The 72089-nt window shown below is 35.0% G+C and overlaps 2 pseudogenes; both read right to left on the bottom strand.

Annotated features, from left to right (window-relative positions):
* Positions 1-12277: 12277 nt before the first annotated feature.
* Positions 12278-13974, bottom strand: LOC139854029 (protein INVOLVED IN DE NOVO 2-like; annotated as a pseudogene).
* A 150-nt stretch (positions 13975-14124) lies between these two features.
* On the bottom strand, positions 14125-66199 carry LOC139854028 (protein INVOLVED IN DE NOVO 2-like; annotated as a pseudogene).
* Positions 66200-72089: the final 5890 nt, after the last annotated feature.

Below are 72089 nucleotides of genomic sequence, written 5' to 3'. Positions count from 1 at the left end.
AGCCCGGAATGAGTACGAGCATTCTAGGCAACAACAGCATGATAGATGGGACTATCATCAGCGTCAGATCATGTGCCGGCTATCACCTCAGGATCACTACATGCCGACCCGACCCGCTTACTATCCTCCACACCAGCCCGAGATGAGACCACCATATACTCTCTACGACCCTAACTAGGCCTACCAGTACACCTATCACCAACCATGGAACCCGACCGACGACATGAACTAGAACCCCTATCCAGATTGATATAGTTCCCGTTGGTGATTTCTATGATTTTTATTTTTTATTATTTTTATTTATTTATGTTTAAACATACAAATATTGATACTTTTATGTAATGTTTAATATTTTTATTATGTTGTACTAATATTTCATATTTGATTTGAAAGTGGGATTTTAAGTCCCATTTCAAATTACCATGCATATTTATATTTGTATGTATGTATATTGTCAATTGTACACAACAGGGTAAAACAGCGCATTTTCAAAAACTGGCATTAAGTTCAGCAAAAGCTACTAATTTTGACGACAAAACGAAAAACAAATGTGATGTAACAACAAGACGGAATGAACAAATGATGTGCAATATTTATCATTCAACAAACAAACGTCAATATATTTGGAAACTTTGGTAAAATTTAATCTTTTTTCTACGCTAATCACCCTCAATAATTTAAATTGTTACTGATTTCTTGCAAATGAGGGCATTGCAAGATCTTAAGTGTGGGAAGGGGTTAAATTCTTTCGGATTTTTAAAAAAGGTTTGACTTATACACTTGGTTACCATTAAAATACTAGTAACGCAGTAGTTGTATTAGAATCTAGTGCTCTCTGATAATAAAGAACAGCCCTAGTCTTATATACTAACTACCCAATTCTAGTAAAATTTTTCAAAATTTTCAATTAAATGAACTTAAAATCATGTTTAAACATATTTATGAACGATAAAACTAGGTGTTAACACCAAAATTATTGTTACCTCGGAAAGGACATAAATTGAGAAACAACCCAAAATGTTAGAATTCATTTAAAATGGAATAGAGCACAATAAAAAGGCAACGAAAGGAAAATAAAAGCCAAGTGTGGGAAAAATTTACCAAGTTATTTAAAACATATATCACATATTTTTGTACAAATAACTGAAGATACTTTTGTTTTGGATAATTTTATCAGTTTTACCCAATTTCTTATAATATATTTGATAGAAAAGATGGATCTACATGATGAATCAATTCCATCATTAAAAGAAAGTAAAGTCTTCCAAAAAAGAAACGCGCTTCTTGATTTAGGTCAGGAAGTTGTCGTCCAGGCCAGTTGTAGAGTCTACGAAAAACCTTGAAAAGTTTTCTCGAAAATCAGCTGGAAATCTACGGACCTCAGCATTAAACAGGGTTGCCAAGTGGTCAGACTTATCCTAACCATGAGAGGATCTGTCTCGTAAAATGGGGAGGGCGCCGTGCAAATTAGCTTGATAAGACTAATGAATCAGACCCCCAGAAAAGGATAATCTTCTTAAAAGATTAAAAATCAGCTTTTAAGCCTGATATTACTCAATCCTAGAGATTGACTTTTAAAGATTGAGAATTACAAACTCATGGTATTCAATGATATCTAAACTTGAGCTTGAACGAGAAAATATTTTGATCAAAATTACAAACCGATTTATTTTATGAAAACCCATTTTTAATGCGTTCATTACCATTGAACGTAAAATTCTAGGAATTCACCTGGAATTCATTAGGCCACCTGAACCAAATCGGATGTCAACCGTAAGAACGGTGGTTGCATAGCATGGTCAAAGACAGGACTTTGTGCCAGACCGAAAAACTATAGGGTGAGCTTTACTATTGCTTCTAAAAAGGATAGTAATTGCATCCGACATGTTATAAACCATAATTAAAAGCATGTCAGGGGACATTGCCTTAACATTTGCTTGTTCAACGCTTTCCTTTACAACCGGACGGTAGTTTACCGAAAGGTAATATACGGAGCAAGTAAACTGGACGTGTTGCTTTCCCAATACAAGGTTAGCAAGTGGGTGACACAAAACCGCAAGTTTTGAGCTAAAATTTTCAAATCTGAAACCCAACAAACCCACAAAAAGATTTTGCAAACACCGGTGAAGGGTTATTCCGGAAAACTTATCTAGGGTAAAAGCTAGATTGAATTTTCAAAAGATCAAATATTTTCATAAAGATCCAATTTCCTTAAGGATCTAAATTTTCATAGTCATGTGGGATTGTAAACCACAACGTTACTACCATTGTTCATACCGCCGTATAGAAATCACTGATGTACAAAGTGTGAAGAATAAAGAAGTGATTCTAGTATTTTTATTTCAAGACTATATTGCTTGAGGACAAGCAACGCTCAAGTGTGGGAATATTTGATAATGATAAAAATGAACATATATTTCATAGCATTATCCCTCAAGAAAGACAAACTTTTAGTTGCAATTATTCTATTTACAAGTAATATTCGTTTAAATAATAAAAGGTGAAGACAAAAGACAGATTCGACGAATTGAAGACGCAAACGACCAAAAAGCTCAAAAGTACAAAGTACAATCAAAGTGGTTCAAATTATTGATGAGAAACGTCTCAAAATTACAAGAGTACAAGACGCAAAACGCAAAATACAAGATATTAAATTGTACGCAAGGACGTTCGAAAATCCAGAACCGGGACCAGAGTCAACTCTCACCGCTCGACGCAACGGACTAAAAATTACAAGTCAACTATGCACATAAATATAATATAATATTTAAATAATTCTTAAAATTATTTATATATTATATTATTATTTAAAACTGTCGGCAAACAAGAAAACAAACGAAGTTGAGCTGGAATCCCAGGCCATGCGATCGCATGGCCAGGAAGTAGAAAAACCATGCCATCGCATGGGCAACTGTACATGGCCACACCCCTATAAAAAGCAGTTTTGGTGATCGAATATCAACATCTTTTTCTCTTCTTACTCAAACGTATATATATATATATATATATATATATATATATATATATATATATATATATATATATATATATATATATATATATATATATATATATATATTATAATTTTAATTTTAATAATAAGGGTTTGTTAGCGAATGTTGTAAGGGTGTAAGTCGAAATTCTGTCCATGTAACGCTACGCTATTTTTAATCATTGTAAGTTATGTTCAATCTTTTTAAATTAATGTCTCGTAGCTAAGTTATTATTATGCTTATTTAAGCCGAAGTAATCGTGATGTTGGGCTAAATATTAAAATTGGGTAATTGAGCTTTGGACCATAATTGGGGTTTGGATAAAAGAACGACACTTGTGGAAATTAGACTATGGGCTATTAATGGGTTTTATATTAACTTAACGATACCTCGTTAATTTAATATAAAGTTTATAATTTGACGTATCTATAAATAACCACATACGCTTAATCGGAAACAGTGGGCGGGATATCTATAAATACTAATCATTGTTCATTTTACCGGACACGGAACTGGATTAATAGTTAATAGACTTGTTGAAACAGGGGTGGATTACATTCAAGGGTAATTGGTGTAATTGTTAACAAAGTAGTAAAACCTTGGACTACACGCAGTCGATAACCTGGTCTATTCATTAAACAAAGTATTAAGACCTTGTTACAATTCGAATCCCCAATTAGTTGGAATATTTGACTTCGGGAATAAGAATAATTTGACGAAGACTTCCACATTTTATGATTATGACTGATGGACTATTATGGACAAATCCGTATGGACATATTGAATAATCCAGGACAAAGGACAATTAACCCATGGTAATAAACTAAAATCAACACGTCAAACATCATGATTACGGAAGTTTAAATAAGCATAATTCTTTTATTTCATATTTAATTGCACTTTTAATTATCGCACTTTTATTTACTGTCATTTTATTTAATTGCACTTTTAATTATCGTACTTTTTAATTATCGCAATTTTATTTATCGTACTTTTATTTATCGCACTTTAATTATCGTTATTTACTTTACACTTTAAATTAAGTTGTATTTATTTTTAATATTTTACATTAGGTTTTAACTGCGACTAAAGTTTTAAAATCGACAAACCGGTCATTAAACGGTAAAATCCCCTTTTTATAATAATAATACTACTTATATTTATATTTATATTTTTACAAATATAGTTTTAAAAATATAGCGTTAAACTTGGCTAAGATCCCTGTGGAATGAACCGAACTTACTAAAAACTACACTACTGTACGATTAGGTACACTACCTATAAGTGTTGTAGCAAGGTTTAGGTATATCCATTCTATAAATAAATAAATAACTTGTGTAAAATTGTATCGTATTTAATAGTATTTCCTTGTAAAAATTACTACTATTTTGTATACACCTCTACGCACATCAATATGTAATTTGGTTGCGATAAATTCTTATGTTTAGCTGACCTTTATTATTATGTTGACCTTGGACTTTAGTGACGTATACTTGATATCTTAGAGTTAATTTCCCTTTGCTTCAAGAACTACCTGTCACCCTATAGAATATGGATTGCTTGTTGTGATCATATATGTTTAGCATGATCATATATATTGGAATCTAACTTAATAATTTTGAGGGTTTTAAATTTATTCTGAAAAAATATTTTTGTATATAATCGATGTGCTATACGATTATAGTACACAAATATTGTTTTATGAACTGTTGTTGAAAGTCTAATCTTTAATATGGTCAAAACTTTTTCTTATATTATATGACATCCATCTACTATGATTGTATGATCAGAACAGCCGATCTTTAAAATACTATTTTTGTGATTATAATATAGTAGTTATGACAATTATATAGATATTGATAATGATAGTCATCCACTTTGATCAATAATACATCCTTTTTGATTGTAAAGATAAGAAAGTGGATTAGGTGGTGATTGGTGACAAATATAAACATATAAATAAACATATATTAAAAGATCGGTTGAACTATTATATTCGAAAAATATCTTGATTATATATTTTTGTCTATTAACTGTATCCGAGTATAAATTTTCTATCGTAAGAGCCTGTTTGGTAAATCAAATGTATATGTGTTGATACATAACGAGATATTGGTTGTACACATGTAACTAAGGTTAAAATCATGAACCGAATTTCTGCTTTTGATGACCGAGTAGATGGATATCTAGAATTTTGTGGTACAATTGTTGCGTGATTTCAATCTACCACAGCTGTCGAATGCGGGTATTTCTCATGTTGAGAAATATGAAAAGTTTACTAGTGTGAACTTTAAACGTTGACAGTAAAAGATGTTCTTTTACCTGATCACGTTGAACCTTGCGAGGTTCTTGGTTGAACCGTTCCCCAAGTTAATGAAAGGGAAGATGATACTCAAATTGTGAGCGCAATTAAAGTTTGGAATCATTTGAATTCCTTGTGCGTAACTATTTCTTGAATACATGAACATCTTATTTAGCTCTACAAATAAGTCCAAAAAGAAAAGAAAACGAGAGTGAATCTGTTGAAAAATCTTGATTAAATAAACCCTGAGCTACCTTGAGACTTGAATGGTTTGAATTTTCTAAGATGCCTAGCTTGTTATGTATCACTCATAAATAAATGGTTTTAGACCATAACGCATATGTTTATCAAGTGTTATCTTTTATGTCCTTCAGATTGTAACTTGTTTGCAGGTAATATAATTTGATTATCTTGTTAAAATATAACTCATTATTTGTTATCTTATTTGAAGTTTTAGTATGAATCCTGCTGAAATACAACATCAATTAAATGGTAAAGACCTATGTATTGCAGATAGTAGTAACATACACACTATGATAAAAGGCGCATATGATGAAAAGCGCAGAGCATATGATTAAAAGCGCATATGATAAAAGGCACATATGATGAAAAACGCAGCACATATGATTAAAAAGCGCATATGATGAAAAGCGCAGCGCATATGATGAAAAGCGCATATGATGAAAAGCGCAGCGCATATGATGAAAAGCGCAGCGCATATGATTAAAAGCACATGTGATGAAAAGTGCATATGATGAAAAGCGCAGCGCATATGATTAAAAGCGCATATGGTGAAAATGATATATAATGAAAAAGCACATATGGTGATTAATGAAAAGCACATATGGTGATTAATGAAAATCACATATGGTGATTAATGAAAAAGCACATATGGTGATTAATGAAAAAGCACATATGGTGATTAATGAAAAGCACATATGGTGATTAATGAAAAAGCACATATGGCGATTAATGAAAAGCACATATGGTGATTAATGAAAAAGCACATATGGTGATTAATGAAAAAAGCACATATGGTGATTAATGAAAAGCACATATGGTGATTAATGAAAAACACATTGAGAAAGAATCACCAATATTTCTTGAAAGAATTCAAGGTGATATATATGAGGACATGAAAATTTACATGCAGCGATATTATTTCACATTAGACAAAGTGCAACGCATAAATATTCTCTCCTACAACTTGATTTTGGCCGAGAGCCAAATATTTCCCACCATAAGAACATTTGATTGTGCAGTGTATGTTCTAGTTGCACAACCACAACGCACTAAAATGGGTCCTCAAAGGAGGATGAGGATATATATATATATATATATATATATATATATATATATATATATATATATATATATATATATATATATATATATATATATATATATATATATATATATATATATATTAAATATGAAATATCTTCAATTATAAGATATACTGAACCTATAACGGGTGATGTTTCTACAGCACGTTTTGCTGATTATCATTGTTCCCTAGATTAGGGGGAGAAATGAAAAAAAAATAAAGAAAAAGATGTTTTATGGTGTGAACATAAATTAATGTATCTTGATCATCGCACAAAAGAATGCGAAAAGAAAGTTAAAAAACAGTGCATATGCAAGAATTTGCAAATAAATTACCTGATGCATTTACAGATACAAAAAGGAGTGACTAAATCATATATACCAGCAGTAAATGCTTCAGCTAGAATTGAAATTCAAAAAGCTGGAAATGTCACTCATGAGTCTTTGCCACGCCTGAAACGTGGGAGACCAATTGGTTCCAAAGATAAAAATCCTCAAAAAGAAAAATCAGCTGATAATGAGGTAAAAGAAAGTGTTCAAGAAGAACCATAAATCAATATTCCTTCTGCAGAGGATATTGATAAATGTAAATACATAAATTGCAATAAATTATGCAACAATATGAAATCGAAATGGAATGACAAATATTGATGAGAATTTTTCATATAATGACATCATGAATAAAGATGATGAGCTGGAACCAAAATTTGTCATTGAATATCAAAATAGACATGACTATATACGAGCTGAATTAGAATTGCTCAATAAAAGAAAAGTTTTCGGATAAATCATTTTCACTTTTAAAGATGTGAAACGTATGGGACACAAATGAATTTTTACCCGAAAAGGAAATGAGAAAAATGAAGTTACAAGGTAAAGCTATACTTGTAACTCAAGACTTCTCTCAAAGACCAGAAATTGATTATGAGGAAACTTATTCTCCTGTTATGGATGAAATTACTTAATCAGCCTGACAATTTCTAAAAATTTAGAAATACATCTAATGGATGTTGTTACTGCTTATCTATATGGATCACTTGATAGTAATAATATATATATATATATATATATATATATATATATATATATATATATATATATATATATATATATATATATATATATATATATATATATATATATGAAGAAACCTGAAGGGTTTAAGGTATCAGAAGCATCTAATGCAAAACACAAGAAAATGTATTCCATTAAATCACAAAGATTTTTATATGGGTTGATACAGTGGTATAACCGATTAAGTGATTACTTGATAAGAAAAAAGGTATAAAAATAATCTTATTTTCACATGTGTTCTTATTAAGAAAACAATGTCCGGATATGTGACTGTAAACTGTTTATGTCAATGATCTTAACATCATAGGTACAAATAAAGAGATCCATGAAACCATTCAACTTCTAAAGAAAGAATTTGAAATGAAAGATCTCGGAAAATCAAGTATTGCCTTGGTTTACAGATTGAGCATATGCCTAATGGTTTACTTGTACATCAAACAAACTATACCGAAAAGCTTTTAAAACATTTTTAAAGACAAAACCATTGGTTGATATATCACTCAATATTGACACTGATCCATTTCATCCCCTTGTAGATCATGAAGATCTTTACGAATCAAAAGTTCCATATCTTAGTGCAACTGGGTTATTATGTATTTTACAAATTGTACAAGGCCTGACATTTTTTTGCAGTTAATTTGTTGACAAGGTTCAGTTCAACCCCTACAAAAGGACATTGAAATGAGATCAAGCAGATATTTTGATACCCTTGAGGAACTGCTAATTTAAAATTATTTTATTCTAACGCTTCAAAACAAGATTTGGTTGATTATGTATATGCAGGTCATTCATCAAATCTTCATAAAGATAAATCTCAAACTCGATATGTATTCCTAAATAGAGGTACCACAAAATCATGGCGTTCTTAAAACAAATACTTGTTGCAACATCATCAAATCATGACGAAGTGATTGCATTATATGAAACTACTCAAAAATGTTTTTGGTTGAGATCAATGACACAACTCATTACTGATTCTTGTGGACTAGAATGCGATAAAAGTCCAACAACTATCTATGAAGATAATGCAGCTTGCATAGCACAGATGAAAGAAGGTATATCAAAAGTGACTGAACAAAACACATACCTCCTAGATTCTTCTCATACACTCAAGATCTCATTAAGGACAATCATATTGAAATGAGATATGTTCAATCCAGCAAAACTCCGTTGTCTTTTCACCAAAGCATTTCCAACTGCTATTTTCAGAACGCATGTTCACAATATTGGCATGAGGCATGTTCAAAAGATGTAACAGCTCAGCAATGTCTACTTGAGGGGAAGACAACTCTATACTGCACTCTTTTTCCCTTAGCTAAAGTTTTTTCCCACTGAATTTTCTTTAGCAAAGTTTTTAACGAGGCAGTACTAGTTTATTTCTAATGAAGCAAAATTGCTATCCAAGGGGGAGTGTTATAATATATAGAATATAAATATAATAGAGTGGATAGTCAATTTTGATACACAAAATTAATGTTATTATATTACCTAAAGTACTTGAATTCTTGCTATAAATAGACCTTCAAGCAAGCATAATACTTGCTCATTCTTACAAGAAAATTTCTCTCTTTACTCATATACTCTTATTAATAAGATTTTCAAAGTCTATATTCAAGAACCAATCCACTAAAAGTAATTATAAGCCTACTGAATTATAACACACACTAAAGGTAGTTATAAGCCTACTGAATTATAACACACACTAAAGGTAGTTATAAGCCTACTGAATTATAACAAATATAAATATATTTGAATATGTTATTAATTTGAATTTAGTTTTTAATTTGATTTTCGGTTAACCGAATATAAAATTTTCAAAACCGAAAAATAAACCAAAAACCCAATTACGAATTCGGTTTCGGTTTCAATCGATCCGAAAACCGTTCAAAAAATCGGCTTGTTTTTTTTTTGTTTGGATTCGATTCGATATTCGGTATTCGGTTTGAAACCAAATGGTACACACCCCTACTTTCCACTCACCAATCAATGATCGTACTTTGGCATCCCAAATGTAGTATCACTATTTTCTAGATTACTAAAAAGTGTTGATGTACAAGTAATGTGTTTTAAAATTAACTCTCGTTATTTACTCAATAACCTATGTAATTGGGCTAAAACATTAAGCTTACACAACAATGGATTTTTTAGTTGAAAACAACAAATGATCAAAATAACATCGGAAGAAAAAAATGTAACAATCCAACCCCAAGGGTCCTGCATCTAAGCAAACACAAAAAGTATTTAGCCAATCATCACAACAAAAAAACAAAAACAAAAAAAAAAGAACAATCAAAAGAATGACACTCTCCCCACGCGAACTATAGATTTCACGAATCATACCCTTCTACACCCCTCGCGAATCGCGAGAGGCTGAGACACTTGATTCCGGAGTTTTGTTTTCTTCAACTTCGGATAAGTGCCCCTTGAAACTAAATTTGATCAATACTTTGTTGAAACTCTCCAACTAACTTGAATAACGCCATGCTACACTCTTTTGCACCTGTATCAATTTCCATTCAAAATAAGTATCGAAAGTTCTCAAAAATGACTCAAATAACAAGCAACTGGAACCAATATTGCGCCAAATAAATATAAAAGGCAATATCAACATCGAATCAAATTTGGTAGAAAATTGTAAACTTAAGTTGCATAACCGATGCATCGAGTCAATAAACTATGTATTGGTCAAGTATGTAGGTAGATAATTGAGCTATGGGGTCTTTAAGCTATGCATAACTGATGCAGCGAGTCATTAAGCTAGGTACGTAGAAAATTGAGCAAACAAAACCTGACTCTAATAGTAATAGTTTCCTGTATTAAGCTATGTATGATCTAACTACTTTCTAATAGTTTCCTGTATTAAGCTATGTATGATCTGTCTAACTACTTTCAGGTTCAGTAATTAGACTTTGATTCCTGCATTATTTATTCAATGTTGTTACCTAACAAAATAAGACCTACATCAATCATGCTTAAAGCATAATACTTCTCATTCAATTAATTGGTTCAACTTTCTAGTAGGTGTGTATGGTACAGAACCGGACCAAACTAGTTCGGTTCAGTTCTGTCCCAAGTCTCAGTTTGCAGTAAAGAGTTGGACGGACAGAGGCCTGGACCATATATTTTCGGTTTGGTCTGGTTCAGTTCGGTTATTTGTGGTGTTATATTCGAGTTCGGTCCGTCCAGATCGAAGTCCGAAAATTTGTCAAAATGTGGACCGAGGACCGGACCAAAATAGCTTGGCTCGGTTCGGGATCCGTTCGGTACCTTTGTTTTTTCCGAACCGTGCATACCCTTACTTTTGTGACACTCAAATTAAGAGATAAACGACCCCAGAAACGAAAATTGCACGAGATATAACAAAAAAGAAAAAAAAAATGGTCTTGGCTATCAAATGTACTTATCAATCAAGTATGTAACACCAGATGAAATGAATAAGCGAGCCCTATTAAGAAGTAAGAAACGTTCTGATCTCTATCTAGTTACACCTATTCCCTTGTATATGTATGATGTATCCACTCTCACAACAATACAAGAAACTCATTTTTGAGATATGTTCAAAAGCCAGATAACAGTTAGATAATAGTCACTCTTAACCATCTCAATTGCTGGTGATGATTTCTGTTAGGTACTTGTTAGTTGTTAATAATGAATAATATGATTACTACATTTTATACATACTCAGTTACTTGAGCAAAAAGATTATATTTGTAACGCAATCATAGCATTTATTATAAGTAACTTTATTCAACAAACATAAATGGGTATGTGGTTGCCTCTTAGCAAAGTAAACTAACACGTGGTGTTCACTATTGAGAAAGAAAAAGGCATGAAAACACAACAAATTCTTTTCCACAATACTTTAGACTAATAGAATACAAAATCGAAGAAGACCTAACAACAGTAACACGAGTAATGAAAATGCTAAAGATAACTAAGAATGAAAGTTGCATGCAATAGAGGGTAGGTAACTAGATCATGGTTGTAAGAATTGGGATTAATCCCCGATTATTCAGATTTCGAAGCAGGCTGTCCCGACATCCCAAAATCGGCCAACGCATCAAAATCGGTCAAAATTCGGATTTTGTCAATTAGTCAATCAAAGTCGGTCAAAAACGTTTAAAGTCAAAGTTGGTCAACATTTTAATTATGTATTAAAATTAGAGTTTGAGTTTTTGAACCATTGAGCTGACATTTTTATGTTTCTAGAGCAACTATTACGGTTTATGTTTATGGTTTTCTTCTATATTTAGACATAACTTCGAAACTTATTAATTAAAGGGATAAGTAGTTCTAATTGATTAATCACTGATTTGACCAATCAATCCCTAAGAAGTCCCGTCCAACTAATCCCCGATTAAGGACTTTTACAACCATGGGTACGATCAATGAAGTCCATACCTTGCACTTATCTCCATCAGCGATGACCTTAAAAGGATGCCAGCTGGGATCCCTCAAACGATCCTCCCACAAAGAAGCCAACTTTATCCCACTCTCAACATTCTTAGCAGCTTCGATGAATGGCTTCACATCAAGGTCGCCCATTTGCTTCACTACAATAAGGGCACACGCAGAATTTTCCCTAAAACCCTGTTCAAACACAGCTAAAAGGGTCACAATAACATTAATGAAAGTAAAATAAATAAATAAATAAATAAATAAATAAATAGATACAAATATAAACAAACTTACAGAAATGAATTCTTTTCGAGCGTCTTGCAATTCATCATTGCTCCTTCGCTCTTTGCTTATCAAGGCTTGGTTAAGTGTTTACAAATCATCAAGATCATTTTCTTTTTCCTTAAGCTATTCTTGAATGGACTCCATTTTCTTCTTTGCTTATCAAGGCTTGATTAAGCGTTTCCAAGTCATCAAGATCATCTTCTTTTTTCCTTGAGCTCTTCTTGAATGGACTCCATTTACTTCTTTGCTTTAATATCTTCTTCTTTAGTCACGTGTTTCATCACTTGTACTGCTCCCTTCATTTGCTTAATCTCTAACTCCTACCGCTGTGCTTCTCATCAAGCTTCTTCTGAACCTCGATCATTTCGCGGTGAAGATTTTCTCTCTTTCTGTCATGTTTCAGTAAATTGAATTATTAAATATATAATAGTAAAATACAGAAACAACAACAACAACAATACCCAATTCCACTAAAGTGGAGTATGGGGGAGGTTAGATGTAGGCAGTCCTTTCCTCTACCCTAAAATAAAAGGGAAGTCATTCTTCTACCCAGGATACCTATAGTAAAATACAGAAACGTTATCCAAATATTTATTTTAGTTTAAGAAGGAAATCGGTCAACCTTCTGATTCTCAGCCAACTTCAACATTCTCTCATCTGCCTTCTGTTGCTCCATAAGTGCCATATCATTCTACAAAAAAGATAAACACGTATTTCAAAACTTAGAGCAAGAAACTTATGTTAGCAGATTGACAAATATGCAACATATTAATTTAGTACCATTCTCTTTTCATTGTCAAGCTTCATTTCCTCACTTTCATTAACTCTTAACTTCTCTTCACGAGCTTCCAACATAATTTTAGTCTGTTCATAATCACAGCTAACCTTTCTAAGTGGTTCCAATGTCTGCTTAAGAATCATCTCCAGATCTAATCAAGAATAACATTATTATTTAGTATTAAGAGAAAATTGAATAATTTTAAAAATTGTTACAACTTCAAGAGATGGTACAAAAAAACATACCTCTGTTATAGTTCTTAATCATATAGCCTCATAACATTATTCATCTGTAAATCTGTCTGGCTTATATTACTCTTAATTTCTTCACTCTTTTTGCATTTTTCCTCTAACAAGACCATACGAATTGTAATCTTTGTATCCCGCAATCCACCCATACAACTTATCGTCTTTTTCCCTTGCTTTATCAAACCAATTTGTTCTCCCTCGCCCGTTTATCTCAAATTCTTTCACAAACTTCATGGCACAACCAAATCCATCCCACATTTTCCCAAATTCAACCACGGCTAGTCCCGAGTGACCACAATAATTCCAGAGTGGATAAACTTTAACCAAAATATTTACCATCCTTGCATTGAACATGAATGTTGGCCACAATCGCCATCCAAGGCCAAACAAGTAGCTCATCAACATTTTGCTTTGAACTGGTACTTCGTTTTTCATCTATTATGTTTCAAAGCAGTACTTTGCTTTCTATCAACTTTTTGTACCGCGGAGGTGCTTTCACTAGTTAATTTTGAGTACTTGATTTTAGTATAAATTCCCTATATAAATACTTGATTAATGCCATATGTCTAGCCTTATGAGATCAACGACAGAGAGCTACTATTAGGAAATGGTAGGGTCAACTCTGGCATGAAGTATTGGGTGAGGCACTATTTCCATCAACAGTTCAAGGGTTTCCTTAGCATCAATTCTATTTACTATGGATCTTCCTGCTTTCATTCTTAAACCCGGCACTTTTTGAATCTTTAGCAATCCGATTCAGAGCTTGTCACAACAGCATTATATCTTTCTCCATAACATTCAGACTTTAACCTTACTATCATTTCATCCTCTTCATCCAGTATCTCCTGAACAATCACATTTGACATACCAATTATGATAAGCTAAATTATCAATAAACAATAATAAATTAAATGGGCTAATCATTAGAGTAGTGTTATTTAGTTGAGTAAAAATAAGGAAAAAACTGTCAGCCACAAACTTATAGTCTCACAACAATACGAATAACTCATTTTTGAGATAAGTTCAAAAATCTTATAAGAGTTTGATATTAGTCACTCTTGATCATCTCAACTGCTACTAGGTACTTGGTATTATGGTTACGAACTTTCATACTTACTCAGTTACTTGAGCAAAAAGATAAGATTTATGTCGTAATCATAGCATTTATACTAACTAACTTAATTCAACAAATATAAATGGGTTAGCAAAGTAAAACTAACTCGTTGTGTTCACTACTGAGAAGGAAAAAGGCATGAAAACACAACAAATTCTTCTCCACAATACTTTACACTAATAGAATATAAAACTGAAGAAGATGTAACAACAGTAACGAGTAATGATAATGCTGAAGATAAGAATTGGGATTTTACCCTGATCAATCAGATTTTTTAGCAGGATGTCACAACCTCCCAAAATCGGCCAACTCATCAAATTTCGGATTTTGTCAATTAGTCAATCAAAGTCGTTCAAAGTCAAAGTTGGTCAACATATTAATATGGATAAAATTGGGGTTTTAGAATATTGTGAATGGGTCGAACATAAAGATTATAACAAGTTTCAACCGTCAAATGTAATCATAAATGTAAAAGTAAACGTAAAACGTAATCATATGACCCGTTTGGACCCATGTGACCTATGACCCGTTTTGACCCATTACCTAACCCGACCCACCCTGGACCATTTGACCCGTTTGACCATGAACCATTGCAACCCAAAACCGTTTTGACCCGTTACCCAAACTGACCCAACCTCCCGTTTTCCAGGTATAAGTAGGATCAATTAAGTCCATACCTTGCACTTATCTCCAACAGTGATGACCTTAAAGGGATGCCAGCTAGGATTCCTCAAACGATCTTCCCACAAAGAAGCCAACTTTATCACATTCTCAACTTTCTCATTACTACTCTTACCAGCATCCATGAATGGCTTCACATCAAGCTCACCCATTTGCTTCACAACAATTAGGGCACATGCAGAATTTTCCCTAAATCCCTGTTCCAACAATAAAAAGGGTAAACTGCATAACATTAATAACAGTAAAATAAATAAAAACAAACTTAAAGAAATAAGTTCTTTTCGCGCGTCTTGCAATTCATCATTAATCCTTCGTTCCTTGCTTATCAAGGATTGATTAAGTGTTTCCAAATCATCAAGATCATCTTCTTTTTCCTTAAGCTGTTCTTGAATAAACTCCATTTTCTTCTTTGCTTCAATATCTTCCTTAGCCACGTGTTTGATCACTTCTACTGCTCACTTCATTTGCTCAATCTCTAACTCAAACCGCTGTTTCTCGTCAAGTTTCTTCTGAACCTCAATGATTTCGCGGTGAAGATTTTGTCTCTCTCTTTCTGTCATGTTTCAGTAGATTAAATTAGCTTCACGTTATCCAAATATTGATTTTAGTTTAAGAAGGAATGTAGTCAACCTTCTGATCCTCAGCCAACTTCAACATTCTTTCATCTGCCTTCTTCTGCTCCATAAGTGCCATTTCATTCTACAAAAATAAAATAAAATAGAAACACATATATCAAAACTTGGAGCAAGAAACTAACGCTAGCTGATTTACAAATATGTAACACATTATATTAGTACCATTCTCTTTTTATTGTCAAGCGTCATTTTCTCATTTTTGTTTTTAGCTTCACGTGCTCTTAGCTTCTCTTCACGAACTTCCAACATAAATTTGGTCTGTTCATATTCCAAGCAAACCTTTCTAAGTGGTTCCAAGGTCTTCCTAAGAATCATGTCCGGATCTAATCGAGAATCAAGAATAAAATTAGTATTAAGCGAAATATGATCACGTATATAGTTACAAATTTAAGAAATACTACAGAAACGCTTACCTCTTTATTGTTCTCAATCATATCTTCTTTCTGCCTCATAACAGTATATTCATTTGTAAATCTGTCTTGCTTATATTACTCTTAATTTCTTCACTTTGTTTGCCTTTTTTCCTCTAACTGAGTTCTCAACCCCAGAATAAGCTTCGATTCTTTTTGTTTTATCTTCATTTTAAATATCAGAAACAGTCTTCAATGTTGGGTACAAACCCAATCTCACATTGGTTGGGGATAAATGTCAAGATCAACATATAAGCTCATGAGTGTCTCTCTCTACTACCAATTAGTTTTAGAGTAATTTGAGAGCTCATGGCTTATATGTTTGGTGCTTGTTGGACTATAACCGGTCCTTTCAGTGGTATATCTTGTGCGGAATATCGTTGAAGGGGAGGCCTGGTGATGTGATCTTCGGTTTGAGGGGAGGATTGTTGGGTGCAAACCCAATCCCACATTGGTTAGGGATAAATGTCAAGATCAACATATAAGCTCATGAGTGTCTCTCTCTACTACCAATTGGTTTTAGAGTAATTTGTAGAGATCACTTCTCATCTTACACTCCGGGTGACTATGGATTTGCTAGGATGGGTAATGTCGGGTTATCAAAGATCGTTGGTATTGGAGATGTTTGTTTGAAATTTGACACGGGAATGGAGTTAGTTTTGCATAATGTAAAACATGTTCCGGATATGAGACTTAATGTTATTTCAACAGGCATTCTTGATGATGATGGTTATTATAACGGTTTTGGTAATGGTATTTGGAAACTAACTCTTGGTTCTATGATAGTGGGAAGAGGCAAGAAAGACTGAAGATTATACATCACGCGTCCGAAGATCATCCAGAACATTGTTAACGCAGTGGACAATGTTGATTCTACTGAGTTGTGGTGATGTGGTGCTACATGTCATGTTACAATTTGTAGAGATCACTTCTCATCTTACACTCCAGGTGACTATGGATTTGCTAGGATGGGTAATGCCGGGTTATCAAAGATCGTTGGTATTGGAGATGTTTGTTTGAAATTTGACACGGGAATGGAGTTAGTTTTTCATAATGTAAAACATGTTCCGGATATGAGACTTAATGTTATTTCAACAGGCATTCTTGATGATGATGGTTATTATAACGGTTTTGGTAATGGTATTTGGAAACTAACTCTTGGTTCTATGATAGTGGGAAGAGGCAAGAAAGACTCAAGATTATACATCACGCGTCCGAAGATCATCCAGAACATTGTTAACGCAGTGGACAATGTTGATTCTACTGAGTTGTGGCATAAAAGACTTGGCCACATGAGTGAAAAGGGGATGTCTATCTTGTTCAAGAAGAATGTGTTGTCGGGTGTTAGTGGTATTGATTTGAGTAAGTGTTCTCACTGTTTGGCAGGGAAACAGACCAGAGTTGCGTTTAAGAGGCATTCTCCTTTTCGAATGGAGAACATACTTGATCTAGTTCATTCGGATGTTTGTGGGCCTATGAAGACTAGGACACTTGGTGGATGTTCCTACTTTGTTACATTCATCGATGATCATTCCAGGAAGGTGTGGGTTTATACCTTAAAGTTAAAGGATCAAGTATTTGAAAAGTTTAAGGAATTTCATACACTAGTTGAAAGGCAAACGGGGAAGAAACTCAAGTGTATTCGGACTGATAATGGCGGTGAATACATTGGCAGATTTGATGCTTATTGTAAGGAGAATGGTATTCGGCATCAAAAGACTCCACCAAAGACACCTCAATTGAATGGCTTAGCAGAGAGGATGAACAGAACTTTGGTTGAGAGAGTTAGATGTTTGCTTTCACATGCAGGGTTGTCCGATTCCTTTTGGAGTGAGACTTTAAATACGGCAGTTCATATTATTAATCTAACCCCTTGTGTTCCTTTGCATTTTGATGTTCCTAACAGGGTTTGGAGCGGCAAAGATGTTTCTTACCGTCATTTACGAGTTTTTGGATGTAAAGCTTTTGTTCATGTTCCCAAAGAAGAGAGGTCAAAGCTTGATATGAAGACTAAGCCATGTGTATTCCTCGGCTATGGTGAAGATGATTTTAGGTACAGGTTATATGATCCAGTTCAGAAGAAACTCGTATGAAGCCGAGATGTTGTATTTACAGAAGATCAGATGTTAAAAGATGTTGATAAGACAGATTCAGTTCTTCAACCTAGTGCTGATCTTGTTGATTTGGATCCAGTTACTCCACAACATGTTGGAGATGATGTTCATAATGATGAACATGGTACTGATGATGATTATGCTCCGGAGCAGGTAGAGATTCCAGTACCAGATGTGCCCCCATTTGTCCCACTTAGGCGGTCTACCTGAGACCGTCATCCTTCTGTTAGACATTCTGCTGATGAGTATGTATTAGTTACTGATGGGAGAGAGCCAGAATGTTATTCAGAAGCAATGAAAGATGAGCATAAGAAAGAGTGGGGTGAAGCTATGCAAGATGAGATGAATTCCTTGCATGAGAACAATACTTATGAGCTGGTGAAGTTACCTAAAGGCAAGAGAGCTTTGAGAAACAAATGGGTATTCAAAGTGAAGACAGATGAGCTTACTTCACAACCAAGGTACAAAGCTAGGTTAGTTGTTAAAGGATTCAGCCAGAAAAAGGGTATTGATTTTGATGAGATTTTCTCACCGGTTGTGAAGATGGGATCTATTCGAGTGGTTCTTGGATTAGCTGCTAGTCTTGATCTTGAGGTTGAACAGATGGATGTCAAGCCTGCTTTTCTTCACGGTGATTTGGATAAGGAAATCTACATGATGCAACCTGAAGGTTTTCGGGTTAAGGGTAAAGAAAATTATGTTTGTAGACTTCAGAAAAGTTTATATGGGTTGAAGCAAGCACCGAGACAGTGGTATAAGAAGTTTGAGTCGGTTATAGGAAAGCAAGGCTACCGAAAGACAACTTCAGATCATTGTGTTTTCTTTCAGAGGTTTGGTGATGATGATTTCATCATATTGTTGTTATACGTTAATGATATGTTGATTGTTGGTAAAAATATTAAAAGAATTGCGCAGTTGAAGCGAGAATTGAGCAAGTCTTTTGCTATGAAAGACTTGGGGCCAGCAAAACAGATTCTTGGCATTCGAATTTCTAGAGATAGAGGTGCTAAGACATTACATATATCACAAGAGCAATACATTGAAAAGGTGCTAAGTAGATTCAACATGAAGAATGCTAAAGTGGTTAGTTCCCCTCTTACAAACAACTTTAAGCTAACAGAAAGAGATTGTCCTACTTCAAAGGAGGATGTTGAGGAGATGGATATAGTTCCATATGCGTCAGCAGTTGGTAGCTTGATGTATGCTATGGTGTGTACTAGGCCAGATATAGCTCATGCGATAAGTGTTGTTAGTCGGTTTATGTCAAATCCGGGTAAGAAGAATTGGGAAGCGGTTAAATGGATTATGAGATACTTACGAGGTACTTCAAAGTTAGGTATCACATTCGAAAATGGAGAGCCGGTGCTTGTTGGTTATACAGACTCAGATATGGCAGGAAACAAAGATAACATGAAATCCACTTCTGGATATTTGATGACTTTCGCAGGGGGAGCAGTTTCATGGAAATCAAGGTTACAAAAGTGTGTTGCATTGTCTATAACCGAGGCTGAGTATATGGCAGCAACAGAAGCGTGCAAAGAACTATTATGGATGAAAAGGTTTCTACAAGATCTTGGGTTTAAGCAATCACGATATGTGGTTCTTTGTGATAATGAGAGTGTGATTCATTTGGCTAGAAATTCTATGTATCATAAGCAGACAAAACATATAGATGTGCGGTATCATTGGATTAGAGAATGTCTTGAAGATGGTTTGTTTGAACTTGATAAAGTTCATACCGATGATAATGGTTCTGATATGTGTACAAAGGCTTTAGCAAGTGAGAAGCTCAAGGTATGTTACTTGATCGCCGGGATGGCGATTCCTTCCTCATAATTGGAAAGGGGGAGATTTGTTAGGTTTTTTAATTGTTTCCATTTATGTGAAAGTTATCCAAGCCCAACAAAATTTGGCCCAATGGTTGTTTTGACTTGGTCAACCATCAGAGGCATCTCAATTCAAACAAGTGCAGCTGTTATTCACTAGAGAGTGCAAGAGAGATCAGAGTGTGAGATCAAGAAAAAGAGTGAAATATTCCAATTTCCGTCTACAGTGTACAGCAGTTCAGAAAATCGGCGATCCCCGGAGATCCGACCGTTGAATCTTCTCAATTTTTGGGCTGTGTCTTCCTGACATCAGTGCTAACATTTTCAACCGTTGAATTCGTCTAATAAGGTCTGTAGGTCATGATTTTGCTGCTGGAACAGAGAGCAGTTTATTGGGTAAATCTTTCATCTTTTGTCTTTAATTTCTTCATATACTTGTTGATTATTGTTGTTCAAGAGTATGATGATGTTGTATACCTCTAGTTGATCTAGAGAAGGATTATTGTATTGCTCTCTTGTTGATGATAGTGGAACATTAAGTGGCTTATGAGTCCCGTGGTTTTTACTCTCGATTTTGAGAGGTTTTCCACGTAAAAAGTCTTGTGTGTATTGTGTGTGCTCAATTATTTTGTATTTGCTGATTTGGGACAGAATTGGGGCTGATTTGTGGTGATTGTGGTATACCTTATTTGTTAGTTTTCTCACAGGTTCATATGGGTCGGGAAATGCTTGTCAAACGGATGTTTGTTTCCGTTTTGTAGATTGCCCGTTGTGACCATTTTCCATCAAATTGGTATCAGAGCCGGGGTTACCACGCCGATGTTGGGGGAGGGGATTGTTGGGGTGACCTTAACCCCTTTCCCACATCGGTTGGAGAGGCAAAAACAAAAGCCCTTATATGTGGCTTGATACCTCTTCCTCATAGGACGCGTTTTAAACCCGTGAGGGCAGTTGAGTCGCTGGTGGCTCGCTGTTCCCAAAGCGGACAATATTCTGTGGTGGTCCTGGCTTCTGTCTCCGTTGCCATCAACTGGTATCAGAGCCGGGGTTACCACACCGATGTTGGGGGAGGGGATTGTTGGGGTGACCTTCACCCCTTTCCCACATCGGTTGGAGAGGCAAAAACAAAGGCCCTTATATGTGGCTTGATACCTCTTCCTCATAGGACGCGTTTTAAACCCGTGAGGGCAGTTGAGTCGCTGGTGGCTCGCTGTTCCCAAAGCGGACAATATTCTGTGGTGGTCCTGGCTTCTGTCTCCGTTGCTATCATTCAAATCACTATTTTTCTGATATAATCACCAACAGGACCATAAGAACTGTAATCTTCGTATCCCGCAATCCACCCATACAACTTATCGTCTTTTTCCCTTGCTTTATCAAACCAATTTGTTCTCCCTCACCCGTTTATCTCAGAATCTGTTTTCCCAAATTCAACCACCGCTACTCCCGAGTGACCACAATAATTACATAGTGGATGAACTTTCTCTAAGTTGTATCCTTGATTTAACCACTCATCTTTTAACTTCTTACCACTTTCACCAAAATATTTAGCATCCTTACATTGAACGGGAATGTTGGCCACAACCGTCATCCAAGCCAAACAAGTAACTCATCAACATTATGCTATAAACTGATACTTTGCTTTCTATCAACTTTTTGTATTGCAGATGTGCTTTCACTTGTTCATTTTGAGTACTTGGTTTCAAAATGAAAGGTCATATCCAAATACTTGATTAATGCCATATGTCTAGCCTTTTCTCTAAATCCATCACTTTTTGAATCTTTAGCAATCCGATTGGCATGTCTAACGAGGTTGTTGTAACTATAATCTCTACTATTACTACAAAAAAGACATTTAAGAATCTTTCCTGAATACTAAACCTTTAACCGCCCATCTCTAAGTTCCTTGTAATACTTGTGCTTATATCTTCAAAATCATGATGAATGCTATGCATCTCTCTTCTTCGATAACTCGTCTTTGTAAGCCTATATTGCAACATATTGAACCACAACATATAGAGGGATTGCATAAAAATGACTTTAACCAGAACCTCTACCAAAAACTTTGATCTCAAGGATATTAACATATTTAAATCGGATTACAAGAATATCACCACCAGCTAAGATAAAAATCAAATGAAATTACAATGTAATTGAATTCCATTAGCCAACAAGTATATAAACCCTTAAAGTTGACTAATTGACAACAAGGGTTCAGACTGTTGGAGATATGGAGAACTTTAAACAATTAGAGAGAAAATTTCAGGAAAATCACACGAAGCTTCCACGAAGTTGTTAGGAAACTCACATGTAGCTTCTACGAAGTTGTTAGGAAACTCACATGTAGCTTCCACGAAGTTGTGAGGAAATTCACATGTAGCTTCCACGAAACTGTCAGGAAACTCACATGTAGCCTCCATGAAGCTGTCAGGAAACTCACATGAAGCTTTAAGGAATTGTTTTTTAGCTTACTCCTTAAATCATTCTATAAATAGACCCTCTTGTAACTCATTGTAAACACACCACAAATATTCAGCAAATACATTCTCTAGTTGGTCCGTGGACTAAAGCAATCACAATGATTGCATATAACCACGTTATCTCTTGTGTCGATTTACATTTCTTGCATTTATAATCTTTCGTTCATTAAGTGGGTTAGTAATCTTGTAGAATTACTATCGGTGAGTGATCTTGTTGAATCACTTGCGTTGTTTTGGGTCCTAATATCCTTACAACTGGTATCAGAGCACAAGGTTTCGTTAAGGGAACGATGGCGGAAGACGGGAAGTTTAGAATCGACCGATTCGATGGGAGAGACTTTGACTTTTGGAAGATGCAAATTGAAGATTACTTGTATCAAAAGAAGCTACACCAACCCTTTTTGGAGACCAAGCCTGAAAGCATGAACGATGCCAATTGGACACTTTTGGATCGTCAAGCTTTGGGCGCTATTCGTCTTTTACTTGCTCAGAACATTGCATACAACGTTGTGAATGAGAAGACGACGTTTGCTTGCTTAAAAGCACTCTCTAACATGTATGAGAAACCTACCGCTTCTAATAAGGTTTTTCTCATGCGACAATTGTTCAATACGAAGATGAAGGAAGGTACGAGTGCAACGGATCATATCAACGAGTTCAACAACATCATATCGAGGTTAGCATCGGTAGATATTGTGTTTGATGATGAGTTAAAGGCACTAATCTTGCTTTCATCATTACCGAAAATTTGGTCGGGTACGGTTACCGCAGTTAGTAGCTCTATGGGAACTACTAAGCTAGCATTTGAAGGAATAAGGGATTTGATTCTTGGTGAAGATACTCGTAGGAGAAACTCGGGGGAATCGACATCCGGTTCCTTATTAAGTACCGACAACCGTGGTAGAAAATTTGATCGCGGTGAGAAGAAGGGTAGAAAGAAGTCTAAGAAGAGGTATCCATCAAAAGATAGAAGTGAAGCTGTTTGTTAGGGTTGCAATCAAAAAGGGCACTTTCAAAGGAATTGTAAAAATGGTTCGACGAAAGGTGTGAACTTGACCGCGGAAGAAAGTGATGATGCACTTTTATGTAGTGTTGAAAATTCTATGGAGTCTTGGATTTTGGATTCGGGAGCTTCGTTTCATGCTACTCATGTCAAAAGCATGATGAAGAATTTTCGTTCATATCAAGGCAAGGTTGGCGGACGACAAACAACTCAATATAGAGGGCATTGGAGATGTTGTATTGAAGACTACTCTTGGCTCTAATTGGACCTTGAAAAACGTAAGGTACATTCCTAAATTAAAAAGGAAACTTATTTCGGTTGGTCAATTAGATGATGAAGGTAACGCGGTTACTTTTGAAAACCGCCAATGGAAGGTGGTTAAGGGTAGTTGTGTAGTGGCTCGTAGACATAAAAGGGGAACTCTTTATATGGTTGAAGTGTTTGATGAAGACACGGTGGTTGCTACAGTTAATGTTGAGTTCGAATCAACTCTATGGCACCGAAGACTCGGGCATATGAGTGAGAAGGGTATGAAGATGCTTGTTTCGAGTGGGAGAATTACGGATTTGAAAAAGGTAGAACTTGGATTTTGCGAACCATGTGTATATGGGAAGCAAAAGAAGGTGACTTTTGGGAAATTAGGGAATGCACCTAAGTTGGAGAAATTGGAGCTCGTTCATACGGATGTGTTTGGTCCAACCAATGTAGAATCACATGGAGGTTCTCGCTATTATGTCACCTTCATTGACGACTCCACTCGAAAGGTATGGGTTTATTTTCTTAAAGCTAAATTCGATGTATTTAATACTTTTGTGAAGTGGAAAGCTATGGTAGAAAATGAGACTAATTTGAAAGTCAAGTGCTTGAAGTCGGATAATGGAGGGGAATATGGTAGTCTTGAGTTTAAAGACCATTGTGCAAAGCTCGGTATTAGAATGTTGAAAACAGTACCGGAAACACCGCAACACAATGAGATCGCCGAACGTATGAATCGTACGTTAAATGAAAGGGCTAAGAGTATGAGACTACATGCCGGTTTGCCTAAGATGTTTTGGGCGGATTCAGTAAATACAGCGGCTTATTTGATAAATAGGGGACCCTCAACATCGTTGGGTTTCTGAATTCCCGAGGAAGAATGGCATGGTAAGAAGGTGAGTTATAATCACCTTAGGATCTTTGGGTGTAATGCTTATGTGAAGACCAAAGATGCGGATAGAGACAAGCTTGAAGCTAAGTCAAAGAAGTGTACTTTCATAGGTTAAGGGTCGGATAAAATGGGCTATCGTTGTTGGGATAACGAGGCTAGAAAAGTGATTCGTTCTCGTGATGTTACCTTTGATGAAGATTCGGTTTATGATAAACCGGAAACGGGGAGTCCTAAACCGGGTCATGTTACTTTTGACGATGTTTCTATTGATGATCTTGCAGGTTCTAGTGGGAGTACGGGTAACAATGAATTACCAATTAACGGTGAGGCGTCAGAAAATGCTAATGATGGAAATGATTCGAAAAGCGGTGATGATTCCGAACATAGTGCGAGTTCTGGTGATGAGGAGGATACAAATGAAACCGGTCCAACCATTCCGGTTACTCCTACACTAAGACGCTCGACTAGAGTGCCCAAACCTAATCCTAAGTATTTTCATTAGCAAACTACTTGCTCTATACCGAGAATGGTGAACCTGAAAGTTACTTTGAGGCAAGGAAGACAAAAGAATTCATACAATGGGAGCTTGCCATGAAAGAAGAGATGGGATCACTTGAGAAGAATAAAACTTGGTCACTAGTGAAATTACCTCATGATAAAAGGGCGTTGCAAAGTAAATGGGTGTATCGAATCAAGAATGAGTTGGATGGCAAGAAAAGGTACAAGGCTCATTTGGTAGTTAAAGGCTTTCAACAAAAGGAAGGGGTTGACTACAAAGAGATATTTTCACCAGTAGTTAAAATGACTACTATCCGTTTGGTACTTTCTATTGTTGCATCCGAAGACTTACATCTAGAGCAACTAGATGTGAAGACCGCATTCTTGCATGGTGATCTTGTTGAGATCTACATGAGGCAACCCGAGGGCTTTGAGGTAAAGGGTAAAGAGAAGTGGGTTTGTAAGCTAAAGAAAAGTCTGTATGGATTGAAGCAAGCACCTCGGCAATGGTACTTGAAGTTTGATGATTTTATGAAGAAGATTGGTTTCTTAAGATGTGAAGCGGATCACTGTTGCTACTTGAAGAAACTCAAGTCTTCTTATATAATCTTATTGTTGTATGTTGACGACATGTTACTTGCAGGTTCCAACATGTCCGAAATTAACAAGTTGAAGGGATTACTTTCCCGTGAATTCGAGATGAAAGATCTTGGTGCTGCTAGGCAAATACTTGGCATGAGTATTGTGCGTGATCGTGTGAAAGGTACTCTATACTTGTCTCAATCCAAATATATTGAGAAAGTAGTAGAGAGGGTCAATATGGATAATTCAAAGGCTCGTTCTATGCCTTTGGGTAGCACGATTAAGTTATCAAAAAGTCAATCACCAAAGACGGTAAAAGACAAAACGGATATGGAAAAGGTTCCATATGCATCGGCCGTGGGTAGTATTATGTATGCCATGGTTTGTACAAGACCCGATACTACTCAAGCAGTGGGAGTTGTAAGTCGTTATATGTCTAATCCGGGGAAAGAGCATTGGGAAGCGGTCAAATAGTTGCTTCGTTATTTGAAAAGTACTTCTAATATGGGATTGTGTTTCTCCAAAAAGAATCTCATACTTAGGGGTTATGCGGATGCTGATTTGGGTGGATGTGATGATTCGGGGAAAAGCACTACGGGTTATGTTTTCACAATAGGGAAGATAGCGGTTAGTTGGATGTCTCGACTACAAAAGAGTGTTGCTTTATCAACCACCGAAGCCGAATATATGGCTATTGCAAAAGCTTCTAAAGAGCTTGTTTGGTTGAAAAACTTCTTAGGTGAGTTGGGTAAAAGACAAGACTATTGCGTCTTGAATTGTGATAATCAAAGTGCGGTTCATCTTGGGAAGAATCCGGTGTTTCATAGTCGTACGAAACACATCAAGATAAGGTATCATTTTATTCGACAACATATAAATGATGGTACTTTATTATTGGAGAAAATCCTTGGTACGAAGAATCCTGCTGATATGTTTACTAAGGTTGTTACGACAGAGAAATTGAGGTTTTGCATTACCTCAATTGGTCTTCTAATTAATTGATGAGAGAAGACCCCAACTAGAGAATTAGAGAGTTAATATTCTAACAAGTAGTGTTGAAGACCTTGTATCAAAAGTCTGCTCATCCGAAGTATGTGTTGAGTGTGCGTGTCCCAAATGGAGTTTGGCGGTATAATGGTGGTTTAACGTTCTTGGTTAGATCGTTGATATTTTGGGTTGACGAATGTTGGGTTTGTTCAAAGTCTTCAAGTGGGAGATTGTTGGAGATATGGAGAACTTTAAACAATTAGAGGGAAGATTCCAGGAAACTCACACGAAGCTTCCACGAAGTTGTTAGGAAACTCACATGTAGCTTCTACGAAGTTGTTAGGAAACTCACATGTAGCTTCCACGAAGTTGTGAGGAAATTCACATGTAGCTTCCACGAAACTGTCAGGAAACTCACATGTAGCCTCCATGAAGCTGTCAGGAAACTCACATGAAGCTTCAAGGAATTGTTTTTTAGCTTACTCCTTAAATCATTCTATAAATAGACCCTCTTGTAACTCATTGTAAACACACCACAAATATTCAGTAAATACATTCTCTAGTTGGTCCGTGGACTAAAGCAATCACAACGATTGCATATAACCACGTTATCTCTTGTGTCGATTTACATTTCTTGCATTTATAATCTTTCGTTCATTAAGTGGGTTAGTAATCTTGTAGAATTACTATCGGTGAGTGATCTTGTTGAATCACTTGCGTTGTTTTGGGTCCTAATATCCTTATACAGACAGGAGCAGTAGGTTTTCTCAAGTAACAATCACATATTTCATATAACTTTACAGTCTCAATATAAGAAGCTAAAGAAGCCAAATTGCAAATATAGTCCTAAGCATACTTTAAAATCCAAGTCGAAATTAAAAATAAGAACCAACAATCAAATGAATATACATATAAAGAAAACTAATCGTCTGCAATATTACATCATTTGGAGGGGTCCGAGTCATATTTAAACAGAACATTATCATCATAAAAAAGGATTCACTCTTTTACCCAATTTATTTTATCATCATAAAAGGGAAAGGATACTTTTAGCAGGTACTGTTATCTGAAATTTAACCTAAGCACAAATGTTACAGCAAAACAAATAGATACATCATTATGTTCCACAATCAGTTGTATACATAAAATAAAACCTAGTTCGTGAACAACAGGGAGATAACAAATAACAAAATAGAAAAACTAGTAGTGAGAACTTAGACAGGGAGTATCCATGCCTGCTGATTGTGTTGCAGAAACTTAAGCTAAGAACCTAGACGCAACTAAAACAATTGAAACCCTAGGTTAGATCAGATTTAGGGATTTTTGTTGTCGCAACTCGTAAGTAAGCAAAAAACTATGATAATACGGAGGAAGTGACGTAATGATAGAATTGAACAAATATTAGGGTGTAAAGCGATGAAGTTTCTGTAAAGAAGATGTTAATGATAAGATATTCATAGATGATTAGACGATTAATCATAAGAAGTCGAGTTATTATTATCGAATTGGAAATGTCTCTGGTAGTAGGGAGTCTCGCGTTTTTCATTAGTTCATGAGAAATTCAAATTTTATTTTCCTTTACCTTTAACAGTAAAAAATCAAAATTCTTATATATATATATATATATATATATATATATATATATATATATATATATATATATATATATATATATATATATATATATATATATATATATATATATATATAGGCATGATCAATTGGGAAGTTATCAATCGGAGGCAAGCGGGGGGAAGTGTGACAACCCGGAAATTTCCAACCAAATTTAAACTTTAATCTTTATATGTTTCCGACACGATAAGCAATATTTGTTAAGTTAAATTTCAAGAATTTTAAACTATGTTCATACATTCATTCAACCTCGACCAAGTTCCAACGATTCACGAACCATTAAACGAATATGATTATATATGTATATGTGTATATATATTATAACTTGAAACGTAAATAAAATATTAGATTAAATACTTTATATGATTGTATCTATTTCAAAATGTTTATCAATGGAATTAGAAGATAAGATCAAATGATTGAATTATCAAATATATTGAATTATGATTACAAGTCTCTGTTGAAAGGCCCACGTTGATTTGAGAAATCTTTCTATTTTAACAATATTCGGAAAATGGTAAAGTGATTTATAAATAAGAACAAATTGTTAATCATTGAGAACTAGACAAAGGATAGTGGAAGATTGAATCTCATAAAGACTCGATTGATCTATTTAGTTTCAAACGTACAAAAATGTTTTCAGTTTAAAAAGAACTTTATTATTAAAACGTATATAACTTTTATAAATATCTAGAACCACTTTTGACAACTCATTACTTAACTAGTATGATAAAGATAATGATATTTATATTTTATTTTATTAAATATATATAATGATTTAAATTAATATTATATATATTTATACGCGTATTATACGTATTATGTAGTTTTATACTTTTACTATACTTAAACTTTACCTTTACCTTATTTTTACTTTACTTTAACTTTAATAATTCACTTTAATAATTCATACTTTAATAATTCACTTTAATAATTCATACTTTAATAATTCACTTTAATAATTCATACTTTAATAATTCACTTTAATAATTCATACTTTAATAATTCACTTTAATAATTCATACTTTAATAATTCACTTTAATAATTCAAAAATCTATTATAAATAGAATTCAATAGGTTTTATTATTTCATAGAAAATTGAAAATATTTTTCTCTAAACTCTCTCAATCGATTTACATATATATATTTACTCCGTATTATTTCAAGATATTATTAGTATACATAAAATATTACGACGGAGTGCTGTCCGAGTGATTTCGAAATTGTTTTTCGAGTGGGATAGGATTAAGGAAATTATGGGTTATAGCTATGGAGGTGATTGAGTATGGTTCATGGGTATGCTCGTGAGGTCAATATAGTGTTTATCATTTCCGTTGCGTCTACGTACCTTTCCTGCAATATTGAATCTCAATATTGATACGTGAGTACTCATAATTTAACTTTTACATACTAATAGTGTATCCCTGACTAGTGCTCGAGTATTTAGGATTATGCATGCTTGTACTTTTGATATTGCCCTTAGACAGGTTAGGTTGAATCTTGAATTAGTTACACTTGCGGTTGAGATAAGGTATAAGATATGCATGTCCTTAGAAAGCTAGCGAAAAATTAAGAACTTTTCCTTTAGATATCGAATGGTTTCGATGAACGGATTAGAAGTTATAATCAATTGAATTTTTGATATTTTTAATAAAAATGATTATTATTATCGTCGTTTTTATCTTCATTCTAGTTTTATCTTATTATTATCATTATTATTATCTTTATCAATAAAAGGGATTTATCATTAAAAATTGTTATTTTTTTTATTACTATCGTTATTATCGTTAAAGTTATAATTAGTATTATTATTATTATCCAATTATTATTATTATTATTATTGGTATTATTATTATTATTATCATTATTAATATATATATCATTATTTAAAAATAGTTATTGTTATTATTATTATTACTATATTATCATTAAGATAATTATTAGTATTATCGTTAATAATGTTATAGTAACTATCATTATTAATATTAGTGTAATTAAAACAAATATTTGTAACACCTAATTATTTTGATTACTATTATTATGATTATTATGAACACGATATAAAAGACGATTAAAAGCTATTAAACAAAACGATTAGGAAATAATGGGTAAGAGTTTCATGATGAAATTAAAATATTATAAGATATTGATTTAGATAAAATTATCGTTCTTATTATTTTTATCATTACTATTATTATTAAAAGTATCGTTAGTATTAAAACTATCATTTTAATAAAAATTATCATTTTAATAGAAATGTCATTGTTACTATAAAATATCATTATTATTATTATTTTAAATAGAATTATTATTTTAAAGATAATATTAAAAATTATCGTAAATATTAAAGTTATCATAATTAGAATTATCGTTTTATCATAATATCATCTTAGTAATTATAAATATTGATATTTTTCTAATAATAATTATTATTACAAAATAATACAACTTTTACTTACTATCATTATAGATATTATTTTATCAAATAAATATGTGATACAAACATATTTTACTACGTGTAATAACTTACTTTAATAATACCTATCATATTATCTTTATGATATTAAATGAACCCTATAAATTTTATTACTTAAATATATATAAAAGTATATTTTATTATATAAATTTAATATAAAATTTTATTTATTAATAAATAAATTATATTATTTGCTCTAATAAATCTTTTAAAAATATTTAAAAATATAAAACGACGATATTTAAACTATATATTAATCATGTATAGATTTTTGGAAATTATTTTGAGTCAAATTTACTTTTGTTGACTTTTGCATATTAGTCTCGAGCATTAGGATTGTGGTACACTATGACTTGACCTAATTTGTTAGACAAATATTGACCAACACATAAATATATAATATTAATTTAGGTTCGTGAATCCGAGGCCAAACTTGCACTTGTTCAATGACGTTATATGTATTTTTACTACGAAATACAGTATGGTGAGTTTCATTATTCCCTTTTTATATATATTTTTGGGCTGAGAATACATGCAAATGCTTTAATAACTGTTTTACAATATTTATATGTGTGAGTTTCATTATTCCCTTTTTATATACATTTTTGGGCTGAGAGTACATGAAAATGCTTTAATAACTGTTTTACAATATTTATATGTGTGAGTTTCATTTGCTCCCTTTTTAAATGCTTTTGCAATATATATTTTTGGGACTGAGAATACATGCGCTGCTTTTATAACTGTTTTACGAAATAGACACAAGTAATCGAAACTACATTCTATGGTTGAATTATTAAATCGAATATGCCCCTTTTTATTAAGTCTGGTAATCTAAGAATTAGGGAACAGACACCCTAATTGACGCGAATCCTAAAGATAGATCTATTGGGCCTAACAAACCCCATTCAAAGTACCGGATGCTTTAGTACTTCGAAATTTATATCATGTCCGAAGGAGGATTCCGGAATGATAGGGGATATTCTTATATGTAACTAGTTAATGTCGGTTACCAGGTGTTCACCATATGAATGATTATTTTTGTCTCTATGCATGGGACGTATATTTATGAGAACTGGAAATGAAATTCTTGTGGTCTATTAAAATGATAGAAATAAATGATTATGATAAACTAATGAACTTACCAACCTTTTGGTTGACACTTTAAAGCATGTTTATTCTCAGGTGTTAAAGAAATCTTCCGCTGTGCATTTGCTCATTTTAAAGATATTACTTGGAGTCTTTCATAGCATATTTCGAAGAACGTTGCATTCGAGTCATTGAGTTCATCAAAGATTATTATTAAATCAATTTATAGTTGGATAGTGGATATTATGAAATGGTATGCATGCCTGTCAATTTTTGATGTAAAGAAAGATTGTCTTTTAAAAACGAATGCAATGTTTGTAAAATGTATCATATAGAGGTCAAATACCTCGCAATGTAATCAACTATTGTGAATCGTTTATAATGTATATGAACGGGTCCTTTCAGTTGGTATCAGAGCGATGGTCTTAGCGAACCAGGTCTGCATTAGTGTGTCTAACTGATAAGTCGATAGGATGCATTAGTGAGTCTGGACTTCGACCGTGTCTGCATGTCAAATGTTTTGCTTATCATTTTGTGTCGAAAATTAACTACTTATCATCCTCAGAAAATTACCTGCTTATCATTTTTAGTCTAAGACACGTCTTGCTGCATTGATTGCATGAATAGTATATAGACAAAAATTCATATCTTAGCATATCTGCTAAATCATATCTTATCGTATCTGTTACTTTAAACTTTGCCTGACATATCCCGCAAAGTCCTCCGTAATCTACGAAATCTTTTGATCTATATATATATATATATATATATATATATATATATATATATATATATATATATATATATATATATATATATATATATATATATATATATATATATATATTCTATGTAATTAGAATACCATTCGATAGCCGGAAAATCATTTCATATCAAAAAACCCTTTATTCAATCGTACGAAATGGAATTCGTCATTAGTTCAAGTTCCTCAGATTATGAAATGGAATCCCACTCAAGCTCCGAAAGCAGTGTGACCGGAATGGATCAACCAATCAGTCATCACCTATTCTGGATGAATTGGGGATGGGTTCGTAGCCTCCTCAATCATTGGAGACAAGAAGAAGGTGATCCCTTCCATCCACCACATTGTCCTCTTGACGAAGAACCTGAAGCACTTATCGGCGAACCTGTCCGAAACACTATTTTCTCTCTCATTTCCAGAGTATCTCGTCACGATTATATACTACATCAAATTCTAGATTTTATTTATCCGCTTGTCCGAACCGACAATCATCCCGGTGTAATAGAAGAAGTCAACGAGCTTCGCGCTCGGGTAGTGGCTTTGGAGAATATGGTGCAAAGGTTACAAACACCAGCAGCATAATCAGTACCACCAACATCAACGTCAACAGTACCATTACCACCCCCAACCACAACCGCGTCGTTAACCTCAACTCCACAATCTGTCCCACGAGTATCAAGGTCATACGTCCTATAAATAACATGGAAGACCAACAACAACAAACGATGAAGTATTAATTCATGACTTCATCGGAGAAATATTTTACGGTGATTATGTAATCTCTAAAATTTTAGAGATTACTTATTCTAGATCTAACCATAAATCAGATGAGTGGACCGAAATGATAAAAGAAATCCTGACCAGAATGGTGCACGATTTACAAACTAGACTTGTTTTACCAACAGCATCAACAGTACCGCCAGCATCACCAGCATCGTCAGTGTTGTCAGCATCAGCATTAGCAGCACCTATAACCTCACAAGCTCCGTCAGTTCAAGAATCACCGCCGACATCATTATGAATCAACAACGAGTATATTGTATCAACGAGTTATGAAGAATTAACTCATTTCCACTGAAGGATTTATATGTATATCTTATATATAAATCTTTAAACCATAATAAATCTTTCCGTACTAAGCTATTATGTGTGAATCTTAACTACTCGGTTAATTCATATTACTAATATGCAATAATGCACGTCCTTCGTCCGCAACTTAACTATCGTTAACTACAACCTTTGTCTCAATTCAATAAATTCCAATTCATAATAAATCAAGTGTATTATTCAAATATATGTTGATTTTACACTTTCGTCATCAATGTACTTGAAACTTTTCAGAAAACATCATTCGTACTTTGCGAAGTTCACAAGAATTTAATGAAAACCAACATCATGCCCCAACAAATAACGAAGTATTGATTCATAATTTCAATATTATTGAAGTAATACTTATGTAATCTCTAAAGCCTTTAAGGGATTATTCAATTCTAGTTTCAACCGTAAATTAAATGAGTTTAATTTAATATTAACTCATTAAATCGATATTACATCTGAAGAAAATATATATATATATATATATATATATATATATATATATATATATATATATATATTTTCAAAAATACTGTAATAAAAATTCTTTTGTACAAAATATTAATTGTGAAATATTTTTTTAACGGGTAGGTAATACCCGAGAGATATATAAATTCACAATTAATATGTTACATTCTTCGAATCTGATTCAGCAATCATCAACTATACTCACTATTTTCTCAAACAATATATATTCTTTTATAGAAATCAAAACAACCATACTCATTCAAAATTTAATTGCATATTCTGATTTTGAAATCTTAGAATTCAACTCGAGATATGACCGAAATCATCACTCTTAGATCCTTACATCTTTCACAAGCTATACTTTGACTTCAAAACTGTGTTAGAATAACATATGTATATTAACGATTACAATCTGTGTTCAAAACCCTTCAAAATTCCTGAAGACACTTCAAATAATAAACAATCGAGATGATGATCCAACCACATATTAACCACAGTCTTGCATCTGAAAAGCTCTCGAAACCAGAGTCATAATTTAACACGTATCCGTGTCAGACCCTTTGGCATTTATTAGCAAAAATAACTTTGCGATTCCTTTTCAAATTAGTCAGTTTTGTCACAGCTTTAGCAAGTCAACTTCGACTTTTCAGTTGAAACAGTCTTATTATAACCTTGATATAGAAGTTGCCCTTTCGTCATCGTTACCGGAGAACCTTTTATGTCTCACCACATTAAAAATAAACTTACCAACAACTTCACTGATCTTTGACTTTCCGAAAAGTCATTATATTTATCGAAACCCCATCATTTACTCATCCGCATCTTGTAACAAGAATTGTCATGCCAATTACTGGGAATCAGCAATTAGTATTTTGAAATCTTGCAGCATGTCTCTGCCAACAGTTATAGGTGTATATATAATGTCTATCTCCTAGACTTATATACTTTGAATGTGAAGTTTCTGAAAAACACCCTAAACTGTGAACTAGTTCTCCGAAGTTTGGAAAATGCTGATGAAGCAGCAAAAACTGTAAACGACCTAAACAGTCAAAAGTTTGATAATAAAGGATAGTGTTTTGGAAAAGCTTAGAAAAAGAGAAGGTTTGGAACTGGAAAACGGATTAAGCAAACCATGAAGGAGGCTATGGACAAATCACAAAGACTAAACCTGCCTTCAAAGAATCCAAATGATTCAGTGTCTGCTGAAATTATTATCAAATACCTTACTCCTGACTCTAAACCCTTGTGAATAATATTCTTCATCATCCCCTGATCTTAGATATTCTAAAATATCATCATATCTTTCATTATAAATATCCTCCATATTTCTGAAGATATTTTCTTAATTTTTCTTATTTGAAATCATTTACCTCTTCGCTCTATCTGTATTACATCATAAAAGAAACTATTTTAGTTTCTAAATTCTGAAACATTCAAGTTTAAAATAGAAATATTTTGAAGTAGTGTTGGGAACTGAAGCATGAATTAGTATAATATAATGACACTTGATCAACGTGATTATATTACAGTAAGTCATGCTGAGTTTCAAAATGAAACGTGATGATTCACAGATCATAACATCATCATGTGCCATGTTATACGACTCTTGTATTCTATTTAACCTCTAAAATATCAAGAAAATATTTCTTGATGATTCGGCCTTTTCCAAGGTATTCTAGTAATTTGACAAGTCAAGATCGTGCCATCACAATTTCCTTCCTAGAACATTAACAATGTTCATTTCGAAATTCATATCTGTGAATTCTGGACCATTACAAGCGGTGCTTAATCGCAAGAAGAAGAAACGAAAGGACAAAACTCCGAAATAGAAATTGGGGTATAAATTGCAGCAAATAAAAGAGAGCATTAATTGTGAATGATAATGATTATAGAAGACAGAAGCAGAGACTTTGAAATATAAGGGAACATATAAAGCCCAACGATAAACCATAAATTATAAACCATATATATCGATGCATATAGCAATATAAAGACACGGGAGAACTAGAAACACTATAAACCCAAGAGTATAGTAGAAGTAAATAGATTCTTCCGGTGGTAGATGAAAAAGAAGAATGACCGATATGAAAGTTAGAAGTATATCGAGAATCAGAACTAGATGGAGCATATTGATGAATACTTTAAAATATGAGTTGAGGGGGAAAGAATAGAAAGTAATGAAACATGACTATGAACTTAGAAATCAATGGATTTAACTCACACAATGGCGGAATAAGTGAATCAAATCCTCTAGTGAATAGGTTAAGTTTTTTTTTGATTAATTTAGTCAAATCACAGCTAAATCAAGTGTGATTAGATCAACACCTAGAGCTATTATTCACCACCTGGGTGATTTGGACTGAGAGAGAATCGGAGGAGCTCACTAGATCTGAGTGTGTGTAACAAATGAGAGGCTTAACCTAAAATGAAGAACATAAGACTTTATATACCCCTGCTGTTGACTCACCCATACGATTCATTCATCACACGTACGAGTTGGCTTCATCAGCCGTACGGTGATCACTCACTCGTGTCTTCTTATTTAGGTCGTAATTGTGACTTAGCTCAGCATCAACCATGCATATGAGCCTGTCAGCTGTACTATTGAGGCTTCACTCGTATGTCTGACTAAGTCTAACATAGTCAAACATCTAAATCTCGTTCCTGCAGTTCCTGTAACCACATACAAACACGGATAGTATAATAACGAACAATCATGGTGGCCTGTAAACTGTTGTACCTGCAATGGACGTGGGTAAATGTCTAGGGACTTGCATAAAATGCATCAACAGAAGGTGTGAGTTGTAAGGAAACGAAGGAGGTGAATTTATAAGAAAATCTCCGACAGAACAATTAAAATGGACGATCGCATTTAAAGCGGATCCTAATTCCCTTGATTACCGGAGAGTCAAATCTTATTAAGAAGATTTTCTTCAAATCCCTTGAAATCTGGGAATCAATCATATCTACGTCAAATGATAAGATGAATCTACACTTACTCATTTCACTCTTCTATGTTAGCTTCATTCGTACTCTTCATATAAATGGATTGTTTATCCAAATTATTCGCTGATAATAAAACTCTAATTTTCAGCCCGTATGCATCATGAAAACATACTTATTATCATTCACGACCTTTCCACTCAAATTTCGGGACGAAATTTCTTTAACGGGTAGGTACTGTGACAACCCGGAAATTTCCAACCAAATTTAAACTTTAATCTTTATATGTTTCCGACACGATAAGCAATATTTGTTAAGTTAAATTTCAAGAATTTTAAACTATGTTCATACATTCATTCAACCTCGACCAAGTTCCAACGATTCACGAACCATTAAACGAATATGATTATATATGTATATGTGTATATATATTATAACTTGAAACGTAAATAAAATATTAGATTAAATACTTTATATGATTGTATCTATTTCAAAATGTTTATCAATGGAATTAGAAGATAAGATCAAATGATTGAATTATCAAATATATTGAATTATGATTACAAGTCTCTGTTGAAAGGCCCACGTTGATTTGAGAAATCTTTCTATTTTAACAATATTCGGAAAATGGTAAAGTGATTTATAAATAAGAACAAATTGTTAATCATTGAGAACTAGACAAAGGATAGTGGAAGATTGAATCTCATAAAGACTCGATTGATCTATTTAGTTTCAAACGTACAAAAATGTTTTCAGTTTAAAAAGAACTTTATTATTAAAACGTATATAACTTTTATAAATATCTAGAACCACTTTTGACAACTCATTACTTAACTAGTATGATAAAGTTAACGATATTTATATTTTATTTTATTAAATATATATAATGATTTAAATTAATATTATATATATTTATACGCGTATTATACGTATTATGTAGTTTTATACTTTTACTATACTTAAACTTTACTTTTACTTTATTTTTACTTTACTTTAACTTTAATAATTCACTTTAATAATTCATACTTTAATAATTCACTTTAATAATTCATACTTTAATAATTCACTTTAATAATTCATACTTTAATAATTCACTTTAATAATTCATACTTTAATAATTTACTTTAATAATTCATACTTTAATAATTCACTTTAATAATTCAAAAATCTATTATAAATAGAATTCAATAGGTTTCATTATTTCATAGAAACTTGAAAATATTTTTCTCTAAACTCTCTCAATCGATTTACATATATATATTTACTCCGTATTATTTCAAGATATTATTAGTATACATAAAATATTACGACGGAGTGCTGTCCGAGTGATTTCGAAATTGTTTTTCGAGTGGGATAGGATTAAGGAAATTATGGGTTATAGCTATGGAGGTGATTGAGTATGGTTCATGGGTATGCTCGTGAGGTCAATATAGTGTTTATCATTTCCGTTGCGTCTACGTACCTTTCCTGCAATATTGAATCTCAATATTGATACGTGAGTACTCATAATTTAACTTTTACATACTAATAGTGTATCCCTGACTAGTGCTCGAGTATTTAGGATTATGCATGCTTGTACTTTTGATATTGCCCTTAGACAGGTTAGGTTGAATCTTGAATTAGTTACACTTGCGGTTGAGATAAGGTATAAGATATGCATGTCCTTAGAAAGCTAGCGAAAAATTAAGAACTTTTCCTTTAGATATCGAATGGTTTCGATGAACGGATTAGAAGTTATAATCAATTGAATTTTTGATATTTTTAATAAAAATGATTATTATTATCGTCGTTTTTATCTTCGTTCTAGTTTTATCTTATTATTATCATTATTATTATCTTTATCAATAAAAGGGATTTATCATTAAAAATTGTTATTTTTTTTATTACTATCGTTATTATCGTTAAAGTTATAATTAGTATTATTATTATTATCCAATTATTATTATTATTATTATTGGTATTATTATTATTATTATCATTATTAATATATATATCATTATTTAAAAATAGTTATTGTTATTGTTATTATTATTATTACTATATTATCATTAAGATAATTATTAGTATTATCGTTAATAATGTTATAGTAACTATCATTATTAATATTAGTGTAATTAAAACAAATATTTGTAACACCTAATTATTTTGATTACTATTATTATCATTATTATGAACACGATATAAAAGACGATTAAAAGCTATTAAACGAAACGATTAGGAAATAATGGGTAAGAGTTTCATGATGAAATTAAAATATTATAAGATATTGATTTAGATAAAATTATCGTTCTTATTATTTTTATCATTACTATTATTATTAAAAGTATCGTTAGTATTAAAACTATCATTTTAATAAAAATTATCATTTTAATAGAAATGTCATTGTTACTATAAAATATCATTATTATTATTATTTTAAATAGAATTATTATTTTAAAGATAATATTAAAAATTATCGTAAATATTAAAGTTATCATAATTAGAATTATCGTTTTATCATAATATCATCTTAGTAATTATAAATATTGATATTTTTCTAATAATAATTATTATTACAAAATAATACAACTTTTACTTACTATCATTATAGATATTATTTTATCAAATAAATATGTGATACAAACATATTTTACTACGTGTAATAACTTACTTTAATAATACCTATCATATTATCTTTATGATATTAAATGAACCCTATAAATTTTATTACTTAAATATATATAAAAGTATATTTTATTATATAAATTTAATATAAAATTTTATTTATTAATAAATAAATTATATTATTTGCTCTAATAAATCTTTTAAAAATATTTAAAAATATAAAACGACGATATTTAAACTATATATTAATCATGTATAGATTTTTGGAAATTATTTTGAGTCAAATTTACTTTTGTTGACTTTTGCATATTAGTCTCGAACATTAGGATTGTGGTACACTATGACTTGACCTAATTTGTTAGACAAATATTGACCAACACATAAATATATAATATTAATTTAGGTTCGTGAATCCGAGGCCAAACTTGCACTTGTTCAATGACGTTATATGTATTTTTACTACGAAATACAGTATGGTGAGTTTCATTATTCCCTTTTTATATATATTTTTGGGCTGAGAATACATGCAAATGCTTTAATAACTGTTTTACAATATTTATATGTGTGAGTTTCATTATTCCCTTTTTATATACATTTTTGGGCTGAGAGTACATGAAAATGCTTTAATAACTGTTTTACAATATTTATATGTGTGAGTTTCATTTGCTCCCTTTTTAAATGCTTTTGCAATATATATTTTTGGGACTGAGAATACATGCGCTGCTTTTATAACTGTTTTACGAAATAGACACAAGTAATCGAAACTACATTCTATGGTTGAATTATTAAATCGAATATGCCCCTTTTTATTAAGTCTGGTAATCTAAGAATTAGGGAACAGACACCCTAATTGACGCGAATCCTAAAGATAGATCTATTGGGCCTAACAAACCCCATTCAAAGTACCTGATGCTTTAGTACTTCGAAATTTATATCATGTCCGAAGGAGGATCCCGGAATGATAGGGGATATTCTTATATGTATCTAGTTAATGTCGGTTACCAGGTGTTCACCATATGAATAATTATTTTTGTCTCTATGCATGGGACGTATATTTATGAGAACTGGAAATGAAATTCTTGTGGTCTATTAAAATGATAGAAATAAATGATTATGATAAACTAATGAACTTACCAACCTTTTGGTTGACACTTTAAAGCATGTTTATTCTCAGGTGTTAAAGAAATCTTCCGCTGTGCATTTGCTCATTTTAAAGATATTACTTGGAGTCTTTCATAGCATATTTCGAAGAACGTTGCATTCGAGTCATTGAGTTCATCAAAGATTATTATTAAATCAATTTATAGTTGGATAGTGGATATTATGAAATGGTATGCATGCCTGTCAATTTTTGATGTAAAGAAAGATTGTCTTTTAAAAACGAATGCAATGTTTGTAAAATGTATCATATAGAGGTCAAATACCTCGCAATGTAATCAACTATTGTGAATCGTTTATAATGTATATGAACGGGTCCTTTCAGGAAGCAAATTTTTGTTTTTCGTTTTTTTAAAAAAAAAAATTCCGGCATCAAGATCACACGAAAATATGAACATTTAGAAGAGACACTTCGTGATGAATGTTATTATTTAGGCGGGAAAACGATCGACAAAAATAACATTCAAGATAATATTGTTCGTGAAGAATATGAACGTTTTTTTTCATGTTTTGTGAAGTAAAATTTAGCCCGATTTAGAGTTTAGGGTTTAGGGTTTAGGGTTTGGTGTTTTGAGTTTATTCCATAAACCCAAAACACCAAACCCTAAACCCTAAACCCTAAACTCTAAACCGTTCGTGTTAAAAACTCAATCTAAATCCTAAATCTAAACCCTAAACCCTAAATTTCTAAACCCTAATATCTAAACCCTAATATCTAAACCCTAATATCTAAACCCCAATAGCTAAAACCTCAAAATACGCTCGAAAAACATGATAATTGTTATATATTACTTCTTCGAGCGTTTTCCGCCAAAATAAAAACATTTATCACAAAGTGTCTCCAAAACACCAAACCCTAAACCCTAAACCCTAAACCCTAAACTCTAAACCGTTCGTGTTAACAACTCAATCTAAATCCTAAATCTAAACCCTAAACCCTAAATTTCTAAACCCTAATATCTAAACCCTATAAACCCTAATATCTAAACCCTAATATCTAAACCCCAATAGCTAAAACCTCAAAATACGCTCGAAAAACACGATAATTGTTATATATTACTTCTTCGAGCGTTTTTCCGCCAAAATAAAAACATTTATCACAAAGTGTCTCTACTAAATGTTCATATTTTCATCTCATCTATAATGTTCGCGAACAAAGTTTTTTCAAAAAACGAAAAAAAAAAGTTTTTGCTTCCCCCCGCTTCCCCCTGAATGGTTACTTCCCTCTTGATCCTACCACTATATATATATATATATATATATATATATATATATATATATATATATATATATATATATATATATATATATATATATATATATATATATATATATATATATATATATATATAGGGTGAGGATCCAGAGAGAACCAGAGGTGGTAGAGAACCGAGAGAACCAACAGCTCGACTTTCATCTATGTGCAGCTCGACCTTCAATCTGCGTGCAGATTGAGTCAATCTGCATGCAGCTCGATCAAGCTGGGTGCAGATGTGTGATGATATCTCCAAATTCATATGGACGAATACGTCATTCATCGATTTCATTGCGAGGTATTTGACCTCTATATGATACGTTTTGTAAACATTGCATTCTTTTGAAAAGGCACACCATAAATGAATATTTAAATCAAAGGTTTTCGACATCTGATGATTTCTACATATAGACAATCACCGTAAATAATAGTTTACAATAGTAATTCCGTTGACAATGCAGTCAAAATAAGATACATGGTGATGATTTGGTGAATGCAACGTTTCCTTGATAAATATGCCATGTAAGACTCCATGCACATAGCTTGTCTAACATATAAGCAAACAGCGAAAGACTTCTAGGGAACCTGAGAATAAACATGCTAACAAGTGTCAACACGAAGGTTGGTGAGTTCATAGTTTTAGTGTTTCGCATAATCTTTATATAAAGGTGGATCACAAGATTTCAGTTGTTTCATCCGAAACGTTTATCAAAATATTCTACGAAATTGAGCACCCTGGTAACTAAACTTAACGTATATATAATTTATACCCTTTATATAATCATCTTAATAATATACGCAAATCAACGTGTACGCTTCTCAAATAGCATACGTCCGTTAAAAGGCTAGTGCTCTAGCTCAGACGGGGATATCAAGCCCTATGGATCCATATACTACTACTCGCGCCCACCAGTTCTTATAACCGGCAGTTACTAGTTACCAAAGCTAAGGGATTTTCGGTTCAAACTCGGTGTAGAATTTAGTATGTACTTGTATCCATTGCGTATAAAATAAAGTGCATGTATTCTCAGCCCAAAAATATAGATTGCAAAAGCAATTAAAAAGGGAGCAAATGAAACTCACCTTAGCAGCACATAAAGTTGTTCACCGAAATGTGATCGAAACTCGAAATACCAAATAACCGTAGATCTCAACCTAGAGAGCATATGTTGGTCAATAAATGTCTATCAAGCTAGGTCTGGTCGTAGTGTATCATAATCCTAATGCTCGAGATCGACATACAAAAGTTATCCAAAGTCGTTTCAAAAAGTCAATTTTGACAATAGTTCACAAAACGTGATGTACCTTATATAAGGATTCATTTACTCGGTTGGTAATATTCAAAAATCCATTTTATCAATCTCGTAAACAAGTTGTTTAAATATTAATTGCAGATTCAAAAGCAATTCCAATTAACGTCAATCATAATTCAGTTATTCATATTTTTTAATCCGTTCATCGAAACTATTCGATATCTAAATGAAAAGTTATTGATTTTTCGTTAGCTTTCTAAAAACATGCATATCATATATCTTTTTCCAGTAATATATGTATTTAATTCGTGATTCATTATAAACTGTTTAACGGCAAAATTTAGCATACAAGCATGCATAAATATATATACTCGAGCACTAGGCATGGATACACAATTAATATATAAAAGATAAGATATGAATGCTCACGTATCAATATTGAGATTCAATATTGCAGGAAAGTACGTAAACGCAACAGAGATGATAAATACTAGGTTTGACTTGCGAACAATACCCATGAACATTACCCATAACCTCCATAGCTATAACCCATAATTTTCTTAGTTCTATCCCGTTTGAAGCTTGTTTTGAAAGTGACACGCTCATGACCTCGTCGTAATATTTTATGTATAATATTACTAAAAATATTAAGATTAATAATAATAATAATCTTAATAATAATATAATAATAATAATAATAATAATAATAATAATAATAATAATAGTAATAATAATAAATACTTAGGAGTAATATGTGTAAAAAAACATGCGCAAGAAACCTGGTATTTATAGCCATAATTCCTGATTCTGATGCCCATGCGATCGCATGGGTTTTATGCCTATTTCTCATGCGATCGCATGACCGTCAGATCCAGCTCATATATTTTTTTGTTTTCTTGTTTGTCGACATAATTAAATATAATATATATAATTTAAATAATTAATTATATATTATATTAAATTCATGTGCATAGTTGACTTGTAATTTTCGTTCTGATGACTCGTACTTTGTCACTCGACTTATGTCCCGGTTCCGGTTTCTCGAACGCATTTTCGTACGCTTAGAAAACTCGCAATTTACGTTTTGTGACTCGTACTTTTGTCAAAATATAGTCTTAAATTATCAATAAACTATATCATTCAGTGTATCTTAAACTTTCGAGTGTTTTAGTCATTTACTTCTATAAATCATTGTCTCGCTATTTGTTAATATATATATATATATATATATATATATATATATATATATATATATATATATATATATATATATATATATATATATATATATATATATATATATATATATATATATATAAAATAACAAATCGTTTTATGACCAAGTTAATATATATTTTCAACATTCATAAACATGTTTTAAATATACGTCGTAAGTTATTCATACAATTAATATTCCAACTTATCATATATATTCAAATAAATATTTAAACCAATAAGTTTAATGTACGGTATCAAAAAAATTAATACATTGTTACGTTTTCAAGTTATAGTATATATATATATATATATATATATATATATATATATATATATATATATATATATATATATATATATATGTATCTATATACATATAATTGTTCGCGAATCGTCGAGAACAACCGAAAGGTATTTGAATATATGAAAATAGTTCAAAAATTTTGAGATTCAGTTTTACAGACTTTGTTTATCGTGTCGAAAATGTTACTCATACAAAGATTAAGTTTAAATTTGGTCAGGAATTTTCGGGTCATCACAGTACCTACCAGTTAAAGAAATTTCGTTCCGAAATTTGAGTGAGTTCGTCATGACTAACAATAAAAATGTTTTCATGCCGTATATGTGTTGATAAATAGAGTTTTATCACCGTTGAATAATATGGATAAAACAATCCGATTATTCGAAGCGTATGAGAGAAGTTATCGTAAAAGAGTGAAATGGAGAATAGAGATTCGTCTTAACTCTTGACGTATTAACGATTGATTTCCGTAATTTAAGGAATAGAAAATCTTCATAATCTAAATAAGATTTGATTCTTCAGAATTTAAGGAAATTAAGATTTCTTTTGATTAAATGCGTAATTTGCCTCGATTGCTATGTTTGATATTTCGCTATAAATTGACCTCTTCCGTTTCATTATTTTCATCACTCTTACATCTTCTTCCTCATTTCCTATTTTTAAAAGATTGTAAAAATGCTTCATCTAGTTCTGATTCTTGATATACTCCTAACTTTCATATCTGTCATTCTTCTTTTTCATCTACCACCGGAGGAAGTTATTTTCTTCTACCATTACCTTGGGGTTATAGTGTTTTTCATTCTCCCGTGTCTTTATATTGCTATACGCATTGATATACACAGTTTGTAATTTCTGGGTGGTTGTTGGGTTTTATATCTTCCCTTATATTTCGATGTTTCTGCTTCTGTCTTTCCATAATCATTGACATCCATAGTTAATACTCTCTCCAATTTAATGTGATTTATATATACTCCCATTGATATTTTGAAGCTTCATGCTTTTGTTTTATCTTCCCGACTTTAAATCAAGCGAATAATGGTCCAGAATTCGTAGGTATGAATTTCGGAATGAACATAATTAATGTTTTTAAAAAAAATCGTAATAGCACAATCTGACTTGTCAAATTACCAGAATACCTCGAAAAAGACCGAATCATTAAGAAAATATTTTCTTGATATGTTTAGTGGTTAAATAGAATGAAAGAGTTATGTAACATGGTTCATGATGAGGGTATGATCTGTGAACCTTTATCACGTTCCATTAGAAACTCAGCATGACTTACTGTAATATAATCACGTTGATCAAGTGTCATTATATTATACTAACTCATGCTTCAATTCCCAACACTACTTCAAAAACATCCATTTTTCGAAATTTTCGGAAATTAGAAACTAAAATAGTTTCTTTTATGATGTAACACAGATAGTGTGAAGAGATAAATAATTTCGGATGATAATAGTTATGAAGATATCTTCAGAAATATCGAAGATATTTATAATGAAAGATATGATAATAACTTAGAATTTCTAATATCGAAGGATAATGAAGAATATTGTCCGCAAGGGTTTAGATTCGGAAGCAAGGTATTCGTTAATGGCTTCAGCAGATACTGAATAATTTGGATTCTTTGAAGGCAGGTTTAGTCTTTGTGATTTATCCACAGCCTCCTTCATACTTTGTGATGTGCGAAAAGTGGTATATGAATTATCGTATGGAAAATACCGATTTTAGAGATTGCTACACACTAACGGGCAGTGTACCCGATCGTGTAGTAGTATAGTAACTGGTTTAGTTCCGTGTATCGTTCCAAGGACAGTTATATCAGTCAAACTAGAATTATAAGTGAATGAAAGTTAAAAGTACAAGTTTTATGTTTTGATGGCTATTTAACGATTTAGCCAAATCAAAGAAGGTTAAATGTAAAAACAATATTTTTGTCTTTTAAGTTTATGAAATGATGATAAATACAAATAAAGCAAGTAAGATAGTTTTGAATTAAATCAAAGAGATGAAATGTTTATCTAGATATTTTACCCTCGGTATTGGATGTATTTTTAGATATTAAGTCCTGATTGAATAATTATGTGTGTAGTTATCTAATAGGTTCACTAAGAGTTCTCTCGGATAAACACGCAAATACAATAACAAGATCAAGGGTTCCCTTTTCACTATGGTTCTTGTATTTGTAATCAAATAACTATAAGCATGCTAATCACCTAAATCGACTCGCCAAGAGTTCACTTTAGCAAGTACTCAAACTAGAATTACTAAGCGAGGGTTCCCTATAACTTAGACCTTTTAGTTTGTGACTAGTTGATCAACAAAATCAAAGACTTGAATAACAATTGTCTTTGCGTTCGCTCTACACAATTCATTCCTATTTTGTTTAACCGTTTTAATCTAGTTTACCCCCTTGGTCCGGTTTAGCAAACAATCAATCTAAGACAAGTTGATTGTAAATCAATATGATACATCAACAAGAGTTCTCTTTATCAACAACATATCAATTAACTAGATACAAATGATTTTAACAACAATAAGCATGGTTCTTAATTCAAGCTTCAATCTATCACGCATAATACATTCAATCAATAAGATTACATCCAATACCTTGGTTATTAATCTAGACAAACATTATAGAAACTAGCCAACAATCATGGTAACAGACAACAATACAATCAAATTATTAACTGAAATCATTGCTGAGAACAAGTAAATAACCTACAAGAACAAGAGTTCTTGGATGAAAAAGGTTTTGATGGATGATGCCTTGATGTTGAGCCTCTTCAAAGAGGTTGGAGTTCTCCAATTTGCTCCTGAAAATCGCCTCTAAACTCCCTGGTTCGTATTCTGATTAAACAGTCCGTCAAAAACTGAAGTTTTAAAGTGGAGAAATTAGGTAAAAAGCCAAAAAGTCGGCCACACCTACTACGGGACGTCGTCCCAAAATGCAGGACGGCATCCCGAATTAAAGGTCAAGACGGCGTCTCGAACCCCCTAGACGGTGTCCCAGATCAAAAGCCAGGACGGCGTCTTCAATCCCTGGACGGCGTCCTCAAGTACTGATTTTGACTGTTTCGTTTTCTTTTCAATATTACTTCATTCGGACGAAGCCTAACACCTTGGAAGCTTTGTTTTATCATTTTAGAGTGCTATCTTGACCCTAACTCGTATCGGGATCAACCAATGTCATAAATCATCAAAATTCTTTGTAAATCATTCTTCCGATATAAACTTGCGCATCTTGGTTTATTATTTGTAGAACACCTTCATCATCCTTGATTCTAGAGCGTTTTTAATGATATTGCGATAGATATATATGATGTTATTGAGCAATATCAAAACACCCCACACTTAAACCTTGCTTGTCCTCAAGCAATTCTTTCGTTACAAAGTAGAACAATATCAAACATAATCACACAATATAGATTACAAACATTACATGAATCACTCGTAACACACAAAACACACACGTTGATATGAAACACAAGTCACACTATATAAAACACACGCTTTAAGTAACACACTCACGCTATATACACTATGGAAACACACGCTTTAAGTATAGTACACTTTTATTGAAATCACTCGCACGCTATATTCACAATGGAAACACACACACACATTTTTGGTAGATTAGAGCCAAGTATCCGAAAAATTTGATCCTAGGAAAATCAGGACCTTGATGAAAACGTTTTATGGTTTTGAAAATATCATGCTAGTTTTTAATACTAGACACGTTTTCCAATTTTGTCGGATTTTCTGAATTTTGAAAAATGAGTGCGGGTTTCCCGCTATTGGTCAAGCCAATCCCTCCCACGGTACCTAACATCATGAGATGTCGGTAGAAAATAATGTGCTTAGGAGGATACACATTACGTCCGGATATCATTGACAATTATGAGGTAATCATCTAATCCGTTAAATCAATCATTAAGATTGAGGTTCATCAGTCTTAAAAGCTGATATCTTACCTTTCTGGAGGTTATCCTTCCGGGGATCTGATAAATCACTAACATTTTGTGTATACATGGTGCCCCCCCATTTTACTAGTTAATCCCCCTCATTGAGACAAACCTTGACTACCAGTTTCCCTGTTTGACGTTGAGGCCTGGTAGATTTCCAGTCGATGTTAGTAATGACTTTTCAAGAGTTTTTATCACCCTACAACTGGTCTGGACTACATCTTCTGAATTGAATCAGTAAGTGTGTCATTCGGAAGACTTTACTTCCTTAAACATGGAATGGATACATCCTATTGGTCATAATAGGTGGTCGGACGCAACATTGTCCTTGTTAGGAGAAACAATGAGGATCGTCCTTAAGGTTTTCGATCTGGCGCGAGATCCGGTTTCCGACCACGCTATACAATCACCGCTCTCTCACGGTTTACACTCGTTTTGGTACAAGTGACCTACAAGTTAGCTTACTAAACTAGTAGGATTTTCATTCAAATAATTGAATGATAGTGCAACTTCAAAGACTATTAATAATTTAAAATGTAAACCAATCATTTATTTTCTAGATTTTAAGACCATAATGTGTATAACGTGGTTTTTGGGCTTTTAATCGTTTTTAAGGCTACTTGAAAATTTTAAATTTTTTTTTTTTTAAATAAGTTATGTTGCCTTGAACGCCTTAATTTTAGTAAAACGAGTTCCCGATAAATTTCTATTCCCCACCCCACACTTGAGATCATGCAAGGCCCTCATTGCATGAAATCAGAAAAAGGATTAAATTTAGAGGGCAAAGTGATAGGGTGATTGTAGAAATTTTCAATTTTTAACCTGTAAATCGTGGAACATGTAGACGGATGCTGCTGAACTTACTGCCAGCATAAGAACATCGTCCAGTCCGCGATTATCATCATACACACATCATAATATCAAATGTCGCTGAACTTAATGCCAGTCTTTGAAGTTCAATCATGCTGCACAAATTAACAAACCACACAAATCACAATAAAAATAACGGTGTTTTTACAACCACAACCGTTTATCAAACCACACCATTAGTACATTATTACAAACCGAAATATTGTCTAAAATCACACCACACAAATTAAATTGTCGCAAAACAAAGTACCAAATGATCAAAGGCACGCAGGCCTAGTTATCAAACGGCCAAAAATAATTACCCGAACCATCTCTGTACGGGCGTCCCTGTGGATATTGCTGCTCAAATCTGTTCCGAGCATCCTGCAATGCAGCGGTATTATCATAAATCGGGTGAGGCGGAGGTGGGTTTTGAGGATCCGTGTAATATTGGGGTGTCAGACGTGTCGTCCCATAGTACTGCTCGGGGTTGGAATAAAACAACTCTGAGTTATGGTTATTCCAATCAATACCATAACTCATCCATCCCTGATCGTGCACTTGAGCAATCTGTCGTTGCTCCATTCGCTGCTGACTACCCCACATTCGATCGTTGTGCATCCTTTGTTCGTTCGGGCTCAACCTCATGTTATTAACACTACCAACCAAACTGTCCCAACTTGATTGGGACGGATGCCACGGAACCTGTTCACCAACATTAGTCTGTGCCTCCATTTCAGCCTCCTCTTCCTGCCGCTGCTCTTGCTGAACACCACTGCCACTTGCGTCACCTGCACCAACTGCCACAAAAGGCACCAAATGCCCATTTCTATCTTTCATAATGATTTCAGCATTAATATAAAAAACCTTTTTTAATGGTTTCATTACGCTCGTGTACTCCTGTAATCTACTGAAATCAATGTTAAAATGTCGGGCAATTCGGGTGATGTAGTGGCCTCCCAGAAGTGGCTTCCGTAGCCGTGTCTCAGTCGCAATGGCAAAGAAATAATTACCGATTAGCCCAGGAATGTCGGTATAGGAACCCCGCTTGATTTGATCCATAATCCACAAATCTAATGTTTTCACCTTCTCATGACCCTCAATCCTCGCATTAAACGTGCATGCGATGAGTCGATGAAGCAGCTTATCATCCCGGGCTGCGATTTCATTGTACCTGTGCTTGCTTGATCTAAAATGTGCAGGCGCAATATTTGGCTTACAAATTCTGCGCCAATAAGAGGTGTCATCAAAAACATGCCGGCCAACGTAATCAGAAGCCCGTAAGTATTCACCTAACTGATTATCGGTGAATTCCTCAAAAATTCCCAGAACTCTACAAAGCTGTAAACTGCTTATACCCCTATCTTGGCCCCCGAGACGAAACCGTAGAAACTCATTCGATAAATAATCGCTGACATTGTTAAACCGCATGGTAGAGTAAAATTCTTTAAGCAGCACCGGATAGATTGGTTCATTGATGCTAAAAACCTGTTCCCAAACGTGGGTGACTACTCTACCGTAAGGAATGGCGAGTAAATTAGAAACATGTCGGCGCATGCCCGCCTCTTCCAATGGCCCCCAGATAAAATACCAAGTTGCATTAATCGGCCTACGGTTTATTCTCTCAAATGTTTCCGTATAGTCTTCATCGTTCTGAACCTGTGTTAACCAAACTCGAGGATCGTTTAGATCCTCCTCCTCTTCTTCTCCGGAAGACGATGATGAATGATGTTGTTGTTGTGGTGGTGGTGGTTGTCGTGGAGGAGCCAAACCTGCTGTCCTTCCTCTTTTTGCCGGTCCTCCTCTGCTTGATTGTCCCTGCAAAACATTATACACCAAACCAAAAGAACATAGAAACCGTTGTGTTAATGTTAGCTAAAAACATAACCGAGTAGCAGGAGAACTTCATCATTCAATTCCTAGTTCAAAAGCATTATGATTCATTTAAACGAAAGTGCATGTTCATAATTTTAAACCAAAGTCAACCAAAGTCAACATGAATTCGTTAATACACCTTCAAAAAAAATGAAAATCATAACTTCACAATGTAGCACAAACTTAGGACTCAAAGATTCAAGTATGTTGTGTCATAGGTCATAACATTTAACTTTGCATTCTAATCATATTCATCACAAATCATAATACAATTTTCACAATTTTTAGCTCAAATGACCATCTTAACATCATACATTATGGCATTCCATTCCATTAATTTGATTCAACAGGCCCTTACAAATGAAAAACAAGCATACACATTTCATAAATTCATTACAATTCAACAATATGCTTAGAAATTCACTAACATTCAAAAATGACCCGGCCAAGTTGACATCAACATCACCAACACAATCATATACTTCACAAGAATCATAAACATCATACATAAACTCAACATCATAAATTAAGCATCCCAAATTCGGATTTAATTTCTACAAACCCTAGAATCATGAACAAACCCTTAAAAACATGTAATCTTTGCAAAATAAACACATTAAGGGCAATTAAACTACTAAGGTATGTTAATCTTAACAATAATCATGCAAATCAAACACCCCACACTTATCCTTCACCAATTTATAGATATAGACATACAATTCAAGTAATTAATAAAGAAAAGTGTAAAAATGGAGTATCCATACCAAAAAGTTCATGATTTGAAGCTTGAATTTGAAGAAGAAATCGCGAATTTGAGGTAGAGATTAGGGTTTTTGGAGAGTGGTTCGTGTTAGGGCAGAGAAAAATAGAGAAGAGTGTGTTTTGTGGATAAGAAATGAGTGGGTAGGTGTATAAAACGCGTATTATTTTCTGAATCAGGGGTTCAGGACGGCGTCTCGGCCAACAGGACGGCGTCTCGGTTTAAGAGTTGGGACGGCGTCTAGCGTTTTGGGACGGCGTCCCGGTTTGTAATGTGGGACGGCGTCTAGCGTTTTGGGACGGCGTCTCGATTCTTTAAGTGGGACGGCGTCTAGGGTTTTGGGACGGCGTCCTGTTTCACTAAAACTCACTGATCAGATTTTCTGAGTCGCGCGTGTTTAGAGGTCATACGTTAATCATTTTGTACCAAACTAAAATTTATCGTGCACACAATACAAACCTAATTACAATTGTGAACCAGTTTTTTTTTTACGAGTCGTTCACCAAACTCGTCCCCATTTAGATTTAGGCGTTTTTCTTGAAGTTGAGGCTAACCTCATCCTCAATTTCTAGGGGACCATCAACATAGTGTTTGACCCGGTGGCCATTCACTTTAAAAATATCACCCTTCCCGTTCTCCATTTCGACTGTACCATAAGGGTACACCTTTCTAACAACAAACGGTCCCGTCCATCGGGACTTAAGCTTTCCGGGTGATAACTTGAAACGGGAATTATAAACAAGGACACGATCGCCTTCCATGAATTCCTTTGGACGTTTCAATCTTTTGTCGTGCCATTGTTTGGTTTTTTTCTTGTAAATTAGAGAGTTGTCATAGGCTTCAAGCCTCAACTCGTCTAATTCATTTAGTTGGGTCAAACGTAACCGACCCGCTTCTTGGTAATCCAAATTGCATGCCCTTAGCGCCCAATGTGCTTTATGTTCAATCTCCAACGGGAGATGGCATGCTTTTCCGTATACCATACGGAAAGGAGTTGTTCTAATCGGTGTTTTGTAGGCCGTGCGAAAAGCCCACAATGCATCGTTTAACTTGGTTGACCACTCTTTGGGATTGTCACCAACGGTCTTTTCAAGTATGCGTTTTAATGACCGGTTGGTGTTTTCTACTTGCCCACTCGTTTGGGGATGATAAGATGTCGAAATTTTATGAATTACTCCATATCTTTTCAACACCTTTTCCAATTGCTTATTGCAAAAGTGGGTGCCCCGGTCACTTATAAGAGCTTTTGGTGTGCCGAACCTAGAGAAAAGTTCCATCAAAAAGTTTACCACTACTCGGCCATCATTTGTTGGTAGAGGTTTTGCCTCCGCCCATTTAGAAACATAATCTATGGCGACAAGTATGTAGAGGTAAGAATGAGATTTTGGAAAGGGGCCCATAAAGTCAATTCCCCAAACATCGAACACCTCGCATACTTGGATGCTTTGTTGAGGCATTTCATCCCGTTTAGTTATTTGACCGGCCCGTTGGCACGCGTCACAAGCTTTACAGACAGCGTAGGCATCTTTGAATATGGTAGGCCAATAGAAACCGGCCTCGTAAACTTTCTTCCCCGTGATTTGGGGACCAAAGTGCCCACCTGTTGGACCAAGGTGACAGTCAAGTAGAATTTCGGTGCATTCCTTTCCTGAAACACACCGACGGATTATCCCATCGGGACACTGTTTAAAGAGATATGGGTGTTCCCAAAAATAGTATTTTAAGTCACTAAAGAATTTCTTTCTTTTCTGGTGTGACATACCCGTTTCAAGGAATCCACCCGCAAGATAGTTGGCAATGTCTACAAACCATGGATCATCAATTTTCTCAACTCTCATGAGATTTTCATCAGGAAAATTATCTTGGATAACGGTCTCATGTAGAACCCCAAGATTCGGGTTCTCAAGTCAAGAAAGGTGATCGGCAGCTAGGTTTTCGGCACCCTTTTTATCTTTTATATCGATGTCGAATTCTTGTAAAAGCAAGACCCAACGTATTAAACGGGGTTTAGCATCTTGCTTAGAAAGCAAGTACTTTAAAGCCGAGTCGTTGGTGTAGACAACCGTCTTTGCTAGCACTAAATAGGATCGGAATTTGTCAAACGAAAAGACGATTGCAAGGAGTTCCTTCTCGGTGGTAGTGTAATTAAGTTGGGCTCCTTGCAGTGTCTTACTAGCATAGTAAATGGGCTTGAAATGTTTTTCTATTCTTTGCCCCAAGACGGCACCAATAGCAAAGTCACTGGCGTCACACATAAGTTCGAATGGTATTGACCAATTCGGCGATATGAGAATCGGTGACTGCGTGAGCTTTGCTTTAAGAAGATTAAAGGCGGTAAGACACTCGTCCGTAAAGACAAATGGAGCGTCCTTCTCAAGAAGTTTGTTCATGGGGGTTGCAATTTTGGAAAAATCTTTAATGAACCGCCGGTAAAAACCGGCGTGCCCCAGAAAACTTCTAACACCTTTCACATTCGTTGGTGGTGGTAATTTGGCTATTACTTCCACTTTAGCCCGATCCACCTCAAGACCTGCACAAGAAATTTTATGACCCAATACAATTCCCTCTTTTACCATAAAATGGCATTTTTCCCAGTTTAGTACAAGATTTGATTCTTCACACCTAATCAACATACGCTCAAGATTTTTAAGACATGAGTTAAAAGAATCACCGAAGACTGAGAAGTCATCCATGAATACTTCCATAAAGTCTTCAATCATGTCATGAAAAATAGCTACCATGCACCTTTGGAAGGTAGCAGGAGCATTGCATAAGCCAAAAGACATACGCCGATAGGAGAAAGTACCATAAGGACATGTAAAGGTCGTTTTCTCTTGGTCCTCGGGTGCTATAGGGATTTGGAAATATCCCGAGAAACCGTCAAGAAAACAATAAAAATTCTTTCCCGCTAATCTTTCCAACATTTGATCAATATAAGGAAGGGGAAAATGGTCTTTTCGGGTAGCATCATTTAATTTCCTGTAGTCAATGCATACCCTCCAACCCGTGATAGTCCTGGTAGAAATTAATTGGTCGTTTTCATTTGTGACAACGGTCATGCCACCCTTTTTGGGCACGCATTGGACCGGACTCACCCAAGGACTATCCGAAATTGGATAAATAAGACCCGCATCTAGGAGTTTTACAATCTCCTTCTTAACAACTTCTTGCATATTGGGGTTGAGTCGCCTTTGTCTTTGTACACACGGCTTATAGTTATCTTCCATTAATATCTTATGTGTACAATAAGAGGGACTTATACCCTTGATGTCATGAATTTTCCATGCTAGAGCCATTTTATGGGCTTTTAACATGGAAACAAGCTTAGATTTCTCACTTACAGAGAGTTCGGATGAAATGATCACCGGGAGAGTAGAACCTTCTTGTAGGTAAGCATATTCCAAGTGATTTGGAAGTGGCTTTAGTTCCAAAACGGGAGGTTCTTCAATCGATGTTTTACATCGGTATTCATTCCCTAAATCCAACTTTCTGTACTCTTCATCATTTGGCTCATACCCGTTAGCCATCAAAGTGGTCAACATCTCCACTTCTTCCACCATTGTTTCATCATCACCTTCCGCAAAAATGCATTCTCCTGTACCTTGCAATTCTGGAAATTCCTGCAATAACTTCGAATACGTGTCTACGGTTTGCAAATAATAACATTGATCATCAGTAGACTCGGGGTATTGCAAGGCATGGTCAACGGAAAAGGTAACCTTCATATCCTTAATACTAAGGGTTAATTTCTGCCCATGAACATCTATCATAGCTCTAGCGGTATTGAGGAAAGGTCGACCTAATATAAGAGGCACACGTGTGTCCTCCTCCATGTCTAGAATTACAAAGTCAGCCGGAAATACTAGGGTACCTACTTTTACTAACATATTCTCTAAAATTCCACGAGGGAATTTAATAGAGCGGTCTGCTAGTTGGATTGCCATTCGAGTTGGTTTCAGTTCCCCGGGGTTTAGCTTAACATATAATGAATAAGGCATTAAATTTATGCTAGCCCCTAAATCCGCTAATGCTTTAATGCATTCCAAATCTCCCAGGAGACATGGTATGGTAAAACTTCCAGGATCAGCTAACTTTTTCGGTATTTTGTTCATCAAAATTGCTGAACAATTAGCATTCATGGTGACGGATGAAAGTTCCTCCATTTTCTTCCGATTAGTAAGTAAGTCTTTTAAAAACTTAGCATACTTGGGCATACCCGAGATTACATCAATGAAAGGCATGTTTATGTTAATTTGTTTAAACATATCTAGGAATTTCGACCTTTCGGCCTCTAGCCTCTCTTGTTGTTGTTTTCTTGGGTATGGGAGCGGTGGTTGATATGGTTTTACTACGGGTTTTTTCCGTTCTTCCTTTTCAACCACTTTTTCCGGCTCCTTAACCGGTTCATCATTTTGGTTCAATGGAACCCTGAAATCAGAATTTTCGGGCATTATTGGAGCATCGTATGCTAGACCACTCCGTGTGGTGATAACATTTGCGTGCTCATTTCGTGGGTTTTTACTGGTATCGCCCGGTAAACTACCTGGTTTCCTCTCGCTCAGTAAATTGGCTAAACCACTCATTTGTTTTTCTAAATTTTGAATTGATGCTTGTTGGTTTCTAAATTGATGTTCGTTTTTCTTGTTGGTTTGGTTTATATTTGTGACAAGCTGAGTTTGTGATGTAATTAACTTTTCCAACATACTCTCTAAATTTGACTTTTTCTCTTCCTGTTAGGGTTTGTGGTAAAAACCCGGAGTTTGTTGTTGGAACCCACTACCTGACCCTTATTGAAAATTGGAAGTTTGACCTTGAGGGTTGTAGGGGTTGTTAAAGTTCCGGTTAAATTGGGCTCTTCCCTGAAACTGGTTATTATTTCTTTGGCTTTTGAAAGCCACTTCTTCTTTTTGAGCCATGGTTAACCCGGCATCACAATCTTTTCCTAAGTGGAGACCCTCCACAGTATTCACAACCTACTTTCATACTATGAATTTCCTTGGTGATTTTGACCATGTTTCGGACAACACCATCTATTTTTACACCTAGGGAGCTTAAGTCATCATAAGCACCGGCGCTTTGGACTTGAGCATTTCGAGTAATTGGGCGTTCTTGATGCCACTCATGAGAATAATCGGCTAGTTTCTCGATTATCTCATAAGCCTCCTGCTCGGTTTTGTCCATAAGAGAACCACCGGCCGCTTGGTCAATTGAAATTCGGGTTGCTACATCACAACCTTTGTAAAAGATTTGGACCTTTTGAAAGGTATCCAAACCATGGTTTGGACAACCTCTTAGCATTTTGGAAAATCGATTCCATGCTTCGTACAGGGTTTCCATCGGCTTTTGACAGAATTGGGTAATTTCGTGTTGGAGTCTAGCGGACTTGGATGCTGGAAAATATTTCTTAAGAAATTTTTCCAACATACCATCCCACGTTTCTATCGTAGCCTCGGCGAATGAATCTAACCAACTTCGTGCTTCCCCTTGGAGTGTCCAAGGGAAAAGTCTTAATAATATGGCCTGGTCAGTTTCTGGTTTAAGTTTAAATAGAAGACATATCTCTTGAAAGAGACGAATATGTTCGTTTGCATCTTCATTCGGACCACCACCAAATTGACACCTGTTATTAATCATTTGAAGAATAGGTCCTTTTATTTCAAAAGTTACCTCACCAGTAGGTGGAGTAATAGCACTACCTTGTCCGGTCCGGGTTGCTTTCATCTTTGCTGCCATTGATTGTCGTGGTACCAACGGTCTTTCTCCTTCCATTTCAAAATTTGGGGGTTGAACGGGTTTACCAAAGTCTGAATATCGAGGCTTGGTCGTACTTGATTCTGAATCAAAGGTTTCTTGCTTTGATGAAGATTCAAAAATTTCAAGTACTTCTTTTGAAATCCTACCAAGCTTTCTATCAGGTTCTGTAAACGGTGTAAGTAATGGAGATTCTGAACTTCGGGTATGTGGCATATGCGACCTATAAACTGTCAATCACACAACTAACAAAAATTATTAAACATACCGATTCTATAAGTTTAAAAATCAAAGATTATTAAAAATTTAAAATAATTAAGAAACTACTTAATCACAAATCAGTTAATAATTCTATTTTGACACAAAACTGTCCCCGGCAGCGGCGCCAAAAACTTGATGTGCGAAAAGTGGTATATGAATTATCGTATGGAAAATACCGGTTTTAGAGATTGCTACACACTAACGGGCAGTGTACCCGATCGTGTAGTAGTATAGTAACTGGTTTAGTTCCGTGTATCGTTCCAAGGACAGTTATATCAGTCAAACTAGAATTAGAAATTATATTATGATTAACTAAGTGAATGAAAGTTAAAAGTACAAGTTTTATGTTTTGATGGCTATTTAACGATTTAGCCAAATCAAAGAAGGTTAAATGTAAAAACAATATTTTTGTCTTTTAAGTTTATGAAATGATCATAAATACAAATAAAGCAAGTAAGATAGTTTTGAATTAAATCAAAGAGATGAAATGTTTATCTAGATATTTTACCCTCGGTATTGGATGTATTTTTAGATATTAAGTCCTGATTGAATAATTATGTGTGTAGTTATCTAATAGGTTCACTAAGAGTTCTCTCGGATAAACACGCAAATACAATAACAAGATCAAGGGTTCCCTTTTCACTATGGTTCTTGTATTTGTAATCAAATAACTATAAGCATGCTAATCACCTAAATCGACTCGCCAAGAGTTCTCTTTAACAAGTACTCAAACTAGAATTACTAAGCGAGGGTTCCCTATAACTTAGACCTTTTAGTTTGTGACTAGTTGATCAACAAAATCAAAGACTTGAATAACAATTGTCTTTGCGTTCGCTCTACACAATTCATTCCTATTTTGTTTAACCGTTTTAATCTAGTTTACCCCCTTGGTCCGGTTTAGCAAACAATCAATCTAAGACAAGTTGATTGTAAATCAATATGATACATCAACAAGAGTTCTCTTTATCAACAACATATCAATTAACTAGATACAAATGATTTTAACAACGATAAGCATGGTTATTAATTCAAGCTTCAATCTATCACGCATAATACATTCAATCAATAAGATTACATCCAATACCTTGGTTATTAATCTAGACAAACATTATAGAAACTAGCCAACAATCATGGTAACAGACAACAATACAATCAAATTATTAACTGAAATCATTGCTGAGAACAAGTAAATAACCTACAAGAACAAGAGTTCTTGGATGAAAAAGGTTTTGATGGATGATGCCTTGATGTTGAGCCTCTTCAAAGAGGTTGGAGTTCTCCAATTTGCTCTTGAAAATCGCCTCTAAACTCCCTGGTTCGTATTCTGATTAAACAGTCCGTCAAAAACTGAAGTTTTAAAGTGGAGAAATTAGGTAAAAAGCCAAAAAGTCGGCCACACCTACTACGGGACGTCGTCCCAAAATGCAGGACGGCGTCCCGAATTAAAGGTCAAGACGGCGTCTCGAACCCCCTAGACGGCGTCCCAGATCAAAATCCAGGACGGCGTCTTCAATCCCTGGACGGCGTCCTCAAGTACTGATTTTGACTGTTTCGTTTTCTTTTCAATATTACTTCATTCGGACGAAGCCTAACACCTTGGAAGCTTTGTTTTATCATTTTAGAGTGCTATCTTGACCCTAACTCGTATCGGGATCAACCAATGTCATAAATCATCAAAATTCTTTGTAAATCATTCTTCCGATATAAACTTGCGCATCTTGGTTTATTATTTGTAGAACACCTTCATCATCCTTGATTCTAGAGCATTTTTAATGATATTGCGATAGATATATATGATGTTATTGAGCAATATCACTTTGCTCAATCCGTTTTTCAGTTCCAAACCTTCTCTTTTTCTGAGCTTTGCCAACACACTATTCTTTATCATCAAACTTTTGGCTGTTAAGGTCGTTTACAGTTTTTGCTGCTTCATCAGCATTCAAAGTTATCATAACCGAATTGTTGGTTATCACTCCGAGGTGTTTTCAAAAGTTTGAAGGGTTTGCATGGATGATATCGCATATTTCGTATGCGTTTTCCTTAGCGATATCGGGTACATTTTGGTCCTTTTGGATACGATTTGGAGTTATTTTGGTTAAAGTTGTGAAAGTTTGATTTCCAAGTCCAAGGAGGTTAAATTTGAGGTTATTTGATGGTTTTAGATGTTTTTCGATGTTAACGAGTGAAAAGGTTTGATTCGATTCGAGTTTTGGTGTTAATATTGAGTTTTTCAGCTAGTTTCAGCATTTTCAGCATGGAGCGCCGCTCCAAATGGTGGCGCGCCGCTCCAATTAACTGGAAAAACAAGTCGAGCATATTCAAAAACCAAGGCTCAGATCACAGTGAAACGGCGCGCCGCGCGGGGTATCTGGCGCGCCGCGCGACTTTCAGCCCGGGTTCAGGATTTTCTCATATTTAAGCCCGAAAAATACCCTAATGTTTCATTATCGTATCTTGACGAATTCCAGCAACTTTTTGACGAACTTAGGTGATTTTTGGAGATCTTCAAGGTCATTCTAAGGTACCAATCATTCCGGAAACAAGTCTTGATTCGTGTATCTTTCAGGATTCAATCTTTGATTAGTTTTATCTCTTTGTTATCAACAATGAATTTCTCTATTTCTTTGATTGTTATTTTGGTTTTAGCCATGATTGTAGGCTAAACTCTTAATGTTTGTCTAGATTGAATATTTGCAAGTGTTTGGATGTTACTTTGATGTAGTGAATCTTGTTTGAACAAAGGGAACCCTGTTTCAATTTAGTGATCTAATTTCCAATTGATTTGTCTTAACCGATTGGGTGCTTACTGGACCAAGGGGGTAAACCGAGTAACGTAATTGAACAAAATAGGGGTGAATTGTGTGGAGCGAACGCGTAACCAATTGAATCTTAATCTTATAATTAGCTAGTTACTAAGTCACAAACGAAAGATGGTTTTTTGTGAAAGGGAACCCTAAGCCAATAAATCCTAGTTTGACGTGTTTGCTAAAAGAGAACTCTGGGTAAACCGACTCTGTAATTGCGTGCATTGATTAATAGAACTAGTGCTTAATAACAAATCATCCAACACTGCGAATAGGAGATCTAGGCGAACATTCTTCTATCCATTGAATTCCAATATCTTTATTTTCCCGTTGAGTCTGTATTTCTTTTATCTAAACTTAAAAATCCAAAAATATTATCTTTTACTTTTAAAGCTATCTTGATTTGGCTAATCGTTAAATAGCCGCAAAAAAAACTATCTCGTAATTTCAATTTTCATAGTTTAACTTAGTTTACTTTTATTAGTTTCAAACTTAATTCTCACGTTAATACTGTCCTTGGAACGATACTTGGAATTACCATTTTTATACTATTACACGATCGGGTACACTGCCCGTAAGTGTGTAGTAATCTTTAACCAGGCATATTTCCAGAGATAATTTATATACTAGATTTCACACATCAAGTTTTTGGCGCCGCTGCCGGGGATCGAACCCGGGTCACATGCCTGGTTAAAGATTACTACACACTTACGGGCAGTGTACCCGATCGTGTAATAGTATAAAAATGGTAATTCCAAGTATCGTTCCAAGGACAGTATTAACGTGAGAATTAAGTTTGAAACTAATAAAAGTAAACTAAGTTAAACTATGAAAATTGAAATTACGAGATAGTTTGTTTTGCGGCTATTTAACGATTAGCCAAATCAAGATAGCTTTAAAAGTAAAAGATAATATTTTTGGATTTTTAAGTTTAGATAAAAGAAATACAGACTCAACGGGAAAATAAAGATATTGGAATTCAATGGATAGAAGAATGTTCGCCTAGATCTCCTATTCGCAGTGTTGGATGATTTGTTATTAAGCACTAGTTCTATTAATCAATGCACGCAATTACAGAGTCGGTTTACCCAGAGTTCTCTTTTAGCAAACACGTCAAACTAGGATTTATTGGCTTAGGGTTCCCTTTCACCAAAAACCATCTTTCGTTTGTGACTTAGTAACTAGCTAATTATAAGATTAAGATTCAATTGGTTACGCGTTCGCTCCACACAATTCACCCCTATTTTGTTCAATTACGTTACTCGGTTTACCCCCTTGGTCCAGTAAGCACCCAATCGGTTAAGACAAATCAATTGGAAATTAGATCACTAAATTGAAACAGGGTTCCCTTTGTTCAAACAAGATTCACTAATCAACCTAGTAACAATAATTAACACCCACAAGAATGGTTCTTAATCAAAACTCATAATTATTATGCATCAATTAATAAAACATCAAAGTAACATCCAAACACTTGCAAATATTCAATCTAGACAAACATTAAGAGTTTAGCCTACAATCATGGCTAAAACCAAAATAACAATCAAAGAAATAGAGAAATTCATTGTTGATAACAAAGAGATAAAACTAATCAAAGATTGAATCCTGAAAGATACACGAATCAAGACTTGTTTCCGGAATGATTGGTACCTTAGAATGACCTTGAAGATCTCCAAAAATCACCTAAGTTCGTCAAAAAGTGATAATGAAATATTAGGGTATTTTTCGGGCTTAAATATGAGAAAATCCTGAACCCGGGCTGAAAGTCGCGCGGCGGGCCAGATACCCCGCGCAGCGCGCCGTTTCACTGTGATCTGAGCCTTGGTTTTTGAATATGCTCGACTTGTTTTTCTAGTTAATTGGAGTGGCGCGCCACCATTTGGAGCGGCGCTCCATGCTGAAAATGCTGAAACTAGCTGAAAAACTCAATATTAACACCAAAACTCGAATCGAATCAAACCTTTTCACTCGTTAACATCGAAAAACATCCAAAACCATCAAATAACCTCAAATTTAACCTCCTTGGACTTGGAAATCAAACTTTCACAACTTTAACCAAAATAACTCCAAATCGTATCCAAAAGGACCAAAATGTACCCGATATCGCTAAGGAAAACGCATACGAAATATGCGATATCAAACAACCCCACACTAGAGTTTTGCTTGTCCTCAAGCAATGAAACTCGATAATAATCTTCTACAATAAAATAATGTCTTCAAAAATATATGTAGAACCAAACGAACAAGAAACCAAACAAGCAACTTGCGTGGGCACGATTTGGAGTAAATAACAACCATGGTTCCCACTTGCATTCCCCCTTGAAACTTCCCAAACCGCAAATAATATGTAACGGATAAAGAAACCAAAAATAATCTCGATTACGTACCATAATGATGAAGTAGAGAATCTCGAGTCATAATATAAGTCTTCAATAGCATCGGGAATCAAGTGGGAACCGAGCACGAAAGATAAAACAATCGAACACGTGTGCCAAGAGAACGTACGGCCTACCCCGCAATTGGTCAAGCCAAGCCTCCCACAGTACCTAACATCGCGAGATGTCGGTAGAAAATAATGTACTTAGGAGGATACACATTACGTCCGGATATCATCGATGGTTATGAGGTAACCGTCTAATCCGTTAAGTCAACCATAAAGATTGAGGGTCGTCAGACTTAAAAGCTGATATATTACCTTTCCGGAGGTTATCCACTGGGAATCTGATCAATCACTGACATTTTGTGTATCATGGTGCGCTTCCCATTTGGCTAGCAAATCTCCCTCATCGAGATAAGCTTTGACTACCAGTTTCCCTGTTTGATGTTGAGGCCTGGTAGATTTCCAGTCGATTTTAGCAATGACTTTTCAAGACTTTTCGTCACCCTACAACTGGTCTGGACTACAACTTCTGAAATAAATCAGCAAGTGTGTCATTCGGGAGACTTGACTCCCTTTAGGATGGAGTGGATTCATCCTGTATGGTCATAAAAGGTGGTCGAGCGCATACATTGTCCTTGTTAGGAGAAACAATGAAGACCGCCCTATAAAGTTTTCGATCTAGCGTATGGCCCGGCTTCGACCACACGATCCAATCACCGTTCATACGGTTGACACCCGTTTTTGTACAAGTGACCTACGTATGAACTGAATGTTCATGTAGGATTTCACATTCAAAATAATGAACGTGTTTTGAAAGTTCACGACTTTCTCCTCTAACAGTACCTCATCGTGAAATGATGGGTAATGAAATGGCACGCTTAAGAGGTATACGAACCAAGTAGAACGGTCGGAAGACTATACTTCCTTAATGAGTGGATCTGAGTCACTCGGAAGTGCCAATCTATTTCAATTGACACCGGGTTTGAAGCACTTTCGGAAGACTTTACTTCCGGTAAATCCCGAAAACCTTCGGGTGCCATAGCTTTTGGCTATGGGTTGTGTTGTCTAAGCAAACACAAGCACGTAGCTATTGCTCCTAAAAAGGACAACACTGGTGAAACTCAAGGCTCCTCTTCCCACAGTATCACATCATTAAATGATGCAATAATAAAATGATATAGTTTCGGAAGTATGCTATACCAAGTAACCAAAAGTTTTTGATCTGGCACGTGATTCGGTCACAATCACGCTATGCAATCGCCGCTCTCTCACGGTTTACACCCGTTTTGGTACAGGTGACCTACTATTTAGTTCTTTGAACTAGTAGGATTTCATGTTCAATGGTAATGAACATGTGGAACAACTTTGGCTTCTTTAAACATCATGAAATAAATACCAAGCCAACTCTTAAACAAGGGTTTTGGTCGAATTTTTAACTATTTTTCTATTTTTTTTTTCTTTTTCACTAACTAATTTTTTCATTTTTTTTTTTATTTTCCCCTAAATTTTTCAATTTTTTTTTTTTTTTACGACCAAAACCCCGTGAAACGCCAAGTCTTTTAGATATCAAAACCAAAATAATGATGATTCTATTAATAACCAACCCGAGAGATTTTACATCCCCCACCCCACACTTGAGATCAAGTAATGTCCCCATTACTTGAGATCAAAAATGGATTAAAATCAAAAGGGTAAGAAAAATAAAAACTTATCGAGCTTAACCACAAATCGTGGAATGACAGTGACAGATGGCGCTGAACTGACTGTCAGCGTAAGAACATCGTCCATTCCCAATTCTCACACCAATATCATCACTCAAGTAGTTTTGCTGAACTTAATGCCAGACTTGAAAAACCGTTTCACCAACACACCTAAGAAAAAGCAAAACACACCAAATACATAAAGGGAACAAGGTGGTACCACCCGGTACCGAAACGCCTTGCCCCTAATAAGGTCTCAAAGTACATCATACGAAAAATAAAAATATCAAGTACAACCAAATCGAAACGGAAATAGTCTAAAACAAATACAACAATAATACGTGCAACACATCAATTGCTTCCCGGCCAAAAATATCTCAACGGGTCCCAAGTCACGCCATAAGTATCTTGGCACGCTTGATACGGGTCATAAGATGGATCCGGTCTCGGAGGCGTCACGGCGGTGTAGTCCGGAATGGTGGTTTGCGTAGGAATGTACGCATCCGGCACACGACGCATCTGCCGTTGGAGCTGCCTCTGATGAATTTCCCACTGATTGTGGGCCCGAATCCCTTGAACATCATACTCTATCCTGCTAACACGTTCGCCCAAATTACCAACCTCTGTCCGAACCTGACCCAAACTCGTGTTAAGCGACCCATAGTTACCCTGGTGCCACGTCATCAACTCCTGATTATGACGGCGCTGCTCGTCATACATACGCTGATTATGCTCAATCTGAGCATTATAAAATGAACGACTATCTTGGAACTCAAGATGCAACCCATCAACACTATTCACCAACCCATTAAAAGTTTCCTCATCGGGAGTCCATACTCCCCGAACATTACCACTAGAACTCCCTGCGTCATACGTGGACCCAGTACCACGTCCTCTACCTTGACTTGACCTTGACCTTGCTGACCTTGACCCTGTTGTTGTTGTTGACCCTGTTGTTGTTCTTCCTCACCTACCAAAACCCAACCGTTCGGACCTCGCCTAATAAAATCGGCTTTAGCGAAAAACAAAATATTCGATACCATTGCTTCGGCCCCCGAAACAGTACACCTATCAGTTGGCACCGAAAATGCCTCAGCCAAACGTGTCACTAAATGCCCCCCTAACAACCGGCGCTCGGGACGATTATCCTCACCAATTTCCTGAAACCAGGCCCCCAACATACAAGGGACATCTATCGCCTCTCTAGCCTTAATCTGCTGAAGGATCCAAAGATCCTTTCGTTTAATTTTGTTTGCATTTCTCCGGGCCATGAACATAGTAGCAATCATTTTAAAAAGAATTTGGTCCTCCGGACGTCGAAGATTTGACTGAATGCTCCTACTAGAGCTAAAAGCTCTAACCCCCGGATTAATAACCGTTGGCCAATACTCACTTTCACTAAAAGCACCTTCACCAAAAACCCGGCATCCCAACAAATGGTACTGTAAATCGATATCATCATTTAACTCGGGGTACAAACCCAATGCCCGAGCCAACTCAACCTTACTCATTCGACGGTCCGCCCCGCCAAGCCTGAATGTCAAAAAGTCCGACTCACGAGGAGCAACTCGGGGGCGACAACTTACGGTCGAAAAGAACTCAACAGTCAACTGCTCATAAACGTCTTCGTTAATCTCAAACAATCGCTCATACGGTCTCAACTCATTACCACTATAAGTAACCCATAAGTAACCACGCAATTGTCGATAAGCATGAATATTCTCATTTCGAAGATGCGACCAATCCAAGTAGTAAGTTTGCTCAATTGGACGAGCAAGATTTATGGTAAACCTTTGTTCTAGATCCTCCATATTAGCAACTTGAGTCAACCACAATTCCGGATTGTTCGGTGGTTGCTGTGGTTGGTTACCTCTTGTTCTCTACATTCATGAAACAAGTAAGAAAACAAACACAAAACTCAAAAGTTAGTGTTAGTCATCATATTAAGCACCAAACACCTTTACAATCAATCCTTGCTTCATGTTAATTCACTTTCAAAAACAACCACCAATGAAACAAATAACTCTTGTGAAAACTTTTCAAAAACTACACTCTCAACCAAATCACATTATCCATTAAAACAAATAACTCATAACCTTATTCATCAATCAACATAACCAAAACATAACATGATTACTTATCACTCTTTTAAATTCCAAAAATCCAATAAACTTCATCATGTTAGCAACTTTTATCAATTTCAACAACCATTAACAAAAAGCTTCATCACAATTAAAAATCATATGTTTAATCATCACTAGAATGGCATAATCATAATTGGAACAATTTAGCACAAGTCAATCAAAACAATTTGACCCGCCCATATGGACACTACCCCACACTAGCTCAAAAACACATGAACAATTCAAAAACCACCACACTTTCAAGCAAATATCCCCTTTTCACTTACAAAATTCGAACTTTAAACCCTACAAACCCTAGGTTCATGTTAAACTTCCAAAAACACAAAATTCATCTTGAAATCAAAGCATATAAACATTATCTAACAAAACCCATAACTAATTGAATCACATAACCCAAATTAAAGCAACCCCACACTAATTCATCATGATAATTAAGAATTAAACAAGCAATTTACATATAATAAGATGAAATTAGTAAGGAAGGAAACAAATTCGGACCTTTTTGGGTGCCATTCTTGAAAGATTGAGGTTAATTGAAACAATAGATCAAACTTTTAAGATTTAGGGTTTTGAAGATCAAAGGATTTGTAAGAGTAAAAGATGTAGATGAAAGAAAATAATTGAAGTAAAAAGGCATAAAAGACAGCTGGTACCCGATTTAAAGTTATGTGGTTGTGAAAATTCGAGTTGACTTTAATTAAAAACCCAAAAACCGCTGGCCGACAGATAAATGGTGCGGCGCTCCAATATCTCGCGCGGCGCGCAGGTTTATCGCGCGGCGCGCCGAAAGCTTGCGCGGTGCTCCGAATAACTACAAAACGATGTCGAGCCTTTTCCTAAATCTGGTACATCAGGTACCCAACATTGGCGCGGCGCGCCCTTAACTGGAGCGACGCTCCACCTACTGAAACATCTAAAATTCGCATTTTTAAGCCTCTAAACCCAATTTTCGCACCATAAAACCACCAAACTAACCCCAATAAAAATTCAAGCATGATCATATTGCACATATTATCAGACAAGCACAAAAATATACAAACTCTACAACAACATGAACCTTATTTAACGAGTCGTTCACGCGACTCGTCCCCAACTTCAAGTGACGTCGGGATCGGGTTCAACGTGAACCTCATCATTAATTTCTAACGGACCATCAAAATACTTCTTCACACGATGTCCGTTAACCTTAAAGGTGATACCATTAGCATTTTTTAACTCGATCGTACCGTATGGGTACACCTTAACAACCTCAAATGGTCCCGTCTACCGGGACTTGAGTTTTCCCGGTAAAAGCTTTAATCTAGAGTTAAACAAAAGCACTCGGTCGCCTTCGTTAAACTCCTTTGGACCCTTTAACTTCCTATCATGCCATTGCTTGGTCTTTTCTTTATAAATCAATGAATTCTCGTACGCATCAAGGCGTAATTCACCAAGCTCATTCAATTGCCCCGCCCTTAGGCGTCCGGCTTCCTTCAAATCTAAATTGCACTTTTTAAGTGCCCACATAGCCTTGTGCTCAATCTCCAACGGGAGATGACACGCTTTCCCATAAACCAACCGATAAGGAGTGGTACCAATTGGCGTTTTGAAGGCGGTTCTAAATGCCCACAAAGCTTCATCGAGCTTAATTGCCCACTCCTTCGGATTCGAACCCACAGTTTTCTCAAGAATACATTTAAGAGCTCGATTTGTATTCTCAACTTGTCCGCTCGTTTGGGGATGGTATAAAGTAGAAACTTTATGGAGAACTCCATATCGCTTCAATACCTTCTCCATTTGGGCGTTACAAAAATGAGTACCCCTATCACTAATTAAAGCTTTAGGAGTTCCAAATCGAGAGAATAAACGCTTAAGGAACGAAATCACAACTCGTGCATCATTTGTGGGTAAAGCTTGCGCTTCGGCCCATTTAGACACGTAGTCAATGGCAACGAGTATGTAACTATAATTCTGAGATTTCGGAAATGGCCCCATAAAGTCAATTCCCCAAACGTCAAATACTTCGCAAACTTGGATGCTTTGTTGAGGCATCTCATCCCGTTTGGTGACTTTACCGGCCCTTTGGCACGAATCACATGACTTACAAACCAGGTGGGCATCTTTGAAGATTGTCGGCCAATAAAAGCCGGCATCATAGACTTTACGCCCCGTAATTTGGGGTCCAAAATGCCCACCGGTAGGCCCACTATGGCACTCGGTTAAAATACGCATACACTCATCACCGGAAACACACCGGCGGATAACCCCATCGGGACAACAATGGAAAAGATAGGGATCCTCCCAGAAATAGTACTTAAGGTCACTGAAGAATTTCTTCCTCTTTTGATGTGACCACCCTTTCTCCAAGAATCTCCCAACTAGATAATTAGCAATGCCCACGTACCACGGCTCATCAACCTTATCCACCTTCATGATATATTCTCCGGGAAAATCATCATGAATGGTAGTCTCATCGAGAACCTCACGGGAGGGGTTCTCAAGACGTGAAAGGTGATCGGCCGCCAAGTTTTCAGCACCCTTTTTATCCCGGATCTCAATATCAAATTCTTGCAAAAGCAAGATCCATCTAAGAAGTCGGGGTTTTGCATCCGGTTTAGCAAAAAGGTACTTTAGAGCAGAATGGTCCGTAAAAACAATAGTCTTAGATAAGACTAAGTAGGACCGGAACTTATCGAACGAGAAGACCACCGCAAGGAGCTCTTTTTCAGTGGTAGTATAATTTAATTACGCTCCTTGCAAGGTCTTGCTTGCATAGTAGATGGGTCGGAAATGCTTCTCGACCCTTTGACCCAAAACTGAGCCAACAGCGAAATCAGATGCATCGCACATAAGCTCGAACGGAAGGGACCAATTCGGAGCAATTATGATTGGCGCATTGATGAGTTTCTCCTTCAAAAGCTCGAATGCCTTTTGGCACTCGTCGGAGAAGTTCCACGGGGTGTCCTTTTCAAGGAGTTTATTCATCGGGTTGGCAATCTTAGAAAAAACTTTAATGAATCGCCGGTAAAAACCGGCGTGCCCGAGAAAACTCCTAACACCCTTAACATCGGTAGGGGGTGGAAGGTTCTTAATAGCGGTAACCTTTGCGGGATCCACCTCTATACCGTTTTTAGAAATCTTGTGCCCGAGAACGATGCCCCCTTGAACCATGAAATGGCACTTCTCCCAGTTGAGCACAAGATTAGATTTTTCGCACCTGACCAACATCCGTTCTAAATTAAGAAGGCATGAATCGAAAATGTCACCGAAGACCAAGAAGTCATCCATGAACACCTCCATGCAATCTTCTATCAGGTCATGGAATATGGCCATCATGCACCTTTGAAAAGTGGCCGGAGCATTGCAAAGGCCAAAGGGCATGCGTCGATAAGAGAACGTGCCATACGGGCACGTGAAAGTAGTCTTCTCTTAGTCCTTGGGCGAGATAGGAATTTGAAAATAGCCCGAGAAACCATCGAGAAAGCAATAGAAACTGTTTCCCGCCAACCTCTCTAGCATTTGATCCATGAAAGGTAGCGGGAAGTGGTCTTTACGTGTGGCGTCGTTCAACTTACGGTAGTCGATACAAACACGCCACCCCGTGACAGTCCGGGAGGAAATTAACTCATTTTTATCATTGGTGGTAACAGTCATTCCACCTTTCTTAGGTACACAGTGTACCGGGCTAATCCACGGACTATCAGAAATCGGGTAAATCAGACCTGCATCAAGGAGCTTTATGATCTCTTTCTTCACGACATCTTGCATATGCGGGTTCAACCTCCTTTGACGTTGCACCACAGGTTTGGAGTTATCCTCCATTAGGATTTTGTGGGTGCAATAGGAGGGACTAATACCCTTAATGTCGTGAATCTTCCATGCAATGGCCGGTTTATGGGCCTTTAGCATGGTTACAAGCTCAGTTTTCTGACCTGCTGAAAGAGAAGAAGAAATAATTACCGGAAGCTTAGATTCCTCATGCAAGTAAGCGTATTCCAAATGATCTGGAAGTGGCTTCAATTCAAGCTCGGGAGGTTCTTCAATTGAAGACTTGCTCCGGTAATCTGAATCACGTTCGAGTTCTTTGAACTCCTCTTCAGTCGGCTCATAGCCGTTTTCCATCAAGATGGTTAAAATATCCACCTCCTCAACCTGCACATCCTCATTAATCTCAACCAATGAGCATTCTCCTGAACCCTGTAACTCTGGGAATTCCTGCAAAAACTCAGACTGGACATTCACAGTGTTAAGAAAATAACATGTATCATCAGTGTAGCCAGGGTATTTCAAAGCATGGTCGATTGAGAATGTTGCGCTCAAATCGTCTATCCTAAGGGTCAACTTTTGGCCATACACATCAATCATACACCTAGCAGTATTTAAGAAGGGCCGACCCAAAATAAGTGGAATCCTTTCATCCACTTCCATATCCAAAACCACGAAATTCGCCGGAAAAACTAACGACCCGGTCTTAACTAGCATATTCT

Source organism: Rutidosis leptorrhynchoides, chromosome 6, assembly GCF_046630445.1.
Source record: "Rutidosis leptorrhynchoides isolate AG116_Rl617_1_P2 chromosome 6, CSIRO_AGI_Rlap_v1, whole genome shotgun sequence".
Taxonomy (NCBI): Eukaryota; Viridiplantae; Streptophyta; class Magnoliopsida; order Asterales; family Asteraceae; genus Rutidosis; species Rutidosis leptorrhynchoides.
This window is presented reverse-complemented; position numbering and strand designations above follow the sequence as displayed.